This window comes from Coregonus clupeaformis, chromosome 14 (assembly GCF_020615455.1).
Source record: "Coregonus clupeaformis isolate EN_2021a chromosome 14, ASM2061545v1, whole genome shotgun sequence".
NCBI lineage: Eukaryota > Metazoa > Chordata > Actinopteri > Salmoniformes > Salmonidae > Coregonus > Coregonus clupeaformis.
Genome location: NC_059205.1, coordinates 8,309,490 through 8,381,578, shown reverse-complemented (window position 1 = coordinate 8,381,578; position 72,089 = coordinate 8,309,490). Strand labels below are relative to the sequence as shown.

General features: G+C 46.1%; 3 protein-coding genes and 2 long non-coding RNA genes across 7 annotated transcripts in view; 2 read left to right on the top strand and 3 right to left on the bottom strand.

Moving 5' to 3' along the window:
- Positions 1-3,059, bottom strand: part of LOC121580666 (phosphoglucomutase-1) — a 7,520-nt gene extending 4,461 nt beyond the window's left edge. The window contains exons 1-4 of the mRNA XM_041895645.2: positions 2,692-3,059; positions 1,694-1,856; positions 1,285-1,431; positions 815-940 (exon numbers count right to left, since the gene is read on the bottom strand). Of these exons, the coding sequence (XP_041751579.1) occupies positions 815-940; positions 1,285-1,431; positions 1,694-1,856; positions 2,692-2,949 (694 nt within the window). The 5' untranslated portion in view covers positions 2,950-3,059. The remainder of the gene's footprint in view (positions 1-814; positions 941-1,284; positions 1,432-1,693; positions 1,857-2,691) is intronic.
- Positions 3,060-4,570: 1,511 nt separating this feature from the next.
- Positions 4,571-8,520, bottom strand: LOC121580665 (angiopoietin-related protein 3). Of its 2 annotated transcripts, XR_006003125.2 has the most exons (8): positions 7,913-8,520; positions 7,443-7,553; positions 6,907-7,030; positions 6,615-6,728; positions 6,251-6,346; positions 5,850-6,122; positions 4,835-5,645; positions 4,571-4,714 (listed from the first exon to the last, which is right to left on the bottom strand). XR_006003125.2 is itself a non-coding variant. In XM_041895644.2 (7 exons), exons 1-7 carry the CDS (start codon positions 8,426-8,428, stop codon positions 5,389-5,391), a joined length of 1,491 nt encoding a protein of 496 aa, XP_041751578.1. In that variant the 5' UTR covers positions 8,429-8,520; the 3' UTR covers positions 4,571-5,388. The 2 variants fall into 2 exon arrangements, 1 of the variants encoding a protein (XP_041751578.1); XM_041895644.2 differs by having other exon boundaries at positions 4,571-5,645.
- A 7,910-nt stretch (positions 8,521-16,430) lies between these two features.
- On the top strand, positions 16,431-51,177 carry LOC121580664 (KN motif and ankyrin repeat domain-containing protein 2). Of its 2 annotated transcripts, XM_041895642.2 has the most exons (11): positions 16,431-16,569; positions 19,148-19,759; positions 29,286-29,467; positions 29,645-31,279; positions 33,178-33,253; positions 37,355-37,714; positions 37,930-38,014; positions 43,719-43,938; positions 45,168-45,310; positions 49,569-49,769; positions 50,826-51,177. In XM_041895642.2, exons 3-11 carry the CDS (start codon positions 29,449-29,451, stop codon positions 50,922-50,924), a joined length of 2,838 nt encoding a protein of 945 aa, XP_041751576.2. In that variant the 5' UTR covers positions 16,431-16,569; positions 19,148-19,759; positions 29,286-29,448; the 3' UTR covers positions 50,925-51,177. The 2 variants fall into 2 exon arrangements, with proteins under 2 accessions (XP_041751576.2, XP_041751577.2); XM_041895643.2 differs by lacking the exon at positions 16,431-16,569 and having other exon boundaries at positions 19,069-19,759.
- A 6,750-nt stretch (positions 51,178-57,927) lies between these two features.
- LOC121581430 lies at positions 57,928-59,175 on the top strand. The gene is made up of 2 exons (XR_006661750.1): positions 57,928-58,354; positions 58,433-59,175. It is a non-coding gene; the product is annotated as an uncharacterized LOC121581430 (long non-coding RNA).
- Positions 58,813-60,112, bottom strand: LOC123492376. The gene is made up of 2 exons (XR_006661751.1): positions 59,268-60,112; positions 58,813-59,076 (listed from the first exon to the last, which is right to left on the bottom strand). It is a non-coding gene; the product is annotated as an uncharacterized LOC123492376 (long non-coding RNA).
- Between the last annotated feature and the right edge of the window lie 11,977 nt (positions 60,113-72,089).

Sequence of the window (72,089 nt, the reverse complement as noted above, 5' to 3'; positions counted from 1 at the left end):
CCTCCCGATTGCTCAAAGCCACATAAGCATGAACTTCATCTTGGAGAGAGAGGGAGCAGGCATGAACGTGGAACCTTGTTAAAATTCCATTAATGTCAAGATCTTCTGCAATCGAAAGACACCTGCTTTCCTGTGCAAAGGGGGGGTCCAGCCTTTGGTTTCAGTGTTATCACTGGTGTTCAGCGGGGTGGCAGATAGCCTAGCGGTTAAGAGTGTTGCTGGTTCAAATCCCTGAGCCGACTGGGTGAAAATCTGTCAATGTTCCCTTGAGCAATGCACTTAACCCTAATTGCTCTGGATAAGTGTAAATGTTATCACTGGGGAGCTCCTGGAAATGGTTCTAGGAACAGCTTGAGTTGAGAGGTTGTAGCAGACAGTTTCTGTAACCCCCCTCTCTCCTGAAAGACTGGATCATGTAACGGATAGTTGGATACAACAGCTGAATTCTCAACTGGGCTGCTGCTCTCACAAATTCTGCTCTGCTCATCTTTACGGTGGCACTGTGTGAGATTAGATTAAACCTAAACTGGATATCAACATCTGGATATCAACGTTGTCCGGGTTTGGCCGGGGTAGGCCGTCATTGTAAATAAGAATTTGTTCTTAACTGACTTGCCTAGTTAAATAAAGGTTAAATAAAAAACAACAACAACAACAAAAAAATCTGCGCTATATGTTCTGTACTGTACATCTGAATAGAGCAGCCTTCTTCTTACCTCCTAATCTTACAGAGCCAGGCGAGTGGGTCTGTAAATACTGCATATACTCCAACTACACGTTGTAGCTGGAAAGTCTGGCACGATAGATTACTAACCTCCATGCATGGCGTCTAGACGGATATTGATGTGGTTCTCCCCAGACAACAGCTCCTTCAGTGCGGCAAAGTCAAAGATGTTCCTCAGCATGTTGGCATAAGACTCCACCGAGTCCACTATCTCCACTGTGAGAAGACAAAGAATCCCTTCAGTTGCCCATCTCAGAAAACAAAGTAGGGAAACAGTTCAAATAATGAAGATAGGGGCAATGTTCTGTGGCCAGATTCAATCAAACCAGAACCTATGCTGTTAAAAAGTCACATTGATCTTGCACTGCAAACTTGGAATGTCATGGTTTTATTCGTTTTTCTATAGAGCAGGTTTTATTGAATTCTAGCCTAAGTATTCTATTGCCTACTCTAAAACTGCCAACAAGGAATTCAGTTTATTTCCTTCTATTCAAACATCAGGTACATGTCTACTTCTCTAGAACTCTTGCCAGGTTTATGAGCGATGTGTTTGTGCTCACCTGTGAAGGGTTTGAACTTGTTCTCCAGGTCAAACATCTGTTTTCCCGGGGTAGCCAAGTTTACCCGGAGCTCTGGGCAGATGGCATACTCCTCTATGGTTCTGCTGATCTGGAAGATTTTGTTGGTGACCGCCTCCTGAGCTGGACCTGGGTTGGTTCAAACAGAAGCAAGACTTCATGTCATGTGTTACACAAGGGCACTCATTTGTGTTGATCTTAATTGTGCTGCTCTAGTCTATTAAATTGTGCTGGTGAAGTCACCAATTATTGATATAGAATGACATTGTATCAAAAGTGTCAAATATCTGCATCACTGAGCATGATACTTGTGGGAAATGTCTCTATCTTATCTTGTAACACTCTTGGCTAACATCCTTTCCTCCTGTCCCTTATTCTCTAGTTACAGTACCTCCATTAGCAGTGTTGAACTTGATGCCAAAGTCTCCGTTGGGTCCCCCGGGGTTGTGACTGGCTGTGAGGACGATACCACCGATGGCCTTGTACTTCCTGATCACACAGGAAACCGCAGGAGTGGACATGATCCCGTGATGACCAATCACGAGCCGGCCGACCTGCCAAGATGACACAGGTCAGGTGTGTGTGTGTGTGTTTTGGCAGCGGTGTCTTAAAGTGGACTTTCAGATTAGTATCTCTGTTGTGGTCGCACATTTTAGTTTTTGAAAAAAGTCACTATGGCTTGGAGTTTTACACATTTTATGACTGAATGTGGATGGTATAGATTACATTTTATTCAATATTCACTTCTGGATTTTAACATGAGAAGTCCATAGACTATGGTTGCTGGTGGTTATACTTAGCCAACCTAAGTATACTACAGTTATTGTGGCAGAAACACATTGAATCTACTACAGTCACTGTAGTAGTAACTCATTAAATATACTACAGTCATTGTGGTAGAAACACATTAAATATACTACAGTCACATTAAGTGCAGGTGTCATAATTTATAACTCCCCTTTAATCCCCCCCCCCATCTGTGAATGCATCAGAGGCTCTCTAATTTAAGACTCAGCACTTCAGGGCCACATAAGTGCTGGCAATGGGACAACAACAAAGCTAGTTTAAATACACATCTATTTCAAGACAGTGAGTCCTCAGTTAAGAAAGTTTGCTTTCCAGACCCACTTAGAATAAGGATTCAACAAATGTAATAAATGTGGCATATGTAGACGGTCTTTCTTAAAACATTATGTGATTAAAATATATAAAACAATTTGTTAATTTTGTCCTGGCATATTTTCAGACACCTTTAATCCATTGCTAATGTTTGCATGCCCTGGATAGGCCACGTGGCGTCAGATAGGTAACCCCGTCAATAGGTGACTTGGAACAGTTGATACACAGTCGTCCACATAGTGGCAGGTTACAGTGACAGGTGACACTGACCCCGTTCGCAGCTGCCATCTGAACAATGACCTCGATGGCTGTTTGATTGAAGTAGCGTCCATCTCCCCCGACTACCATCGTGGACCCCTGGCGGTCTCGCAGATCGATGGAGGAATATATACTCTGGACAAAGTTCTGAAGGTAGTTCCTTTTGGACAGGAAGACGAACACCTTCTTCCTCAGACCACTAGTCCCTGGTCTCTGGTCTAGGTAAGGGGCTGTGGGTAGAGTCAGAACTTGCAGTGGACTCTCATCCATCGTTTCAATGTGGTACAAAAAAACGAAAACAAAACACGAGGGGGAACCTGTTGTGTAGATATGATCCCCTGATGGTTGAAACGGTGTACAGGGGTAACGGGAGGGAAAAGCCTTAGCCACTCCCAGTATTTCACGGGCTGGTAGGGGGAAGCTATGGGTCCAAAAATAACCAGGGGGACTAATGTGTGTGCAGAGGCAGATGGTAACTGAAGACGCTCCTTAGTTCACACATGTGCAGGGGGATCACTGTCAGCGCTGTTGTCTCCAGTAAGAGAGGCCCCAAGCACTGATTCAGGGTCCATTTTCATTTGTGATGGTAATACCAAAGACACTACAGTATGGAGATCGGCAGAAACTGCTTCCCCAATAGAAATCACAGATCACGCTTGTAGGCGATGTCATGGCGACGTTAGCTAAGCTCATGCACAGAATCACGTAGTCGGGTCTAACGGTCGTCTCGTGCCGAACTGCGCATGTGCAAGCCGTCAACTGAAAGGCACTCGTTCGATATGAAGTAGTTTTTTTTTGGCGAAAAAATGAAAATGTGTCAGTTTGTCACTTTCACGAGGTTGGAGTAATAACGTGTTCAGCTACTGAAGACATCGGCTCGAATCTACGTTTTGCCTTTAGAGTTCGAGAAAATTAACAACTAAGGAAGAATGTTTCACTTCTCTCATTGACTTGTCAAACCCCAAACCCCGGTCTGGTCTGCCGAGTCTGCTTCCGAAGCGTTCCCCGGAAGTCTCGCAATGTTGCTCCTCTGGGTTTAGAAACTGGTAATACTATCGCGGAGCAGTGTGAAGGGTCAACTTCTTCTCAGAGAGTAGAATGCAATGCTGCCTCCTAGGGCTAATGTGGTCTGTTTTGAGAGGCTAGTGTATCATCCCCAAACGTTATGAACGTCGTGACCTACCTTATGCCTTTCAACGTTTCTTGTGACCTTCCAGTCAGACAAAACAATATATATCTAGCCACAAGTCAATTGAAAGCTGCTTTGAGGTCCAAGTGCACTTTTTTGGGAAGAACTACGAGTGCTGTAGTGCACTGTTATTCCATTGTGTCCACTCATTAGCCTGGTTAGAAAAAAATACATTATAGGTCTGATTTCATCAGAGGTCAGTGAGATATGTGATGTTTTTCAGGTCAAGGCTGAACAGGGGAAGACCAAAGGTACCTGTCAGACACTCACCATGTTGTCATACACGTTTACATAAAGGAGCCAACTTGTTCTAGCCTGGGTACCAGTCTGTTTAGCTAACATTGCGAAACATGACACGAAGTACAAGGAGTGGAATGTTAGCTAAACGGACTGGGACCCAGGCTTAACTTGTTCTGCCAATCGTGATACTCCCATCCCTCCAGTCCATTCAATACCATTTTGATTGAGTAGTAATAATACTGTATACTGTGATACTTTATATTTACAGGTATAGCTATTAACAGCTACAGCTAGACATTTGGACATAGATAAGCATATAGACGTTCCAATCTTTCAACTGAATGACCATGTTGTTGGAACATGGCTGTAGAGCCGGCTAGAAATCATATTATTTGGTCATTTGGACTGTCGTGTTACCGACTGTTGTAGTCTTTTGTGGGTAATTATCCAGAACCACACCAGTAGTCATAAATATGCTTTATTTATTAAAAACAGTATTACAGTACACATGTGCTGAGAGTCAATGTGACTCAGTAAGTGGTGATAACTGCTGTTATTCAGTTGGATGCCTGTGTGCTGTCCATCCAGCTCCTCACCACTTCATACCTGGTTGTATTCAGACTTAAGATCTGCACGCTTAACTCTCAACTCCTCACCATTTCATACCTGCTTGTATTCAGACTTAAGATCTGCACGCTTAACTCTCAACTCCTCACCATTTCATACCTGGTTGTATTCAGACTTAAGATCTGCACGCTTAACTCTCAACTCCTCACCATTTCATACCTGGTTGTATTCAGACTTAAGATCTGCACGCTTAACTCAAATTGTTGTGCAAGTCTCCCATTCATATAAAAGAATGATGTACGTTTTGCATATTTACGAGGTTTGTGCGCGGATCTCAGGTATGAATACTGTCCACCATTAATTCATAGTTTACAGTGTGAAATACAGTTACATAGAGGATTCCTCAAATGCATGTAACAATATGAGGATGTTATCGATTAATTTCACCCCAAAATTAGAACGCTAAATTGATAAATGTTAGACAATTCATTTGGTTCCTTGTATCCCAAAGACTTTAATGCTGAAGAGGAGAAGCGATTCCTTTTTACACTAGCTATAAGGCAAACTGGGGTTTAGAGACACAGATTCAGAGTCCTATTCAATCAACTTGGTCCGACTATGCAGTCGACAGAAGTGACTCACTAAACTGACATCCTAAATCTCCTTAAAGCCTTGTTGTCAGGGCCTTATCACATATTTTCGCCAAAGGTTGGTCAATGTCTTGTTTCTGTCCATAGGTAAATGTCTTGTGTTTGTTCTGAGCTGAAGTTGCCTGTCTCTGAGGAGGTTGAAATGGAGGTAGCGGCAGGGGTGGAGCGAATGGAGATCTGGGTGGATCGGAGGGAGTAGGAGGCCCCTCGGGTTGGCATCCAATGAATTCCCCTCCTACGCTCTGACCGTCCCTTGGGTCTCACGTGGATGTATTTCCCGTTCAGATTGGTGTCTCCGCAAGCGTTGAACCACCAGCCACCTGCGAAAACCCATCGGATTAGTTGAACTGGATGCTGGTGTAAAAAACAGCAAACTCCATTCAATCTAATGTTGCATTAAATCGAATGCTTCATAAATTAGATTAAACCCTGTCAATAAAGAATTTAATTCAAACAAACCCTGTACTTGAGCCCTACGATAAACCATGCATCCATAACATCCTACCCACTCCCCACTACTTTACCTGTGTAGGTGTAGGCACAGTGTGAGTCTTCAAGGTTGTCATTGTCCCTGTCCTTGGTGGAGAACTTCACACCGGTGTGGTTGCTCATTGCGTCAGGCAGATTTCCGGACGCCTGTGAGAGGTGGATTCTATAGTGGGCCTCGGGTCCATCCAGAGAGAAGTTGTACTCGATGAAGCGTTTTCCCTTTTTCCAGTCCTCCAGTTGGATGTTCAGGAAAGATTCACCTTGACTAGCGAGGGAGTGAATCTTCCTCAGGCCCAGCCAGAACTCCCCTGTGACGCAGACCAATCAAAAAGGTTCAGTGCTGAAGCTGTACACACATAACCAGGCATGTGAGGTGATTGGTCTGGTGCGCTGATCATGGGAAGTACACATTGCACCTCACAACTCGATCACTCACCTTGAAAGTCTCCAAATCCGTTTTCATAATTCTCCCAATTCTGATCGAAATTCACTGACCCATCCTTCCTTCTCTGGATGATAGCAGCCCCTCCATCTGCAGAAAGGAAAGAGGAAATACATTAGTAAACAATGTTTCAGTCCAGTCCAGTGGAGGCTGCTGAGGGGAGAACGGCTCATACTAATGGCTGGAATGGAGTAAATGGAATGGCATCAAACACATGGTTTTCCCGTGTTTGATACCATTCCATTCACTCCATTCCCTCCATTACACTCCATTCCAGCCATTATTATGAGCCGTCCTCCCCTCAGCAGCCTCCAGTGGGAGCATTGGGATCATTGGCGCTACTCGTTGTCTGTCTTACCTTCACCCATGTCACAGTAGACCATGAAGGGCTCAGATTGGTTAGGCTTGATGGCGTACACTCCACTGGCTCTCTCCCCCCTGTTGAATAGCTCACTGCAGTCTGATGAGAGATCTGTGACACAACCATATATACAGTCAATCAACAGCACGTTGCATTGATTGCTGAAACCTGTTGTTCCTCAAACATTGTGTTTTGTGTGGACCTTGTGTTTTGTAGGGACCCTGAAAGAGTAGCAGCTAATGGGAATACAAAATAAACAAAATATCATGATCCTTTTAAGCCACCTTACCCGTCATGTCCAAGCTGCCATTGGTGGAGGTGTTGGTCAGATACCCAGCGAGGGTGGGCGTGACAGACTGGAAGTTGTCAGATTGTTTCTCAAAGGTCTCTTGCATGAAAGGGTTGTAGGTGAGCTAAAAATGAGAAGGAATAGTGTTCTTATGGCACAAGCAGTCATTTCTGGCACTCTGCACAATAGTTGTTTTATAGGTTTGAAGCATACACATGAAGCTCTGCTAATAATATTTTAAACCTAACTGCAATTTTGTTTTTACACTATTGCCAATTTTAACTTTGCAGCTGGCCCATCTAGCAGAAATCGCTCGGTTCTGCCTCCAGGGCAATATTCATGACAAAAAAAACGTCAACCTGCTGAATAATCAAAGTGGATGAGGTGAGATTCACCCAAAGCGCTTTGAGCATCTGGTGATATATAAATCCAATTAATGATCATTATTATAATGGATTGAACATAAAAAAAGTAGTCATGATTGTAAGACTGTAAGGCTCAAGCTACGTAATTTGTTGTACAATAACTGTAACTACCTTCATCTCCAGAGATTTCATCTTGCTCCTCTGGTGGTCGAGCTGGTCGCTCTGCTCTCTCACAGCCTTCAGCAGCTCACTGATACTCCTCTCCTGGGTGTGGATCACATCCTGAGGGACACACGATGGGACAGGGATGGGTCATTTCACCAGACATTACTATTTATCCTTCTAGGGTTCAAAAGTTGTATCTGGTACTATAGTGGTGTTACTCTTCTAAAAATGGAGTAGGCTAATCCCTAGAACCAAAGGTGACTTTGGTCAGCGTATCTTCTTGAGGTTTGTTGAAGTGTCTGAAAACCTTGTAAAATGTCCCCATAAACCTTACCTTGTTTTTGGTATCTTACCACACCAGTATTCTACATGGACATTGCAGTGAGTTTTGGGAGAATCTTAATCAGCTTTAACACTATGTTCAACTCAAAACAGCATTTCCCCCCATGGGTTAAGGTCAGGTTGGGGTGGCTCACCTTCAGTGAGTCAATCTCAGCCAGCTGCTCAGCAGGCACCAGTCCCTGAGACAGGCCGCTCAGTTTCTCCTCCAGCCCTCCCACCTTGCTCTGAAGCTGGCTACGCTCCTGCAGGATGCTCTCCACCTTGGAATTGATCTCCAGTGACAGGTTCCGTATCTCCTCGTTGTTGGCCTTGAGCACCACCGTGGTCTGCTTCAGCTCCTCCTCTTCCTCCTTGATCTCGCTGGCCAGCACAGACAGCTGGTTGAAGGAGCTGTCGAAGATGTTGAGTTTCTGGAAGATGTCGTTGATCTGGCCCTTGGTCTTATGGACGAAGTCCCTGAGGCTTTGGCCGAGCTGGAGGAGACCATTGGCCAGGAGACGCACGTCGTCCAGAGCGGCGAAGCGGGAGCGGGTTTCGACGGCGGGAACCTGAGGGAGGGGAGAGTCTTTGGACATGGACTCCTCCTTGGTGCAGAGGACCAAGGGCCAAGAAGCCACAAGAACGAACAGAAAGGTTAGCATTAGCTTCATGATGTTGTTTGTTTCTGTCTTGAGACCTTCAAGATGTTGGTAGTGAGCTGGCCGGCCGCTTGAGTCCCCTCTTCCCTTGAAAAGACACCACAGGACAGAGAGCTAGTAAACTATATAGGCTGCCTGAGATGAGGTTGATTATTAACTTACTCAGTCTCCACTGAATTTACCTCTACAAATATGGATGCAACGTTCACAAGTCCAATTTACAAAGAGCTTAACTCTTTCATGAGTAGACTTTGTTTGAAATGACTGGAGTCTGACAGTTATTTCAGTGTTCTATTCTGAAATTCAAAAGAAAAGAACTGAGTGGGCAGCTGTGTGTGATGCAATCAATCGGAATGTTCAGGTCAAAACACACTGGTGTGCCAGTCTGGTGCCAGCATCCACCACCAATGCCAATTCCAAAATTGCCACATCCGTGTGCCAGTCGGTGAATCGTCATAGAAGACCGAATAGGCTGTTGTTGTTGGTTCTCAGAATGCATTTTAAGCAAAGTGCCGAAGTCCAAATATTGTTGGAATAAAGTTCCAAGTCCAAATATATCCTGCAGTCTGAACAGCCAAAAAGCACATGGGACATGCGACTTGTGTCTGAATGGTCAAATCTGATTTATTTGCCCTCAAGTGGTTTTTAGACTGTTATTTGGCATATCTTGTTGCTTGCTAGCTACTCTGTTGACAGTTATGACAAGAACATGTGGTAGCTAACTAACTTGTTAATTGTTTACAAACAAATTAGCAAATGTGCTAGAAAGCGAAACAGCTACCTAGCTATCTAGTTGACTGCTGTTGCTAGCCAAAAAGGACTTGTTTTGAAAGCTGGATAATCGTGTTATCCTTTGAGGCTTTAATAAAAGTGTTCTTACGCTACGATTTTGAACATTCAAAGCAACTGGGAAACGCCCATGGCAGGCATTGTTGTCACCTTAGCTTGTTACATAACTTTTGAGTGATAGGAAGCACAAGCACCACCACCAATCAGCCTACACCACTGTGCACACACACCCGTCGTTACTATGACAGCTAGCGTAGCCATGTCAGTAAATGACTGCTGTCTGAACACACAAATCCGATTTGGTCACTTGTAGCTTGCTGTTTGGACAGTCAGTATTCCAAAATGGATTTGAAAAACTAAACTGATTTGAGGCCTGCAGTGTGTACAAGGCATATGACCTAGAGCAGGGCTCCAACCCTGTTCCCGGAGAGCTACCCTCCTGTAGGATTTCACTCAAACCCCAGTTGTAACTAACCTGGTTCAGTTTATCAACCAGCTAAATATTAGAATTAGTTGCGCTAGATTCGGATTGGAGCGAAAACCTACAGAACGGTAGGTCTCCAGGAACAGGATTGGAGCGAAAACCTACAGAACGGTAGCTCTCCAGGAACAGGGTTGGAGAGAAAACCTACAGAACGGTAGCTCTCCAGGAACAGGGTTGGAGTGAAAACCTACAGAACGGTAGGTCTCCAGGAACAGGGTTGGAGTGAAAACCTACAGGACGGTAGCATTCCAGGAACAGGGTTGGAGTGAAAACCTACAGAACGGTAGGTCTCCAGGAACAGGGTTGGAGTGAAAACCTACAGAACGGTAGCTCTCCAGGAACAGGGTTGGAGTGAAAACCTACAGAACGGTAGCTCTCCAGGAACAGGGTTGGAGTGAAAACCTACAGAACGGTAGCTCTCCAGGAACAGGCTTGGAGTGAAAACCTACAGAACGGTAGCTCTCCAGGAACAGGGTTGGAGTGAAAACCTACAGAACGGTAGCTCTCCAGGAACAGGGTTGGAGTGAAAACCTACAGAACGGTAGCTCTCCAGGAACAGGGTTGGAGTGAAAACCTACAGAACGGTAGCTTTCCAGGAACAGGGTTGGAGTGAAAACCTACAGAACGGTAGCTCTCCAGGAACTGGGTTGGAGTGAAAACCTACAGAACGGTAGCTCTCCAGGAACAGGGTTGGAGTAAAAACCTACAGGACAGTAGCTCTCCAGGAACAGGGTTGGAGTGAAAACCTACAGAACGGTAGCTTTCCAGGAACAGGGTTGGAGTGAAAACCTACAGGAGGGTAGCTCTCCAGGAACAGGGTTGGAGTGAAAACCTACAGGACGGTAGCTCTCCAGGAACAGGGTTGGAGTGAAAACCTACAGAACGGTAGCTTTCCAGGAACAGGGTTGGAGTGAAAACCTACAGGACGGTAGCTCTCCAGGAACAGGGTTGGAGTGAAAACCTACAGGACGGTAGGTCTCCAGGAACAGGGTTGGAGTGAAAACCTACAGGACGGTAGCTCTCCAGGAACAGGGTTGGAGAGCCCTGACCTGCGAAGAGACACACACGCACACACTCTAACGCACGCACTCTACACACAAACACATTGTAATATTGTAATGTTGTAGTATTGTATATTGTACATTTGTAATAAGAGAGTAATAATGTAATTGTCTTGTTTGATGTTATTGTTTTATTGATGATGTAGGCTTTGTTGTGATGTCATTGTTTTATTCCTGTAATGGGGTCCTAATAAATACTAAATACCTAAAGTCAACTTTTTAATCAGGCCATAGGTCTCTAGTGGCAGGTCTGTTTGTCTCTCAGTGAAAAAGTTACTAATGAGGCTGAGTTATTTTTAAAGTTCCTAGTAATAGTTCCTAGTAAATTTAAGATTACCAAGTTTACATATTGTATTGATTAGGTAACATGAGCCACCACACTTTGCAATGTTTTGTTTAAACTGTGTTTTACCTGACAAAATGTCAATGATGTAACCAAGGTTGGTAAAACTGAATATATGTAAATATTTTCATGGCAGCCCTCTGCAATGACAGAGTGTGTATGGAATACTCACTGACATCCTAAATGATAATAGGCCTTCATACACTCCATGACCAAAAGTATGTGGACACCTGCTCGTCAAACATCTCATTCCAAATTCATGGGCATTAATATGGAGTTGGTCCCTCCTTTGCTGCTATAACAGCCTCCACTCTTCTGGGAAGGCTTTTCACTAGATGTTGGAACATTGCTTCCATTCCGCCACAAGAGCATTGATGTTGGGCGATTAGGCCTGGCTCGCAGTCGACTTTCCAATTCATCCCAAAGGTGTTCGATAGGGTTATGGTTCTGTGCAGGCCAGTCAAGTTCTTCCACACCGATCTCGACAAACCATTTCTGTATAGACCTCGCTTTGTGCACAGGGGCATTGTCATGCTGAAACAGGAAAGGGCCTTCCCCTAACTGTTGCCACAAAGTTGGAAGCACAGAATCGTCTAGAATGTCATTTTATGCTGTAGCGTTAAGGTTTCCCTTCACTGGAACTAAGGGTGTAGCCCGAACCATGAAAAACAGCCCCTGACCATTATACCTCCTCCACCAAACTTTACAGTTGGCACTATGCATTCGGGCAGGTAGCATTCTTCTGGCATCTGCCAAACCCAGATTTATCTGTCAGACTGCCAGATGGTGAAGCGTGATTCATCACTCCAGAGAACGCGTTTCCACTGCTCCAGAGTCCAATGGTGGTGAGCTTTACACCACTCCAGCCGAAGCTTGGCATTGCGCATGGTGATCTTAGGCTTGTGTGCGGCTGTTCAGCCATGGAAACCCATTTCATGAAGCTCCCGACGAACAGTTCTTGTGCTGACGTTGTTTGCAGAGGCAGTTTGGAACTCAGTAGTGAGAGGACAGATCTACGCGCTTCAGCATTTGGCCGTCCCGTTCTGTGAGCTTGTGTGGCCTACCACTTCGCTGCTGAGTCATTGTTGTTCCTAGACGTTTCCACTTCACAATAACAGCACTTACAGTTGACCGGGGCAGCTCTAGCAGGGCAGAAATTTGACGAACTGACTTGTTGGAAAGGTGGCATCCTATGACGGTGCCACGTTGAAAGTCACTGAGCTCTTTAGTAAGGCCATTCTACTGCTAATGTTTGTCTATGGAGATTGCATGGCTGTGTGCTCGATTTTATACACCTGTCAGCTACGAGTGTGGCTGATATAGCCGAATCCACTAATTTGAAGGGGTGTTCACATACTTTTGTATATATAGTGTATTTGCAAGCAATAATGGATTTATATGTCAAGAGGCGCGATCAATTCAGCTGAAATTCTTGTAAATTCAGGAATTAAATCACACGCCCTTGAAAAACTCTAGCTCCAACAGATGATTAAAACATCGGTCAGGTCATACATCTCTATCGTGTCTAGTAAGTTAATACATGCCATCATCTGCAGAAAAAAACAAGTTTGCACAGCTAAGATTACATCCTGGGCTAGTTCTACTCTAGAAAATAGGATAGTCATTCCTACTGATACAGCAGATACTGCTACCTGTATGGTAGTGCTGATGTGATTTTTATCCATACAACCTCTATACAGTACAACCTATATACAACCTATATACAGTGGGGGAAAAAAGTATTTAGTCAGCCACCAATTGTGCAAGTTCTCCCTCTTAAAAAGATGAGAGAGGCCTGTAATTTTCATCATAGGTACACGTCAACTATGACAGACAAATTGAGAAAAAAAATCCAGAAAATCACATTGTAGGATTTTTTATGAATTTATTTGCAGATTATGGTGGAAAATAAGTATTTGGTCACCTACAAACAAGCAAGATTTCTGGCTCTCACAGACCTGTAACTTCTTCTTTAAGAGGCTCCTCTGTCCTCCACTCGTTACCTGTATTAATGGCACCTGTTTGAACTTGTTATCAGTATAAAAGACACCTGTCCACAACCTCAAACAGTCACACTCCAAACTCCACTATGGCCAAGACCAAAGAGCTGTCAAAGGACACCAGAAACAAAATTGTAGACCTGCACCAGGCTGGGAAGACTGAATCTGCAATAGGTAAGCAGCTTGGTTTAAAGAAATCAACTGTGGGAGCAATTATTAGGAAATGGAAGACATACAAGACCACTGATAATCTCCCTCGATCTGGGGCTCCACGGAAGATCTCACCCCGTGGAGTCAAAATTATCACAAGAACGGTGAGCAAAAATCCCAGAACCACACGGGGGGACCTAGTGAATGACCTGCAGAGAGCTGGGACCAAAGTAACAAAGCCTACCATCAGTAACACACTACGCCGCCAGGGACTCAAATCCTGCAGTGCCAGATGTGTCCCCCTGCTTAAGCCAGTACATGTCCAGGCCCGTCTGAAGTTTTCTAGAGTGCATTTGGATGATCCAGAAGAGGATTGGGAAAATGTCATATGGTCAGATGAAACCAAAATAGAACTTTTTGGTAAAAACTCAACTCGTCGTGTTTGGAGGACAAAGAATGCTGAGTTGCATCCAAAGAACACCATACCTACTGTGAAGCATGGGGGTGGAAACATCATGCTTTGGGGCTGTTTTTCTGCAAAGGGACCAGGACGACTGATCCATGTAAAGGAAAGAATGAATGGGGCCATGTATCGTGATATTTTGAGTGAAAACCTCCTTCCATCAGCAAGGGCATTGAAGATGAAACGTGGCTGGGTCTTTCAGCATGACAATGATCCCAAACACACCGCCCGGGCAACGAAGGAGTGGCTTCGTAAGAAGCATTTCAAGGTCCTGGAGTGGCCTAGCCAGTCTCCAGATCTCAACCCCATAGAAAATCTTTGGAGGGAGTTGAACGTCCGTGTTGCCCAGCGACAGCCCCAAAACATCACTGCTCTAGAGGAGATCTGCATGGAGGAATGGGCCAAAATACCAGCAACAGTGTGTGAAAACCTTGTGAAGACTTACAGAAAACGTTTGACCTGTGTCATTGCCAACAAAGGGTATATAACAAAGTATTGAGAAACTTTTGTTATTGACCAAATACTTATTTTCCACCATAATTTGCAAATAAATTCATAAAAAATCCTACAATGTGATTTTCTGGAGAAAAAAAAATCTCATTTTGTCTGTCATAGTTGACGTGTACCTATGATGAGAATTACAGGCCTCTCTCATCTTTTTAAGAGGGAGAACTTGCACAATTGGTGGCTGACTAAATACTTTCCCCCCCCACTGTACAACCTATATACAACTCTGATGCAACATAAGATCTGCCAGTGCCACAGCTCTGTGCTCCAGAGGTCCCTCTGTTAAATGTTAACCGATTGGTCCGACATCAGACCCCAGTGTGTGGACACAGCAAACACTGCCCTCACCCCTGTGTTGAACCAGAGGCCCCTGTCTCTGGCCACTCTCTGGACGGGAGAGGGCTCTAACCCTCTAACCCTCTAACACTCTATGCTTTGGGTGTGTGTGTGTGTGTGTGTGTGTGTGTGTGTGTGTGTGTGTGTGTGTGTGTGTGTGTGTGTGTGTGTGTGTGTGTGTGCGTGCGTGCGTGCGTGCGTGCGTGCGTGCGTGCGTGCGTGCGTGCGTGCGTGCGTGCGTGCGTGCGTGCGTGCGTGCGTGCGTGCGTGCGTGCGTGTGTGCGTGTGTGTGTGTGTGTGTGTGTGTGTGTGTGTGCGTGCGTGTGTGTGTGTGTGTACCCACATGTTTGCTTGGGGGTATGTGGGTGGGTTTGGGATAGTTTCATGGGGCAGGGCGGAGGAATAAGTTGGAACTGGTCAACAGGAGTAACACATTTCCCTGTTGCCCTACATTTTGCTTGATCACTTCAAACGAAGTACCCGTTAACCTGACAGTGACCGTAAAGGCTAGTTTATAGTCTATGTAAGAAAAACGCAATTAGCTATGCAAAATGACTACGCTGCGTAGTTGCGTCACATTACACTGAGTTCCAGCCAGACTGAGTTACAGACAGAAAGCATTTATGGTAGCAAGAGTAGCTGCTCTTGCATCACATGGGACACATGGTTCCACAACCAAAAGTCAAAAGGCTGTTGGCAGCCATGACTGGAGTTTTTTTAGCATAGGCTGCCAACAGCCTTTTGACTTTTGGTTGTGGAACCATGTGATGCAAGAGCAGCTACTCTTGCTACCATAAATGCTTTCTGTCTGTAGCTTACATTTACATTTTAGTCATTTAGCAGACGCTCTTATCCAGAGCGACTTACAGGAGCAATTAGGGTTAAGTGCCTTGCTCAAGGGCACATCGACAGATTTTTCACCTAGTCGGCTCGGGGATTAGAACCAGCGACCTTTCGGTTCCTGGCACAACGCTCTTAACCACTACGCTCAGTCTGGCTGTAACGCAGCGTAGTCATTTTGCAGCTAATTGCATTCTTGCATTGTGAGCTTTATCTACGTAGACAATACATTCGGCTTTAGAATTGTCTCATGGAGGAAAAATCTGATTTGACCAATTGAATTTAAAACTCTCATTTGTATTTGAAGATTCAGTTAAAGATTCAGTAAGATAAAGTTTAATCTGGCACACGCTTGACAGTCGATAACTGGTTTCCCTTGAACTGTCTGCGGCCAGGCATGCTATATTAGTCTACAGTGGCGTTTTATAATTGACTAGTCAAACAGTTTTGCCAGACAAGACATTTCCAGTAGACCTAGATCGCTAATCAAACCAAAGCCAATGTGTGTTTGAGCAATCGGTAAATCACGTTTTAAGCCCAACCACCAATGAATGTCACATTTCTGTCCTCGCTGTCAATCACCCCCTATAACCTTTAGCTTTATCATGTTTCTGTCCATGTGATCTGTGTAGCAGACCTGGGTTAACATTTGATTTAGATTTTTTTTCTAATACTTGTTTGATTAAATCTGTAGTGCCAGATGGGTGGGGTTTGCACATTTGGGACTATTACATTGGAATTAAGTGCCACTTAAGTATTTGAAAGAAACAAATAATGTATTGAACCCAGGTCTGATGTGTAGATCATCAAATGTTGGTTGTGGAGCATATTAAATGGGTGTCACTTTGTCACCGCAAGACCCAAAGCCCCACCATATTATGTGAGTTATTCTGTGAGTTATTGGATTATGGCTTTAAAATATGACGACTGATAACTCACATGTCATAGTCAAACTTTCAGGGCCAGATACTGCATCGTCATTGTCCCTGAGTCAACGCCCTACCTCATTCACAGTGAATTATGGCTTTCAGCATCGCTTGACATTCAACACCGGGAGATTTATCTAGCAGTAAGCTATGACACTACCTAAGGCTCACAGTCACACAGACATTGACTCTACTGACTAACTTGAAATCTTGGTAATACCAGCTAGCAAGATAACCTTTTTGCTCCCAATACGGTAAGGTACATTTTGGTAGTGGGGCTTGTCCAATATGAGAGGACCAAAATATTTTATGTAACATAATTCATATAATATTGTAATATAACATAATCATATATTTATAATTGTGTATGTAAAAATGCATGAGGAAAATGGAATGTATTTGATCCATGACATACAGTATATTCACAGGTACAGGACTTCATATGAAATTGCTCAATAACAGTACTGACTAAACTGCATTAACTTTTGCAGTAAAGTAGAATCGTCACTATATTAACTGTTTGAATAGCGCAACACATACTGTATCTACAGGTAATCCTTCCGTGGGTGTGGATTCTAGTAAGTGAAGTTGTGATTGGTCCTTCTTGCTGAAAGAGGCCAGCTGAGTTTGAGGTCTGTGAACTCTCGATCAAGGGGAGGCCTCCGCATCATAGAGGACTATACCAACACTGTCAATAGTAACCAATAACCACACTGACCTACAGTAGCATTGAGTTACATAATGCACATCAAATTAGGAGTCTGCCATGACTGTAAACCGCAATGGCACATTCCTATGGATTGTGTATCACTTCCAATAGAGAAACGTTTATGGAGTAAATTCAGTCATACTTAGATTAACATATTTCCTACTTAGATTTAACATATTTTCAGTTTTGCACATTGCACAACACTACTGATACTGAGTAAATGTAACAAACTCTCCCGGGTTTGGAAAGTTACAACAACATATCACAGTAAGACTTCAACTTAAAGCCTCATACATGCTTAAAACACGTTATACAGCATTATATCGGAAAGCTATAGGTACTGTCACCAATATCAAATGTGCACCTAATAAAAGCACCAATTGGAGATCTCCTAAACCTTTATGTGATGATCACCTTTCACCACTAGAGGGCTTTATTGACAAATGAACAATATAGGCATTGGGGAAAGTTGAGATGGAACAGATTTTAGATTATGTTTTTTATTGTCACAGTGAAATGTATTGTTTTACAGGGTCAGCCATAGTAGTATGACAACCTTGGAACAAATTAGGGTTAAGTGCCTTGCTCAGGTGCACATCTACAGATATATATATTTTTTAAATCGTGTCCACTTGAGTATTTGAACCAGTGTCCTGTCGGTAACTGGCCCAATGCTCTAACCGCTAGGCTACTTGTCACCCAACATTCAGTGCATGTCCCAAAGACTTAGAACAAGGATTTATAAAGGTAAAAACAAACATCTACATGATTTGCTGTCTTGGTACAAATCAAAAGATCTTCAAATCAAAAATCAAAATCGAATCAAATCAAACTTTATTTGTCACACGCGCCGAATACAACATGTGTAGACCTTACCGTGAAATGGCTACTTACGAGCCCTTAACCAACAATGCAGTTCAAAATATTTACTAAATAAACTAAAGTAAAACAATAAAATAACAGTAACGAGGCTATATACAGGGGGTACCGGTACCGAGTCAATGTTCGGGGGTACAGGTTAGTCAAGGTAATTTGTATATGTAGGTAGGGGTAAAGTGACTATACATAGATAATAAACAGCTAGCAGCAGCAGTGTAAAAACAAAAGGGTCAATGTAAATAGTCCTGGTGGCCTTTTGATTAATTGTTCAGCAGTCTTATGGCTTGGGGGTAGAAGCTGTTAAGGAGCCTTTTGGACCTAGACTTGGCGCTCCGGTACCGCTTGGCGTGCGGTAGCAGAGAGAACAGTCTATGACTTGGGTGACTGGTGTCTGACAATTTTTGGAGCCTTCCTCTGACACCGCCTGGTATAGAGGTCCTGGATGGCAGGAAGCTTGGCCCCAGTGATGTACTTGGCCGTATGCACTACCTTCTGTAGCGCCTTACGGTCGGATGCTGAGCAGTTGCCATACCAGGTATGCCTTTCCTTGCTCTTAGACCTTATTTTACCACAGTAAAGTAACGGTAACGCTTCCCTTTATACTGTAGCTGCCCAGACCAGCAGGGGTTGACTGGGACCAGAAATCTGTCCGGGTATTTTTAACACACAGGCCCATTTTTCTCCTTGAGGCTCCCATTATTAGCCACATAATGATAATTTTGCACAAAACTGTAATTTAGACCGGCCCACTGGGCTAAAATGGACCAGCCCATCTGGCATTTGCCCGAACTGCCCAATGGCCAGTCTGTCTCTGCAGACCAGCTATGGCAGCTCAGAGTTTTCTGTTGTGGACACTGCAGTATGTGGTCAGTCAGCAGTGCTTCGGTCCAGTGCTTTTTTTTGCACTCAGAGTTAAACCACAATCCCTTTCGGAGTCAGAGGTCTGCGTGTGAAAATGGAAAAGGAGCCTTTCTTTGCTAATTCCTTTTCCATCTGTGTTACAAACATGGTGAAAGTGAAATGCCGTGGTTACAGCTCCGTGGGCATCTCTTTCTGTGTAATGAAATTCAGCAGAATATTGTTTTGTGTAAGTCAATAAAGGTGTGTCGTTAGTTTGCGCACAGACTGCAAAAAAAAAGCTCTGGATAAGAGCGTCTGCTAAATGACTAAAATGTAAAAAATGTAAATGTAAACTCGTTTAAGAACAGTATCTCTGTTATAAGATGGTAATTCGTTTTTTTCAGGGTAACAGTTTTCTTCTATTGCTGGGAGGACTATATTTCTCTTGGCCTGAGTAGATTGAGGTGCCATTAGGTGAGTTAAAAAAGAAGTTTTGTGTGTGTGTGTAGGAAACACCCCACACAGCCACTGTTAAACACCCTACACATTACCTTCACTGGCTACCTATGGGAGTTTATTTTGAAAACTCACTAACAGCAGCCAGGGTCTCGGGTGAGCTGCTGTCCACTGCTTTGAGTGAGGGACCCCACCTGCCAGCTCCTATTGGGTCGATATCTAATAACGTGGGTGTGGCTGTTCAGTGTGGGCCCCCACCCGCAGTCTAATTGGACAGAGGGAGAAAGGCATGCTCTGAAACCCCTCCCCGCTCTGCTCTTTACGCACAACAACAGCACGGCCTGTGCTATGAAAGGATTCTAAATTTGCCAAGCAGCTCCGGCATCCCATTCTCCCAGATGGTACGTCCCTCTAGGAGACAGACTGACGGACAAGCAGGGCTGGGCTGAGATAGAAGTCACTGGAGAAGTACTGGAACTCAGACTGGAGTGGATACTCTGACACACTCACATCAGGTTACAGCAGAAAACTCTGGACAAGCCGGGGCAGAGTTGTTAAAGGTAAGGGAAAGTTAGACATGGCTGTTTCTTCCATTTCTCTGCTGGTTGATTGTATTATAATACTTGACAGGGTGGATAATAGTTGTATGTTTCTGTCCTTAATTGTCTTGAATTAAACATTGGTCATTTTAAACTTAGAGTTGAAATAAGAAGTAGATAGCGAAGGGATATTCAGTAGTCCGAGCTAATCAGGTAAACAGGTAGGACTTGGAGCATTTACAGTTAGACGTCTGACCATCTGATAGACGTCTGACCATCTGATAGACGTCTGACCATCTGATAGACGTCTGACCATCTGATAGACGTCTGACCATCTGATAGACGTCTGACCATCTGATAGACGTCTGACCATCTGATAGACGTCTGACCATCTGATAGACATCTGACCATCTGATAGACATCTGACCATCTGACAGACAGTCGACTTTTAGAGATCAGTTGTCTATCACACATTTATTACACCTCCCACACTCACTCTCTCACTCACTCACTCACTCACTCACTCACTCACTCACTCACTCATTATTTTAGCCTGACCATTTAAAATACCATGCTGTTTTTCTTCCTTACGGGAAAGCCTCACTGGCAGCTGTTTCATCCTATTGGCTTTGGCACTATGTCCTGCTGCGCACGGAGATGAGATTGAGACCCTGTTGCTGTTTTGTTGTTGTTGATTTGATTTGATTTATTTGACCATTTAAACACAATACAACCACACGTGGATACAGAGCAATGCCATTCAAATCATTGACGCTGACACGAAAAGGTAAAAATAAAAATATATTTCCATTGTGGAAATATACACAAGATTATATAATGAAAACAAAATATACACAAGATTATAACATGAAAACAAAATACATCTCAAATACATTTCATCAATAGGGAGGAAACAGTAGAAGGAATAAAATAGATGACCAAGTTACAGTAAGTTCATTGAAGCAATTATACTTTCTTTAGCCTGTGCAGTTTTAAAGCATTTTGCCCATAAACCATTTCTTAAGGTATGGATTTTATGGATTTCATATGGTTTGGTATGGATGGTACGGATTTTATATGGTTTGGTACACAATTCCATTCCTCTGCACAAGTGTTAAGGAAATAGCTTTTTACAGCCATGCTTATATAGCGCAGCGATCTTCTATTGGCAACACTGGCTCTGGTGTGATGGTCGATGAGAGACTCGAATTAAATTAAAATAAAAAAAATTACATTTTAGCCGACGCTCTTATCCAGAGTGACTTACAGGAGCAATTAGGGTTAAGTGCCTTGCTCAAGGGCACATCGACAGATTTTTCACCTAGTCGGCTCAGGGATTAGAACCAGCGACCTTTCGGTTACTGGCACAACCACTAAGCTACCTGCTTCCCCCAAGTAACTTGGGGAAAGGTTATGTATAACTTTTAAAACCATCAACAGTTTGATCTGCACCACCCGTAGATCAACTGGAAGCATTTTCAGTTCCCTGAAATGATTAGGATCAATGTGCATCCTAGGGCTGAGCTTAAATATTATTCTCATTAGTTTGTTTTGGGCTGTTTTAAGTTTGTCCTTCAGAGTTTTGGTTATGCCACTGAACCATGCATAATCATAGTGGCACTGTATCAGAGATGTTACCAGGGTCCTCGTAGTCTCTGTATCCAGGAACTTGCCTACTCTTGGCAGGAACTGCAATGAACCTTCCCAATGACATTCAGAGCCATGAGTTCACCCGAGCATTTCTCCTTCACCACTACTCCATTACACTTGACTGAGAAGTTGGAAGAGTTTCTAACTTTGTGTTTGTAACCAAATAGGATACATTCTGTCTTGCCTAAATGCAGAGACAGTTTGTTGTTGGATAACCACTTACTGACTTTAGTCAGTTGGCTGCTTAGGGTCTTTTCAACAGTCTCCTCATTCTAATGTGAAACCAAGAGGGCAGCATCATCCTCATACAGGAACAGAGGGCATGAACAGCCAGAGTCCATGTCAAAGGCCTCAAAAGGTTGAAGAGATAGCAGAATGATCCAAATGGTCCAAATTCTCTAGAACACAGAGAACAGAGACATTAGAACACACAGAACAGAGACATTAGAACACACAGAACAGACGCATTAGAACACACAGAACAGAGACATTAGAACACACAGAACAAAGGCATTAGAACACACAGAACAGAGACATTAGAACACACAGAACAGACGCATTAGAACACACAGAACAGAGGCATTAGAACACACAGAACAGAGGCATTAGAACACACAGAACAGACGCATTAGAACACACAGAACAGATACATTAGAACACACAGAACAGAGGCATTAGAACACACAGAACAGAGACATTCGAACACAAAGAACAGACGCATTAGAACACACAGAACAGATACATTAGAACACACAGAACAGAGGCATTAGAACACACAGAACAGAGGCATTAGAACACACAGAACAGACGCATTAGAACACACAGAACAGACGCATTAGAACACACAGAACAGACGCATTGGAACACACAGAACAGACGCTTTAGAACACACAGAACAGACGCATTAGAACACACAGAACAGAGGCATTAGAACACACAGAACAGAGACATTAGAACAAAGAACAGAGACATTAGAACACAGAGAACACTACAGAACCACAGGGAGTGAAACTGGATTGAGAGAGAGAATGAGTGTGTGTGTGAGAGAGTGACAGATAGTGGAAGTTGGGAGAAGAGAAAGACAGTGGTTGGGTAGGGGGAGTTGGAGTCCAAGAAGTTGGCTTGAGTTTCTAAACCAACTCCAAACAGAAGACAAGGAATAGAGTTATGTGCTGGAAAAACCACACAGTCAGCATGGCCAAACTGGAGGAAGAAAATATCCCTTTTCCTGAGAACAGAACAGAGAGGAGAAAGTCACTGCGGCCTCCAGTTTAAGAGTACGTCCCAAATGGCACCCTATTCCCTATATAGTGCGCTACTTTTGACCAGAGCCCATAGGTCAAAAATAGTGCAACAAATGGGGAAGGGGGTGGCATTTGGGACGCCACACCCTTGTACACTGACTGTGGCAGAACAAAATCAACAAATGTGACCTTTTGTTCTAACCACTAGGGTGCCATGAGTGACGAGAAAACAATGAACTTAAAGAAGTGTGATTGATTGCTTTGTTAATGGAACCATTCATTCGAGTCCACGGCACGTTGTAAGTAGCACTTTAGGTTTGTGAGCGTGAATCACAAATAAAATGCATACACACCACCACCACAGTTAAAGGGACAATCTGCAGTAGCTACATCCATTTTTGGACTATGTACCCATTGATTCTTGAAGAATTTAACATGTAAATGCCTCATGAGCTTTAGTTCAACTGTCGTACCCCATCAGAACCCAAAATATAAGCTTGTTTTACTCCAATGGTTGTAAACAACGTAAACGTAAACAAACACTGTATAGCCTCAAAACATGGTTCAAACTATAATGTTGATATAATGGATGGTCAGTCCTTGCATCCATAGCTCTGTCTATGAATTTAAGAGTGGTTCCATTTCTCCAATCCCGTCGCTCAGCTTTTTTGCGAACCAGTGGTGGGGGCGTTCGCTTTGTTATTGTTTCAACAGCTGATTGCCGCTTTAACGAAAGGGAGAGACAGAAACATCTGATCTTATCAGAGGAACAGCTGAGAAACAAGGAATCTTCTGGACTCTTATGTTGATGACAGCTTTATGTCTTCTACAACATTCTTCACAAAGCTTATTTGAGAGCCCAATTCCCAACCCTTTGTTTTAGTGTAGCAACGTATGTAGCAACTTCAAGGTATTGGTCCCAGGTCTGTTTGTGCTTGCCAACAATGGTCATTGTCACATACATAGATAGGTGTTAGCACAAATAGATGAAGGTGTTCTAGGAACAAAAAAATCTAAACAATGTGTACGTGTCCCCATTACGTATCTAAAACCAGCAACTAAAAATGGTGGCCTTAGTGTTTTAGAACATATCATCTTAGGGAGGCGACCGTTTTAACAGTGCCATGAGTTCAAATTTAATTTGCGGTTTTTAGTCAAGAATGCTGTGGTTGGAGATGTTTGGATTCCAAGGTTTGTAACGATGTGAGGAGGCCACGTGAGGAGAAACCGATGCATTTATACCCAGGACAGAGCAGTGGTGGGGACAGGAAGGGAAACAAAGCCCTCATATTGACCCCAAAATGTCAGTCAAAAAATATTGAGACTTCCTTCTTCTAAGACCTTTAAACTGGGGAAAAGGCTTTAAGGGCCATCCACACCAAGGACTATAACTATAATAATAAATGATACATACTGTAACTATACACGTTGGCGAGCATCCACACCAGAGGACAGTTTATTGTTGTGCAGTAGGGGAGAGTTGAGCCAAAGGGGTAAGTTTCTAGGAAATTAATAATTTGACCAACTATTTAGGAAGGGGTAATCATTTCATGGAGTCTGTGAAGGAAGAAACCACATGGAAAAAGTGGTAAGCAAGTTAGGTCCAAAAAACTAATTTTCACCAAGTCTAATGAATTAATTTTGTTAGAGGTTTCATGATGCTTGTATCTAAACCAAAGTAGATGATTTGTGACCGACCGGCTCGATTCGGTCTTATGTAGCCAAATTTAAAATTTAGTTTTTTTACATTGGATAAAAGTAGAGACTCAGAGCTAGAAAATGGTATATCATACACTACAGTTGAGGAACAATGGGAAAGTAATTCTGCTTTGAAAGTTGATAAACTTGTAACCTCACTTTTGAGAAAATGGCCTTTGAATGTTTTGGTGCACCTACTGGAGAGCTCTTCTTTGTCTATACCCATTCAGCATCGTTCACACCCTCTTAAGCTTTAGGCCCACCCATCTCTTTAAGGGTTGATCAGAGCGTTCTGTCCTAACAACAGCAGTCAAGCACCCAAGCTAACTGGCTAAGGTTGGCTAACTTGATAGCTACTTCCAGACTATTTTACTCACCCTAGCAGAGCTGGATAAGGCTGTTTTTATGTTATCCAGAGTGTTGGTGACTGCAACTGTGCTGCTGGCAACAATTTACGCTTTTTTGTAAAAGTTTACTAACACCGGCCATATTCAACGGGTGTTGAGCGTTCGTAAATTTGTCAGTTATTCTGTGCTCTGGCACACTCAGACGAGAGTACTCTGAAATTGGAGTAGATAGCCAGAGCGAATTTACCAGCTACGTCTATCAACAGTTGTCGCAGTGACATCATTAACATTCTATTGAAATGGTTACTTGCATAGTGTAGTCTTTTATTAAGACACGTAGCTAGCTAGCTGGCTAAACAATTAACCATAATCCCAACTCATGATGTTACTACCCTGCATGAATCTGCAGCTAGCTAACCAAACAGGTTCAATGTTAGCTAGCTAACATTAGGTTATAACTAGCAAAGCAAATGGCTCTGAGATACGAATAATATTACTACACAGATCATACACATAACGTTAGCTAGCTGACAGTACACTAACTTGAAATGAAAACGACTTTATGACAAAATTAGAAATGTGCTCATTGGCAATGCATTGAGTAGAATGCTCAGTCGGTCATCAGTCCAAAACAAATGTTCAAAACAATATTGTGACGAAACGTGCAACCCATGAATACACCACACAATTAAAGTTATTTATGTAGCTATCTCGGGCATTATCGCTTAATTACACCACAGAAAAGTTAGACGTGTGTATACAGTTTAGTATCACAGAGGTAACAGAGCGTTGTTAACACCCCGCCCTTTCTCTCTTCACTAACTCCTAAAACAGTTTGTTTTGATTGACATTTCCCACAAGCAAATGGGTGTCGTGACGTGCCTTTCATTATTGCGATGACTATTATCGACTATGTTTAATTGTTACTAGATTAAATTAATCATGTAACAATTAACTCATTAGGAATTTGGGGCACCACGGGAAACGTTGTTTAACAAGTTACCGTTTCCCGAATTAACTCTAAAGATATCTAGATATCTCTTATAATTTAACAGTAATTTATTAAGTTATCATTTACCTCATATCAGTCTCATTCTGAAATACGTAGGTGTCACGCCCTGACTCAGGGGACGCTTATATGTTGAGTCAGGGTGTGTATATTCCTTGTTGTGTTTGGTCATTGTTTGTCGATCTAGTATGTATGGTTCTATGTTGGCCGGTGTAATTCCCAATCAGAGGCAGCTGTCGTTCGTTGTCTCTGATTCGGGCCCATACTTATGCAGCCTATTGGCACTAGTGGGTTGTGGGATCTTGTTAAGGTATGTTGTGTCGTCTACCTTGGACTTCACGTTTCGTTTGTTGTTTTGTCGTTGTGTTTATTATAGAAAATAAACATGTACGTATATCACGCTGCGCCTTGGTCCGTCCCATCATTCAACGACCGTGACAGTAGGCTCTTTAAGTCTGCACGAACCCGGGTCTTACTGATCATTCTGTACCACACAAATAGATTTAATTATTTATTTACTAACTAATTAAAAATGATAACACAAGATACAAACACATACACAGTATAGGTAGGGATTAGAAACGTAATACAATGAAAACGGGTCCCTAGCGGACTAACACAATATGACACTTGTTACAAAAGATGGCGAGTTAAAGAGAGGGAGAGAGAAACACTTGGATACACATGAACCTAAGCTCATAGTCATCCTAATACTTTTCCAGAACTGACGCCCGTTTGGCAAGAAGTAATGCATGTATTTACTTGTTTGATTTCGTCGTCTCTGTTGGACACAGGCCTTCGTGAGAAGGGTCGATTGGGCCTTCTCTTTTCGGATGGCCTTTTAGAAGTAAGGTTCAGATATAATGCTCAGATTGTCCACTAGAGGTCACAATGTCCTTCTTCTTAGTCGTCTGTTTACTTTCACTCGTTCTGGAAGTGGTCTTCTGAGGACGGCTAATCAGCCGTGTTGATGATCCCCAATGGGGTGATGAGAGCAGTGTAGTAGACGATGGTTTGAAGAGAGTAACAGGGTGGTCCCACTTAAATTCACCTTCTTAGATACACTACTTAGAACAGCTACACAGCCGTACCATTGATTGTTAGTGGAGGCAACTTTGTCGTCTTCACCTCGTGTTGATTTTCAGGGTCGGGACCAATATGGACAACAGCTGCAGCTTGAGGTCCGTCTAGTCTGATCTGATCATTCTTATCTCAGTCTTGTATTCTGGTAAAGAGGGGCGTTTCCGTCATACTGACACGCTCTCTGAGCTCCCTCGGGCGTGGCTAGTTACGAGGCAAAAGTATTATTATCACTATGATTTTGTTAGAAAGCTAAAATCACATTCCTATCTTCACGAAAACATTGTCTTCCTCCTTGATATTTTCTACCCAAGGTAAAGGATGTATACCTGATATCCACAGTGTAAAAGCTCTTCAAGTCACAATGTTTTCATTATAACACCTTTATACAAAATATACATTAATTTTTCTATATTCCATTTCTCATCATTCCCAACGTTTGGATGTTGAAATATATTGTCCCAATGTTCATTGTTGGATGTTGAAGTTTTTGGGCGGCAAAAGTCTCTGAAACAAAGGACATTCCTTTCACCATACTACAGGGCCAGAGATAGATTCTCCTATCTCTAATTTATGGCAGTATTAAGGTGTCAAGACCGGCACAGCCCCCCCGTGTTGTCGGCCATTGTCTTGGCTGATATGAGTCTTTGATCCTCACCCAGGGAGAGTCATGACAGGGGCTTCCTCTCTTTCCTTCCTAAGATATCTCTGTTTGTTTCCCCCCATTGACGATACTACAGTACTCTGTCAACAGTCACCTATAAACATGAAGACGCGTGCCCTGTGCTGTACCCTCTGCTGTCACAGCCCCAGGTCTTCAGACTAAATCTCAGCGCTAAGCTTAGCTGAGTCAGGTGTTGAAAGACTACTTTCATCTCAGTGAAAAGGCCTGGCACCACAATGTCTCTCTATCGTCTCTCTATGTCGCCATCTACCTTCGTCCTGTGATTAGTATTGTTTGTTTATACCGGGGGCGATTGGTGTCAGCGATGATGTGCGTAGCTAGGGGAATAAGGAATAAGTCACAGGTGGCGTGTGGATTGTTGTGGGTCACAGAAATGATATGTCAATACATACCATTGACACAGTATATTTATTTATTTTATTTATTTAACCTTTATTTAACTAGGCAAGTCAGTTAAGAACAAATTCTTATTTACAATGACGGCCTACCAAAAGGCAAAAAGGCCTCCTGCAGGGACGGGGCTGGGATTAAAAATAAAAATATAGGACAAAACACACATCACAACAAGAGACACACCACTACGTGGTCCTCTGTAGCTCAGCCGGTAGAGCACGGCGCTTGTAACGCCAGGGTAATGGGTTCGAGACCACCCATACACAAAAATGTATGCACGCATGACTGTAAGTCGCTTTGGATAAAAGCGTCTGCTAAATGGAATATTATATTATATTATATAAAGAGAAACCTAAGACAACAACATAGCATGGCAACACAACATGGTAGCAGCACAAGACATGGTACAAACATTATTGGGCACAGACAACAGCACAGAGGGCAAGAAGGTAGAGACAACAATACATCACGCGAAGCAGCCACAACTGTCATTAAGAGTGTCTATGAATGAGTCTTTGAATGAAGAGATGGAGATAAAACTGTCCAGCATATCTTATTTTATTTACAGTAGTATGCACATGTGTGTGAGTGATCTTTGTGAATGTATGCACAGTATGTTCTGTATGTATGGAGAGTGTGTGTGTGTGTGTGTGTGTGTGTGTGCACGTCTGTTATTGTGCTTATCGTGTGTGTGTCGGGCGTCATTCACAACGGGACTGTTCAGTCAGTGGTATTTCTCTGTTTACTGCATAGCTGACATTGTTTGGGTCTGTGGCTGCATGTGGCTGTCACAGTGGTCCCTCAAGAGGCCAGAGAGTCTAGCACCCACCCACTGAGTGGTCAGGAGAGAGAGGGGGGCTTAGGGTTATAGAGGGGGAGACGGGAAGGACAGACAGAGAGGGAGGAGGGAGGGAAGAAGCTTGGGAAGAGGGGAGAAAGAGAAGAGTGAGATAGATATGGGTGGTCAGGATAGAGACAAAGTAGACAAGATGGCGGGAGGACAAGAGGGTACAATGTAGAATAAGTAAAGAGAGTGAAAGGAGAGAAGACAGGCGAGAAATTAAGAGGAGAGAAATATATTGAGGAAGAGAAACAGAGAGAAATCACTGGGAGAAAGGTGGGAGGCCAATAGAGAGTAGGAGAGACATTTTTATATGTAGGAGTGTATTGGGTTCCCTGACTATTGGTCTCAACAGTCTGGGAGTTATTTTGAGATCTGTATTTGGACTGAAGGGCTATAATCAGGGGCGGACTTGCCACACAACAGAGACATTAGAACACACAACAGAGACATTAGAACACACAACAGAGACATTAGAACACACAACAGAGACATTAGAACACACAACAGAGACATTAGAACACACAACAGAGACATTAACAACAATAATCTACAAATGTTCTCACCTCCTCCTCTGTCCCGTTTGCTCTCTCTTGCCAGGCAGTCAACCTGCTTTCCATCACGAGAAAAGAGTCACAACGCCCGTAGAAGTTGGCAGGAGAGCAGAAACCAACTGGCACTCAGACTACCAACAGACTGGCACTCAGACTACCAACAAACATACAATGTGCTAAAAAACAATGCTCACAGCTGAAGCCTGACAATGATGGACAAACAAAATGGTAACAGCCTTAAAAATATATGAAATGAAAATTGGCTACCTTTTTGATAGTTGGTTATATGAAACTAAAACTGTATGTTAGATAATTCCTAAACACATTTACGCTCCACACACTACAGTGCTTATTATCTATCAATGCTATGATAACAAGTATTGCAACACTGCAATCCTTTTTTAGGAAATGGGCCCAAAGCCCCAGAGAACGGGGTGAAGGGGAAGCCTCCGTACTCTGTGGAAACGCCCTATGGCTTCCACCTGGACCTGGACTTCCTCAAGTACGTGGACGACATCGAGAAGGGCCACACCATAAAGAGGGTCCCCATCCTGCGCCGGAGCAGTGGGCAGAGGCCCAGCACTCTCCCCAGGCACCTCAAGCTCTCTGGGCATGGTTACCAGCCTAGCCCCTTTAGCTCCACTGGAGCTCTGGCCCCCAAGTCTCGCCTCGCCGACCCCCACCAAGGCTATGGCTCTTGGGCTTATGACGGCAGATCGCCAGCCTCCCCTGGAGGGTACAAGTCTGTGGCAGAGATGGAAGCCAGTATCCGGGCCTTTGATGAGCAGCCCTTGGGGGAGCACATCAGGCCCAATCTCCTGCGGGCCTCCAACCTGCCTCTCACCGTTCTGCTGAGGAAAAGTTCAACTGAAGACCCGGTCAGTCTCCGAAGCTCCAGAGACCGTCTTGGAGGAAGGGACACGTCCACGGAAGACATCTTCTACTCCCTGGACCGCTCGTCCGACTGTCAGTCCGACCAGGACTTTTCTGGAACCCTCCGCCGCCTAAATGAAGCCCTGGCGCGCATGGGCGAACTGGAGGAGGAGGTCCGGGTCATCCCAGAGCTCAAGGCACAGATCTGCATCCTGCAGGAGGAGAGGGAGATGCTCCGTCTTGGACTGAACCCCAAACCCGGGTCCCGAACCTTCGCCAACAGGGTTAAAGACCACTCTTACGTGACCTCTGACCTCAAAAGACCCAGGAAAGAGAGTCATCTCTTCCCCACCAAAGACGATGTCACTGATGATGACTCTAACCAGACACATGAATGGAGGACAAGCACAGACCTGGATGAGCTTCTCACAGTGACGTCCCTGCAGGCCAAAGTGGCCATGCTGGAGCAGAGGCTTCATGAGAGCAGCCTGGACCTCCAGAAGACCACCGTGCTATTGAGAGAACAGCAGGAGGAGGGCCGGAGGAAGGATGAGAGGATGTGCCAGCTGACAAGGAACACTGGGGACTGGGTGAGAGCAGAGAGAGTCCCTGTGGACCAAGATGAAGAACAGACTGAGAATACTTCTAGGTGGGCCTTAGCAGGTGCGCATGGTACGTCCATTCGAGAAAGTTTGAATGTAGGAGAAGCTTTGTCGACAAATACAGTGACCATTAGAACAAATAGACAAAACTCTGGCGCTCAGATTGAGGGCCTAGAAGATCATCAAGTTTGGGTTTCAGCTAGCTCTTTCATGATGGAGGCCCAAGCGATCCGTCTTGGAGCTGGTCAACACAGTTCAGAAACGGTGGTCCATTGCTCTGTCAGAGAACCAGGCCTGGCAGTACACATGGAGCACATGCCTCAGGAGGAAGCCCCCCCAGGGGGCATGGATCAAGCTGTGGCAGCCCTCCACATAAGGAGGATCCAGGGTCTCCTGGAACAGCAGTGGGAGTGTCTGTGTGGGGGGACAGCAACAGAGGGGGGCAAGGCCCTGGAGCACCCAGACCCCAAGGTCAATTCGCTACAGGAGGAGATGATGAGTCTGGTTCATACTCTTTCCTCCTACTACAACCATGGATCCAGTGACGGAGAGGTTTCTCAAGGAGGTATAGTTTATTTTCACAGATCTTTGGGTTGATTTCCAGAACACAGATTAAGCCTATTGCTAGACTAAAAAGCAGAATCTCAATTGAAAGTGCTTTCTAGTCCAGGAGAAGTCTTGATCTAGGACTGGGAACCTGGCCAATAATTGACAGTCTACACTGACGCTAAATATTTTCAATTAAATATAAAAAGAGAAGTTATTTGGAAAAAGGAATTATCTTCTCAGGTTCCTTATAAAGCTAATTGAATTCCAATGCTAATTTTATAGCACAGAGCTCTTTTGTCTTTTATAAGGTAGACATTTTCGAACTCATTTGAATTTCAAAGTGTAACGCAATCGATTCCCAATGTTTGTTAAACCCCATTCACGTCACGTCAGCACATTTAACTCACAGCTTTGAGCTATTTCTCCATCTAGCATGAACGATTAGGTCAGATTTGCGAGTCAATTACGGGAATTCCCTGCACACAAATTTTATTACCATGTCAAAGAGACCATTTTTTGACAACTTTACTTGCCTCTCTCACATCGAGACCCACAATGTTACCATGCAGTGTAAATGAATGGTTATATTTGGCCTGGCTTTATGCCTGATAGATGTGTAGCTCTCTCTTCCTGTAGGCACTTTATGAAGGATTTTATTTTTGCCATATTGGAATGACTCAGTCCCTACAAGCACTTCCCTTTTCCGCCTTTATACTAGCACTCATAATTATTTTGTTCTCGTGCAAAAGACAATTCAAAGCTGCTGAGGACACAACTCACCAGACTCGTGTGTCTTATTAAAGCAAAGAAAGTTATCAAAGCTTCCCATTGCTATTAGGCTACCAACCATGTATAATGGAGTATGTTTAAGGACTGTCTATTTCCATGTCTATGTCATACTGTGTGGTTGGTCCCACCTGAAAGGACAACAATTTGCAAAGCATTTACAATTATGTAGCTTTTATGAAGGGTTCAAGCTTCACCAACCCTTTAGTTGTTGTTGTTTGTTTAGCCGTTGTTGTATTCAAAGTGAGACCGTGTGATTTAACAGCTCCTACGCCTTAAAACATTATTCCGTCTCGTCTAGGGTTGCAAAGGGAGGGTATATTACTGGAAACTTCTGAAGTTTACCAGTAAACTACCAGAATTGTGGTAACTTTCAAGTTATTTTAGGAATTTTATCTAGTGGCCTTTTTGGGTACTTTAGATGATCACAGGTGTCTGTAATTATCTCTGGCCCTCTGTGTGGCCTTATCACATGTTAAATATATTAAATAATCAAATAAGAATATTTTAAAATAACAAATACAAATATAAACCATCAACTTAGTGAATACCATTGGTGTTTAATATGAGGGTTTCAGCATGAAATATCCTTTATACTGTATTTGTATTACTATGTCAATATGTCTTTGTTTTAAATGTTCTGGTGCCAAACTGGTGGCAGTTGTGAAAAAACTAAATAGTTGGAAGAGTTGCATAGTTATTGGCAAATAATGCCATTGTTGATTAGATGCTTATTTCATTAAGTAGGCAATTTTCTCTTGAATTAAATGGCCTATTCACTAGAGCAGTAGTTCCCAACCTCTTTTGGTTACTGTACCACCAACTGAATTTTGCTCTGCCCGGAGTACCCCTGAAGTACCCCCTCATGTGCATTTTACCAGTAGGCCTCTGGTCTCATGAGTCTTCTCAAGTACCCCCTGTGGATAGACCAAGTACCCCCAGGGGTCTTATTACCCCTGGTTGGGAACCACTGCACTAGAAACTCATGGGCACAGATATATAAAAAGAATACTATATATGAATACATTTGTTTAAAGTTATTAAAGTATAAATTACCAACGTTCCTATAGATTGCCATAGCTTTTACCAGTAGTTTTGCAATCCTAGTCATGTCTTTTTCTCTCCTAGTCCCAACATCCATCATGAAGAGAAATGGGAGTGCTCGGCTGTCAAAGAACCTCCACTTTGCTGGTGTGAGCAGAGGGTAAGACACCAGTCTCCTGATGTATATGTTGTTTACAAATAACTAACTTGAGCATCACCCTCTGAATTTATGACCAACTTATGGCTAACCCTGAAGATTTTACTGTGCGGCAACACTAGTTTGGTACTGTCTGCGTTTAGCTATGAAAACCCCTTGTACAGTGCCTTCAGAAAGTATTCACACCCCTTGACTTTTTCACATTTTGTTGTGTTACAGCCTGAATTTAAAATGGATTAAATTGAGATTTTGTGTCACTGGCCTACACACAATACTCCATAATGTCAAAGTGGAATTATGTTTTTAGAAATGTTCACAAATTAATAAAAAATGAAAAGATTAAATGTCTTAAGTCAATAAGTATTCAACCCCTTTGATATGGCAAGCCTAAAGTTTAGGAGTAAAAATGTGCTTAACAAGTCACATAATAAGTTGCATGGACTCACTCTGTGTGCAATAATAGTGTTTAACATGATTTTTTAAACGATTACCTCATCTCTGTACCCCCAGTCGAGAAGTGAATTTCAAACACAGATTCAACCACAAAGACCAGGGAGGTTTTCCAATGCCTCACAAAGAAGGGCACCTATTGGTAGATGGGTAAAAATTTAAAAGCAGACAATGAATATCCCTTTGAGCATGGTGAAGTTATTAATTACACTTTGGATGGTGTATCAGTCAAATCAAATCAAATTGTATTTGTCACATGCGCCAAATACAACAGGTGTAGACCTTACAATGAAATGCTTACTTACAAGCCCTTAACCAACAATGCAGTTTTAAGAAAAATAAGTGTTAAGTAAAAAACAGATTTTTTATTTATTTTTTATAAATGAAAGAGCAGCAGTAGAGAGGCTATATACAGTAACGAGGCTATATACAGTAACGAGGCTATATACAGTAACGAGGCTATATACAATACACCCAGTTACTACAAAGATACAGGTGTCCACCTAACTCAGTTGCCGGATAGGAAGGAAACCACTCATGGATTTCACCATGAGGCCAATGGTGACTTTAAAACAGTTACAGAGTTTAATGGCTGTGATAGGAGAAAACTGAGGATGGATCAACAACATTGTAGTTACTCCACAATACTAACCTAAATGACAGAGTGAAAAGAAGAAAGCCTGTACAGAATAAAAATATTCCAAAACATGCATCCTGTTTGCAATAAGGCACTAAAGTAAAACTGCAAAAAATGTGACAAAGAAATTAACTTTATGTCCTGAATACAAAGTCTTATGTTTGGGGCAAATCCAACACATCACTGAGTACTATTCTTCATATTTTCAAGCATGGTGGTGGCTGCATCATGTTATGGGTATGCTTGTCATCGGCAAGGACTAGGGAGTTTTTTTAGGATAAAAAGAAATGGAATACAGCTGTAACCACAGGCAACGTCTTAGAGGAAAACCTGGTTCAGTCTGCTTTCCAACAGACACTGGGAGACAAATACACCTTACAGCAGGACAATAACCTAAAACATAAGGCCGAATATACACTGAGTGTACAAAACATTAGGAAAATCTTCTTAATATTGAGTTGCCCTCAGAACAGCCTCAATTCATCGGGGCATGGACTCTACAAGGTGTCGAAAGCATTCCACAGGGATGCTGGCCCACATTCACTCCAATGCTTCCCACAGTTGTGTCAAGCTGGCTGGATGTCCTTTGGGTAGTGGACCATTCTTGATACACACAGGAAACTGTTGGGTATGAAAAACCAGGCAGCGTTGCAGTTCTTGACACAGTCAAACCGGCGCGCCTGGCACCTACTACCATACCCCGTTCAAAGGTACTTAAATCTTGTCTTGCGCATTCACCCTCTTAATGGCACAACTCCATGTCTCAATTGTCTCTAGGCTTAACAATTCTTATTTAACCTGTCTCCTACCCTTCATCTACACTGATTGAAGTAGATTTAACAAGTGACATCAATAAGGGATCATAGCCTTCACCTGCATTCACCTGGTCAGTCTGTCATGGAAAGAGCAGGTGTTAGTAATGTTTTGTACACTCAGTGTACACTGGAGTTGCTTACGAAGACGGCATTGAATGTTCCCGAGTTGCCTAGTTACAGTTTTGACTTAAATCGGCTTGAAAATATATGGCAATACATTTGCTAAAATTTCAAAAAAATATTTTCACTTTGTCATTATGGGTGAGAAAAAGAAGGGTGAGAAAAACATACAGTGGGGAAAAAATGTATTTAGTCAGCCACCAATTGTGCAAGTTCTCCCACTTAAAAAGATGAGAGAGGCCTGTAATTTTCATCATAGGTACACGTCAACTATGACAGACAAATTGAGAAAAAAAAATCCAGAAAATCACATTGTAGGATTTTTAATGAATTTATTTGCAAATTATGGTGGAAAATAAGTATTTGGTCACCTACAAACAAGCAAGATTTCTGTCTCTCACAGACCTGTAACTTCTTCTTTAAGAGGCTCCTCTGTCCTCCACTCGTTACCTGTATTAATGGCACCTGTTTGAACTTGTTATCAGTATAAAAGACACCTGTCCACAACCTCAAACAGTCACACTCCAAACTCCACTATGGCCAAGACCAAAGAGCTGTCAAAGGACACCAGAAACAAAATTGTAGACCTGCACCAGGCTGGGAAGACTGAATCAGCAATAGGTAAGCAGCTTGGTTTGAAGAAATCAACTGTGGGAGCAATTATTAGGAAATGGAAGACATACAAGACCACTGATAATCTCCCTCGATCTGGGGCTCCACGCAAGTCTCACCCCGTGGGGTCAAAATGATCACAAGAACGGTGAGCAAAAATCCCAGAACCACACGGGGGGACCTAGTGAATGACCTGCAGAGAGCTGGGACCAAAGTAACAAAGCCTACCATCAGTAACACACTACGCCGCCAGGGACTCAAATCCTGCAGTGCCAGACGTGTCCCCCTGCTTAAGCCAGTACATGTCCAGGCCCGTCTGAAGTTTGCTAGAGTGCATTTGGATGATCCAGAAGAGGATTGGGAGAATGTCATATGGTCAGATGAAACCAAAATAGAACTTTTTGGTAAAAACTCAACTCGTCGTGTTTGGAGGACAAAATGCTGAGTTGCATCCAAAGAACACCATACCTACTGTGAAGCATGGGGGTGGAAACATCATGCTTTGGGGCTGTTTTTCTGCAAAGGGACCAGGACGACTGATCCGTGTAAAGGAAAGAATGAATGGGGCCATGTATCGTGATATTTTGAGTGAAAACCTCCTTCTATCAGCAAGGGCATTGAAGATGAAACGTGGCTGGGTCTTTCAGCATGACAATGATCCCAAACACACCGCCCGGGCAACGAAGGAGTGGCTTCGTAAGAAGCATTTCAAGGTCCTGGAGTGGCCTAGCCAGTCTCCAGATCTCAACCCCATAGAAAATCTTTGGAGGGAGTTGAAAGTCTGTGTTGCCCAGCGACAGCCCCAAAACATCACTGCTCTAGAGGAGATCTGCATGGAGGAATGGGCAAAAATACCAGCAACAGTGTGTGAAAACCTTGTGAAGACTTACAGAAAACGTTTGACCTGTGTCATTGCCAACAAAGGGTATATAACAAAGTATTGAGAAACTTTTGTTATTGACCAAATACTTATTTTCCACCATAATTTGCAAATAAATTCATAAAAAATCCTACAATGTGATTTTCTGCTATTTTTTCTCTCATTTTGTCTGTCATAGTTGACGTGTACCTATGATGAATGAAATTACAGGCCTCTCTCATCTTTTTAAGTGGGAGAACTTGCACAATTGGTGGCTGACTAAATACTTTTTTCCCCACTGTATATTTAAACAATTTTGAATTCAGTCTGTAACAACTTAATGTGGAATAAGTCAAGGGGTGTGAATACTTCCTGAAGGCACTCTATATGGCTAGATTGGCAGGATGGCTGTACATTTAGAACCTAAAAGGGTTCTTTGGCTTTCCACATAGGAGAACCCTTTGAAGAACCCTTTTTGGTTCCACAGCGGGTTCTACATGGAACCCAAAAGGGTTATCATATGCGGACAGCTGAAGAACCCTTTTGGAACCCTTTTTTTTTTCTAATAGTGTAATGGCAAAACAAACTGGTTCCTAATGATATGTGTTTAGCTTTGAAACGACACCAAATGAGGATTTGGACAGTAAGAGGCATGCAAACGAGGACATGTCAGCCCTGCAGCAACAACCGTATGGACAACTCCACCCTGGGGAGATGGCAGAGAAACGTGCAGACCACAGGGGTTCCAACCACGGAGACCAGAAAGAGGGAGACCCAAGCCCAGGCCAAGAGATGATGGAAGGAACCAATCCGACGGACGAGACTACTCAAGCTGCACAACCAGACGAACAGACAGATAGTGGTGGGGATGTGGAAGCTGCAGAACCAAAGGAACAGAACAGGACAGACAGAACACCAGAGGAAACCATGAAAGCAGAACCAGACCCTAACACAGATCCCAAACAAGACAGGTGAGGGGAACTGAGTATATCGTATTTCATTCATTAATTATACAATTTGATGATTTGCCAGTTTAAATTTTGGCATATTCATTTCCTAATTTTGAAAAGTGCCATGACATTTTTTCAGAATAAAAAAACGATTTATTATAACGTATTGATGTTAGTGAGAGTATATTAATATTGTTGACAGTCCAACTCATGGGACTGATTCTATTTCCTCATAGAGAGGCTGTAGAAGGGGAGTTCATAGAAGCATGTCATTTCGTCAACGATCACATGGATAACATTGATAACCCCAATGATGGAATGGTACGTATGGTACAGAAATACACTTAGACATAGACCTATAGGCACAACCTAATTGCACAAGCCTTATTCAACACCTCTATGAACGGCTGTCAACACAGATAAGGCAGGCACTACCAAACACAGTGTCTTAAAGATGAAATCATTTGTGTCATTTTTCATTTAATGAATGGAAGAAAAGCATAGTTATACACCTCATTACTTTCATTAGCATCATTAAAATGTACAGGTAACTATAGTCCCGTGTAGCTCAGTTGGTAGAGCATGGCGTTTGCCATGCAAGGGTTGTGGGTTCGATTCCCACGGGGGACCAGTATAAAAAAATATATAAAAAAATGTATGCACTAACTATTAGTCGCTCTGGATAAGAGCGTCTGCTAAATGACTTAAATGTAACTGCCAAAATCAAGGAAACACCAACATAAAGGGCCACCACGAGCCAGAAGAGCTTCAATGCACCTTGGCATAGATTCTACAAGTGTCTGGAACTCTATTGGAGGGATGCGACACCATTCTTCCATGAGAAAATACATCATTTGTTGATGGTGGTCAACTGGGTTGAGATCTGGTGACTGAGACGGCCATGGCATATGGCTTACTCGTGCCTTGTGGATGGGGTCTTTGTCATCCTATGGGGGCATAGCCATGGTAACCAAAAGAATGGCCTGCCCAGCATACCAGGGTAGTTACAAACAGTACAGGAATGAAATCATCAACATGTATTGATCATATCTTTACTAATGCTGCAGAGATTTGTTTGAAAGCAGTATCCAGATCCATTGGATGAAGTAATCACAATATAGTAGCCATATCTAGGAAAACCAAAGTTCCAAAGGCTGGGCCTAATATTGTGTATAAAAGGTCATACAATAGGTTTTGTAGTGATTCCTATGTTGTTGATGTAAAGAATATATGTTGGTCCGTGGTGTGTAATGAGGAGCAAACAGACACTGCACTTGACACATTTATGAAATTGCTTATTCCAGTTACTAATAAGCATGCACCCATTAAGAAAATTACTGTAAAAACTGTTAAATCCCTGTAGATTGATGAGGAATTTAGAAATTAATGGTTGAGAGGGATGAGGCAAAAGGAATGGCAAATAAGTCTGGCTGCACAACTGATTGCCAAACGTATTGCAAATTCAGAAATCATGTGACTAAACTGAATAAAAATAAGAAGAAACTACACTATGAAACAAAGATAAATGACAAAGAATGATAGTAAAAAACTTTGGAGCACCTTAAATGAAGTTTTGGGAAAAAAGGCAAACTCAGCTCCATCATTAATTCAATCAGATGGCTCATTCATCACAAAACCAACTGATTTTTCCAACTACTTTAATCATTTGTTCATTGCCAAGATTAGCAAATTTAGGCATGACATGACAGCAACAATTGCTGACACTACACCACCAAGTATATCTGACCAAATTATGAAAGACAAGCATTGTAATTTTGAATTCCGTAAAGTAAGTGTGGAAGAGGTGAAAAAATGATTGTTGTCTTTCAACAATGACAAGCCACCGGGGTCTGACAACTTGGATGGAAAATTACTGAGGATAATAGCGGACGATATTGCCACTCCTATTTGCCATATTTTCAATTGAAGCCTACTAGAATGTGTGTGCCCCCAGGCTTGGAGGAAAGCAAAAGTCATTCCGCTACCTAAGAATAGTAAAGCCCCCTTTACTGGCTCAAATAGCCGACCAATCAGCCTGTTACTAACCCTTAGTAACCTTTTGGAAAAAATTGTGTTTGACCAGATACAATGCTATTTTACAGTAAACAAATTGACAACAAACTTTCAGCATGCTTATAGGGAAGGACATTCAACAAGCACAGCACTTACACAAATGACTGATGATTGGCTGAGAGAAATTGATGATAAAAAGATTGTGGGGCTGTTTTTTTAGACTTCATTGCGGCTTTTGACATTATCGATCATAGTCTGCTGCTGGAAAAACGTATGTATTATGGCTTTACACCCCCTGCTATATTGTGGATACAGAGTTACCTGTCTAACAGAACACAGAGGGTGTTCTTTAATGGAAGCCTCTCCAACATAATCCAGGTAGAATCAGGAATTCCCCAGGGCAGCTGTCTAGGCCCATTACTTTTTTCAATCTTTACTAACGACATGCCACTGGCTTGGAGTAAAGCCAGAGTGTCTATGTATGCGGATGACTCAACACTATACATGTCAGCTACTACAGCGACTGAAATGACTGCAACACTTAACAAAGAGTTGCAGTTAGTTTCAGAGTGGGTGGCAAGGAATAAGTTAGTCCTAAATATTTCTAAAACTAAACGCATTGTATTTGGGACAAATCATTCACTAAACCCTAAACCTCAACTAAATCTTGTAATAAATAATGTGGAAATTGAGCACGTTGAGGTGACTAAACTGCTTGGAGTAACCCTGGATTGTAAACTGTCATGGTCAAAACATATTGATACAACAGTAGCTAAGATGGGGAGAAGTATGTCCATAATAAGCGCTGCTCTACCTTCTTAACAGCACTATCAACAAGGCAGGTCCTACAGGCCCTAGTTTTGTCACACCTGGACTACTGTTCAGTCGTGTGGTCAGGTGCCACAAAAAAAGAACTTACGAAAATTGCAATTGGCTCAGAACAGGGCAGCACGGCTGGCCCTTGGATGTACACAGAGAGCTAATATTAATACTATGCATGTCAATCTCTCCTGGCTCAAAGTGGAGGAGAGATTGACTTCATCACTACTTGTACAGTGAGGGAAAAAAAGTATTTGATCCCCTGCTGATTTTGTACATTTGCCCAGTGACAAAGACATGATCAGTCTATAATTTTAATGGTAGGTTTATTTGAACAGTGAGAGACAGAATAACAACAAAAGAATCCAGAAAAACGCATGTCAAAAATGTTATAATTGATTTGCATTTTAATGAGGGAAATAAGTATTTGACCCCTCTGCAAAACATGACTTAGTACTTGGTGGCAAATCCCTTGTTGGCAATCACAGAGGTCAGACGTTTCTTGTAGTTGGCCACCAGGTTTGCACACATCTCAGGAGGGATTTTGTCCCACTCCTCTTTGCAGATCTTCTCCAAGTCATTAAGGTTTCGAGGCTGACGTTTGGCAACTCGAACCTTCAGCTACCTCCACAGATTTTCTGGGATTAAGGTCTGGAGACTGGCTAGGCCACTCCAGGATCTTAATGTGCTTCTTCTTGAGCCACTCCTTTGTTGCCTTGGCCATGTGTTTTGGGTCATTGTCATGCTGGAATACCCATCCACAACCCATTTTCAATGCCCTGGCTGAGGGAAGGAGGTTCTCACCCAAGATTTGATGGTACATGGCCCCGTCCATCGTCCCTTTGATGCGGTGAAGTTGTCCTGTCCCTTTAGCAGAAAAACACCCCCAAAGCATAATGTTTCCACCTCCATGTTTGACGGTGGGGATGGTGTTCTTGGGGTCATTTTTTATTTTATTTCACCTTTATTTAACCAGGTAAGCCAGTTGAGAACAGGTTCTCATTTACAACTGCGACCTGGCCAAGATAAAGCAAAGTAGTGCAATAAAAACAACACAGAGTTACATATGGGGTAAAAAAAACAAAGTCAGAAATACAACAGAAAATATATATACAGTGTGTGCAAATGTAGCAAGTTATGGAGGTAAGGCAATAAATAGGCTATAGTGCAGAATAATTACAATAGTATTAACACTGGAATGCTAGATGTGCAAGAGATGATGTGCAAATAGAGATACTGGGGTGCAAAAGAGCAAAATAAATAACAATATAGGGATGAGGTAGTTGGGTGGGCTAATTTCAGATGGGCTGTGTACAGGTGCAGTGATCGGTAAGGTGCTCTGACAACTGATGCTTAAAGTTATTGAGGGAGATAAGAGTCTCCAGCTTCAGAGATTTTTGCAATTCGTTCCAGTCATTGGCAGCAGAGAACTGGAAGGAATGGCGGCCAAAGGAGGTGTTGGCTTTGGGAATGACCAGTGAGATATACCTGGTGGGTGCTGCTATGGTGACCAATGAGCTAAGATAAGGCGGGGATTTGCCTAGCAGTGATTTATAGATGGCCTGGAGCCAGTGGGTTTGACGACGGACATGTAGTGAGGACCAGCCAACAAGAGCGTACAGGTCACAGTGGTGGGTAGTGTATGGGGCTTTGGAGACAAAACGGATGGCACTGTGATAGACTACATCCAATTTGCTGAGTAGAGTGTTGGAGGCTATTTTGTAAATGACATCGCCGAAGTCAAGGATCGGTAGGATAGTCAGTTTTACGAGGGCATGTTTGGCAGCATGAGTGAAGGAGGCTTTTTTGCGAAATAGGAAGCCGATTCTAGATTTAACTTTGGATTGGAGATTCTTTATGTGAGTCTGGAAGTTGAGTTTACAGTCATAGGCAGCATTCCTCCTCCTCCAAACACGGCGAGTTGAGTTGATGCCAAAGAGCTCGATTTTGGTCTCATCTGACCACAACACTTTCACCCAGTTCTCCTCTCAACTTCAGACGGGCCTGTATATGTGCTTTCTTGAGCAGGGGGACCTTGCGTGCGCTGCAGGATTTCAGTCCTTCACGGCGTAGTGTGTTACCAATTGTTTTCTTGGTGACTATGGTCCCAGCTGCCTTGAGATCATTGACAAGATCCTCCCGTATAGTTCTGGGCTGATTCCTCACCGTTCTCATGATCATTGCAACTCCACGAGGTGAGATCTTGCATAGAACCCCAGGTCGAGGGAGATTGACAGTTATTTTGTGTTTCTTCCATTTGCGAATAATCTCACCAATTGTTGACACCTTCTCACCAAGCTGCTTGGCGATGGTCTTGTAGCCCATTCCAGCCTTGTGTAGGTCTACAATCTTGTCCCTGACATCCTTGGAGAGCTCTTTGATCTTGGTCATGGTGGAGAGTTTGGAATCTGATTGATTGATTGCTTCTGTGGACAGATGTCTTTTATACAGGTAACAAACTGAGATTAGGAGCGCTCCCTTTAAGAGTGTGCTCCTAATCTCAGCTCGTTACCTGTATAAAAGTCACCTGGGAGCCAGAAATCTTTCTGATTGAGAGGGGGTCAAATACTTATTTCCCTCATTAAAATGCAAATCAATGTATAACATTTTTGACATGCGTTTTTCTGGATTTTTGTTGTTGTTATTCTGTCTCTCACTGTTCAAATAAACCTACGTACAAAATCAGCAGGGGATCAAATACGTTTTTCCCTCACTGTATTTATGAGAAGTATTGACATGTTGAATGCACCGAGCTGTCTGTTTGAACTTTTGGCTCACAGCTCGGACACCCATGCATACCCCACAAGACATGCCACCAGAGGTCTCGTCACTAACATCATTAACATGTCTATCTGCTGTTAGCATCATTAACATGTCTATCAGCTGTTAGCATCATTAACATGTCTATCTGCTGTTAGCATCATTAACATGTCTATCTGCTGTTAGCATCATTAACATGTCTATCTGCTGTATGCATTTTCTCTCTGAAATATCCAAGGGTTATGGATAGAAGTCCTCAGATACAGATCTAGGACCAGTTTATCCTCCATTTGGGGGGAAAACAGGAAACTGATCTTAGATCGGAGTCTATGGCAGGGCTGGGCAACTCCAGTCCAGGTGGGCCACAGTGTGTGCAGGCTTTTGTCCTAGCCCCGAACTAACACTCCCCGGTTAACTTCTGTCTGTTCCCCAGAGGCGGGGCCTGGTGGTGCTGTTCCAGCATTGGTTCCGGGTGGCGGCTGAGGAGGACTCCCTGGCCAATACGGTGTCTGTGTACCTCAGAGAGGTGAGGACGGCCACGCCCTCGCTCCTCCCCTTCCTAGTTAACATGGCTGACGACAACGGCAACACAGTGCTGCACTACAGCGTGTCTCACACCAACTACCCCATTGTCAGCCTGCTACTGGACACAGGTAGGTACCACTGTGTGTGTGTGTGTGTGTGTGTGTGTGTGTGTGTGTGTGTGTGTGTGTGTGTGTGTGTGTGTGTTATTCCACTATTATGAGTATGGTAAAGGTAGGACAGTATGTGTACATAAACACTCACTGTATGGGATATCTACATGGTTCCACATTGTATCTACATGGTTCCACAGTGTATCTACATGGTTCCACAGTGCATCTACATGGTTCCACATTGTATCTACATGGTTCCACATTGTATCTACATGGTTCCACACGTGTATCTACATGGTTCCACATTGTATCTACATGGTTCCACACGTGTATCTACATGGTTCCACATTGTATCTACATGGTTCCACAGTGCATCTACATGGTTCCACATTGTATCTACATGGTTCCACAGTGTATCTACATGGTTCCACATTGTATCTACATGGTTCCACACGTGTATCTACATGGTTCCACATTGTATCTACATGGTTCCACATTGTATCTACATGGTTCCACACGTGTATCTACATGGTTCCACATTGTATCTACATGGTTCCACATTGTATCTACATGGTTCCACATTGTATCTACATGGTTCCACATTGTATCTACATGGTTCCACATTGTATCTACATGGTTCCACATTGTATCTACATGGTTCCACAGTGTATCTACATGGTTCCACACGTGTATCTACATGGTTCCACATTGTATCTACATGGTTCCACAGTGCATCTACATGGTTCCACATTGTATCTACATGGTTCCACAGTGTATCTACATGGTTCCACATTGTTTCTACATGGTTCCACACGTGTATCTACATGGTTCCACATTGTATCTACATGGTTCCACATTGTATCTACATGGTTCCACACGTGTATCTACATGGTTCCACATTGTATCTACATGGTTCCACACATGTATCTACATGGTTCCACATGTGTATCTACATGGTTCCACATTGTATCTACATGGTTCCACACATGTATCTACATGGTTCCACATTGTATCTACATGGTTCCACACGTGAATCTGCATGGTTCCACATTGTATCTACATGGTTCCACACGTGTATCTACATGGTTCCACATTGTATCTACATGGTTCCACATTGTATTCATGTCTGTTCATCCACTTCTATAGACTCTCCTGAAACAATCCCACAAAAACACAAGTTGACATGAACATTCCAATACAGGTTTCTAAATGTGTGTGTGTGTGTGTGTGTGTTCCCTCCTCTGCAGGTGTGTGTGATGTGGACCTCCAGAACAAGGCGGGGTACACAGCGGTGATGCTGGCCTCCCTGACGGCCCCGGACGGCTCTGGGGACATGGAGGTGGTCGGCAGGCTCATGGAGCTGGGGGACGTCAACGCTCGAGCCAGCCAGGTCAGGTCACTGTCACTGCCTCTGTAAACGCCAAATACACGCCTCATACTTCATCCTAACACTCTTATATGGCACATATTGTACCGTAGGACCAAGCTTCTCAGTATTCCAAAGCAATAGACAAGAATTGCTACAAAATCCATAGCGGATATTTCAGAGTTACATACACTATACACTACCAGTCAAAAGTTTTAGAACACCTACTCATTCAAGGGTTTTTCTTTATTTTTACTATTTTCTACATTGTAGAATAATAGTGAAGACATCAAAACTATGACATAACACATATGGAATCATGTAGTAACAAAAAAAGTGTTAAACAAATCAAAAATATATTTTATATGTGAGATTCTTCAAATAGCCACCCTTTGCCTTGATGACAGCTTTGCTCACTCTTGGCATTCTCTTAAGCAGCTTCATGAGGTAGTCACCTGGAATGCATTTCAATTAACAGGTGTACCTTCTTAAAAGTTAATTTGTGGAATTTCTTTCCTTCTTAATGCGTTTCAGCCAATCAGTTGGGGGGGTATACAGAAGCTAGACCTATTTGGTAAAAGACCAATTCCATATTATGGCAAGAACAGCTCAAATAAGCAAAGAGAAATGACAGTTCATCATTACTTTAAGACATGAAGGTCAGTCAATACGGAAGTTTCTTCAAGTGCAGTCTCAAAAACCCTCATGCGCTATGATGAAACTGGCTCTCATGAGGACCGCCACAGGGATGGAAGACCCAGAGTTACCTCTGCTGCAGAGGATAAGTTCATTAGAGTTACCAGCCTCAGAAATTGCAGCCCAAATAAATGCTTCACACAGTTCAAGTAACAGACACATCTCAACATCAACTGTTCAGAGGAGACTGTGTGAATCAGGCCTTCATGGTCGAATTGCTGCAAAGAAACCACTACTAAAGGACACCAATAAGAAGAAGAGACTTGCTTGGGCCAAGAAACACGAGCAATGGACATTAGACCGGTGGAAATTTGTCCTTTGGTCTGGAGTCCAAATTGGAGATTTTTGGTTCTAACCGCCGTGTCTTTGTGAGATGCAGTGTGGGTGAACGGATGATCTCCGCATGTGTATTTCCCACCGTAAAGCATGGAGGAGGAGGTGTTATGGTGTGGGGGTGCTTTGCTGGTGACACTGTCTGTTATTTATTTAGAATTCAAGGCACACTTAACAGCATTCTGCAGCGATACGCCATCCCATCTGGTTTGGGCTTAGTGTGACTATCATTTGTTTTTCAACAGGACAATGACCCAACACACCTCCAGGCTGTGTTAGGGCTATTTTACTAAGAAGGAGAGTGATGGAGTGCTGCATCAGATGACCTGGCCTCCACATTCCCCCGACCTGAACCAAATTGAGATGGTTTGGGATGAGTTGGACCGCAGAGTGAAGGAAAAGCAGCCAACAAGTGCTCAGCATATGTGGGAACTCCTTCAAGACTGTTGGAAAAGCATTCCAGGTGAAGCTGGTTGAGACAATACCAAGAGTGTGCAAAGCTGTCATCAAGGCAAAGGGTGGCTATTTGAAGAATCGCTTTGGATAAAAGCGTCTGCTAAATGGCATATTATATATATTATAAGAATCTCAAATATAAAATATATTTTGATTTGTTTAACACTTTTTTGGTTACTACATGATTCCATATGTGTTATTTCATGTCTTAAAGTAATGATGGACTGTCATTTCTCTTTGCTTATTTGAGCTGTTCTTGCCATAATATGGAATTGGTCTTTTACCAAATAGGTCTATCTTCTGTATACCCCCCCAACTGATTGGCTGAAACGCATTAAGAAGGAAAGAAATTCCACAAATTAACTTTTAAGAAGGTACACCTGTTAATTGAAATGCATTCCAGGTGACTACCTCATGAAGCTGCTTAAGAGAATGCCAAGAGTGAGCAAAGCTGTCATCAAGGCAAAGGGTGGCTATTTGAAGAATCTCACATATAAAATATATTTTTGATTTGTTTAACACTTTTTTTGTTACTACATGATTCCATATGTGTTATGTCATAGTTTTGATGTCTTCACTATTATTCTACAATGTAGAAAATAGTAAAAATAAAGAAAAACCCTTGAATGAGTAGGTGTTCTAAGGCGTTTGACCGGTAGTGTATATACAAAAGTATGTGGACACCCCTTCAAATTAGTGGATTTGGCTATTTCAGTCACACCCGTTGCTGACAGGTGTATAAAGTCAAGCACACAGCCATGCAATCTCCATAGACAAACAGTGGCAGTAGAATGGCCTTACTGAAGAGCTCAGTGACTTACTGAAGAGCTCAGTGACTTTCAATGTGGCACCGTCCTCTGTAGCTCAGCTGGTAGAGCACGGCGCTTGTAACGCCAAGGTAGTGGGTTCGATCCCCGGGACCACCCATATACAAAAAAAATTATGCACGCATGACTGTAAGTCGCTTTGGATAAAAGTGTCTGCTAAATTGCTTATTATTATGCCACCTTTCCAACAAGTCAGTTCGTCAAATTTCTGCCCTGCTAGAGCTGCCCCAGTCAACTGTAAGTGCTGTTATTGTGAAGTGGAAACGTCTAGGAGCAACAATGGCTCAGCCGTGAAGTGGTAGGCCACACAACCTCACAGAACGGGACCGCTGAAGCGCTTAAAAGTCGTCTGTCCTCGGTTGCAACACTCACTGCCGAGTTCCAAACTGTCGCTGGAAGCAACATCAGCACAATAACTGTTAGTCGGGAGCTTCATGAAATGGGTTTCCATGGTATTTGGTATTTTTGTTATTTTATTAGGATCCCCATTAACTGTTGCGAAAGCAGCAGCTACTATTCCTGGGGTCCACACAAAACATGAAACATGACATAATACAGAACATGAATAGACAAGAACAGCTCAAGGACAATAAAAAATACAAATAAATGTAGCCTACATATCAATACATACACACAAACTAGGTCAAATAGGGGAGAGGCGTTGTGCCGTGAGGTGTTGCTTTATCTGCTTTTTGAAATCAGGTTTGCTGTTCATTTGAGCAATATGAGATGGAACGGAGTTCCATGCAATAATGGCTCTATATAATACTGTACACTTTCTTGAATTTGTTCTGGATTTGGGGACTGTGAAAAGACCCCTGGTGGCATGTCTGGTGGGGTAAGTGTGTGTGTCAGAGCTGTGTGTAAGTTGACTATGCAAACAATTTGGGATTTTCAACACATTAATGTTTCTTATAAAAAGAAGAAGTGTTGCAGTCAGTCTCTCCTCAACTCATGGCTGAGCAGCCGCACACAAGCCTAAGATCACCATGCGCAATGCCAAGCATCGGCTGGAGTGGTGTAAAGCTCGGGCTAGGCCCCTTAGTTCCAGTGAAGGGAAATCTTAACGTTACAGCATACAATTACATTCTAGATGATTCTGTGCTTCCAACTTTGTGGCAACAGTTTGGGGGAAGGCCCTTTCCTGTTTCAGCATGACAATGCCCCCGTGCACAAAGCGAGATCCATACAGAAATGGCTTGTCGAGATCGGTGTGGAAGATCTTGACTGGCCTGCACAGAGCCCTGACCTCAACCCCATCGAACACCTTTGGGATGAATTGGAACAGTGACTGCAAGCCAGGACTAATCGCCCAATATCAGTGCCTGTCCTCACTAACGCTCTTGTGGCTGAATGGAAGCAAGTCCCCCGCAGCAATGTTCCATCATCTAGTGGAAATCCTTCCCAGAAGAGTGGAGGCTGTTATAGCAGCAAAGGTGGGACCAACTCCATATTAATGCCCATGATTTTGGAATGAGATGTTCGACGAGCAGGTGTCCACATACTTTTGGTCATGTAGTGTAGCTATGAAACATCAATATACAGTAAATTGGACCTGTGTAGTGATTACTTGTTTAGAATAATAATATATTTTAAATGTTGATATAGGAGACTAAGCTATAAACTATATGAATCCGCACCAAGGGCCAATGGTGTGTCAGGCATTTTAGTCATTTAGCAGAGCAGACAATTCGTACTGGTCCCCTGTTGGAATCTATCCCACTATCCTGGCGTTGCAAGCGCCACGCTCTACCAACTGAGCCACAGAGGACTACCACGGTGATCATTCCGCGCAGAAATCACAATAACATGTCTTAACTGGCCCATGGGCAGCGCCTGCATAGTTTTCCTCTCTATTTCAAACACACAACAAAATATTGTCCTGTATGTCCAGCCCCCTAGCCTAAAGATGGATTCTGGCCCGTCAGTTTCAGCTCTGCATCTCCTCATCCCTGTCTCTCTCCGTCCAGGGGGGTCAGACAGCTCTGATGCTAGCGGTGAGACATGGCCGGGGCCTGATGGTGCGTCTGCTGCTGCGCCGCGGCGCCGACACCAAAGTCCAGGACCGCCAGGGGGCCACGGCCCTCATGTGCGCCTGCGAGAGGGGCCACACACACATCGCCCGGCTGCTGCTGCAGAGGGCAGAGTGTGACACCAGCATCGCAGACAGGGTGAGTGTTGGATGGATACACTACAGAACACACAATCCCCCACCCCCTGAAAGCCTCAGGGGTTTCACCATGAGACCAATGGTGACTTCAGGAGTAGGCAATACATCTAATGACCTGCTCCTACGCCACCTAGTGAATAAGACTACAAACTACACCCTTGGGGGGGAATTAAAGACCATCTCAAATCAAGTATATTGCCATTATAAGACTCAATGTTAACAGGATGTCAGTCCTCTTTTCTCACTAGAATTAGTGACTTTGCTGAAAGAGCAGCTTAGGCCATTGGAAGCATTTGAAAGCCCAAATACCTCGGTTGAGTCCCAAATAGCACCCTGTTCTCCATGGGCCCTAGTCAAAAGTAGTGGACTAAACATGGAATAGGGTGCAGTTTGGGATGCATCCCTTGACTCGTTGAGCTGAGAGTGACGGCGTGGCTTTGCTATAATAGAGCTAGCACTCAGCTCTGTGGATTAATGAAGCCTATTGTTGAGGCAAACCTCACTGCACTATGACAAGCTAATCACTAATCTGCTAATCTGTAGAGAAAGAGGAAAAAACGAGAGAGAAATCCTCTGTCCAATTCTCCCCGTAGACTGGTAGAGGATTAGAGCAAAGCTGTCTCAGTTCAGGGCCTCCTTCCTTGAATTGCCTCCATCCTATCCTCGATGCCAAAGTGTTCATTGAATCAATTCTTAAATGTGCACTATGCCGTTTTCTCTCACGTTTTTTTTATATTACTGTCGTTTAGCATGGTTACATACTTTAGCATAGTGTGTGCCAAACCTCCTGCAGTACCTCCACTCATTCCACTTATTTGATGTATTTCACTACTAGCACACCTGATTCAAATAGTCAACTTATCATCAAGTCCTTCAGTAGTTTAATCAGGTGTGCTAGTTCAGGAATATACCAATGTGGAATAGCTGAGGTTAGTCAAGGAGTGGGTTTGGGAAACACTGCCTTAGCATACACAGAATGATTTAAAGTGCATACCTCAAGTGTTGATCTTCTCTTCTTTCTTCCACACCCCCCTCTTTTCATGTCCACCTCCTCCAGCGTGGTCGCACGGCCTTCTCTGTAGCGCAGCAGGGGTCCCACGATGACATCACAGCCCTTCTCAAGGCCCACCACACACACGCTGGGACGTCTGTCTGAGACCCCGTCCCCCTGGATGGAGTCAAAGACACAGATGTCGCAGTACAAGGAATGTCCAAGCCCAAATGACACCATATTCTCTACTGTATATAGAGTCTTTCTTTTTACCAGAACTTAGGTAAAGTATCTCCTTCTGACTCCTTATGTCGCCTCCTGTCTCCTTCTGACTCCTTATGTCTCCTTCTGACTCCTTCTGTCTCCTTCTGACTCATTCTGACTCCTTCTGACTCCTTCTGTCTCCTTCTGTCTCCTTCTGGCTCTTTCTGTCTCCTTCTGTCTCCTTCTGACTCCTTCTGTCTCCTTCTGTCTCCTTCTGACTCCTTATGTCTCCTTCTGACTCCTGACTCCTTCTGACTCCTTCTGACTCCTTCTGTCTCCTTCTGTCTCCTTCTGACTCCTTCTGTCTCCTGTCTCCTTCTGTCTCCTTCTGACTCCTTCTATCTCCTTCTCTCCTTCTGACTCCTCCTGTCTCATTCTGACTCCTTCTGTCTCCTGTCTCCTTCTGACTCCTTCTGTCTCCTTCTGACTCATTCTGTCTCCTTCTGACTCATTCTGTCTCCTTCTGACTCATTCTGTCTCCTTCTGACTCCTTCTGTCTCCTTCTGACTCCTTGTCTCCTTCTGACTCCTTCTGACTCCTTCTGTCTCTTTCTGACTCCTTCTGACTCCTTCTGTCTCCTTCTGACTCCTTCTGTCTCCTTCTGACTCCTTCTGTCTCCTTCTGTCTCCTTCTGACTCCTTATGTCTCCTTCTGACTCCTTCTGTCTCCTTCTGACTCCTTCTGTCTCCTTCTGACTCCTTATGTCTCTTTCTGACTCCTTCTGTCTCCTTCTGTCGCCTTCTGACTCCTTCTGTCTCCTTCTGACTCCTTCTGTCTCCTGTCTCCTTCTGACTCCTTCTGTCTCCTTCTGACTCCTTCTGTCTCTTTCTGACTCCTTCTGACTCCTTCTGTCTCCTGACTCCTTCTGTCTCCTTCTGACTACTTCTCTCTCCTTCTGTCTCCTTCTGTCTCCTTCTGACTCCTTAATAATAATAAATAATAATAAGCCATTTAGCAGACGCTTTTATCCAAAGCGACTTACAGTCGTGCGTGCATACATTTTTGTGTATGGGTGGTCCCGGGGATCGAACCCACTACCTTGGCGTTACAAGCGCCGTGCTCTACCAGCTGAGCTACAGAGGACCTGTCTCCTTCTGACTCCTTCTGTCTCCTGTCTCCTTCTGACTCCTTCTGACTCCTGACTCCTTCTGACTCCTTCTGTCTCCTTCTGACTCCTTCTGACTCCTTCTGTCTCCTTCTGACTCCTTCTGTCGCCTTCTGACTCCTTCTGTCTCCTTCTGACTCTTTCTGTCTCCTGTCTCCTTCTGACTCCTTCTGTCTCCTTCTGACTCCTTCTGTCTCTTTCTGACTCCTTCTGTCTCTTTCTGACTCCTTCTGTCTCCTTCTGACTCCTTCTGACTCCTTTTGTCTCCTGACTCCTTCTGTCTCCTTCTGACTCCTTCTGTCTCCTTCTGACTACTTATCTCTCCTTCTGTCTCCTTCTGACTCCTTCTGTCTCCTGTCTCCTTCTGACTCCTTCTGACTCCTGACTCCTTCTGACTCCTTCTGTCTCCTTCTGACTCCTTCTGTCTCCTTCTGACTCCTTCTGTCTCCTTCTGACTCCTTCTGACTCCTTCTGTCTCCTTCTGACTCATTCTGTCTCCTTCTGACTACTTCTCTCTCCTTCTGTCTCCTTCTGACTCCTTCTCTCTCCTTCTGACTCCTTCTGTCTCCTTCTGACTCCTTCTGTCTCCTGTCTCCTTCTGACTCCTGACTCCTTCTGACTCATTCTGTCTCCTTCTGACTCCTTCTGTCTCCTTCTGTCTCCTTCTGACTCCTTCTGACTCCTTCTGACTTCTTCTGTCTCCTTCTGACTCCTTCTGTCTCCTTCTGACTCCTTCTGACTCCTTCTGACTCCTTCTGTCTCTTTCTGACTCCTTCTGTCTCCTTTTGACTCCTTCTGTCTCCTTCCGTCCCCTTCTGTCCCCTTCGGTCTCCTTCTGTCTCCTTCTGACTCTTTCTGACTCCTTCTGTCTCCTTCTGACTCCTTCTGACTCCTTCTGACTTCTTCTGTCTCCTTCTGACTCATTCTGTCTCCTTCTGTCTCCTTCTGACTCCTTCTGTCTCCTTCTGACTCCTTCTGTCTCCTTCTGACTCCTTCTGTCTCCTTCTGTCTCCTTCTGACTCCTTCTGACTCCTTCTGACTCCTTCTGTCTCCTTCTGACTCCTTCTGTCTCCTTCTGACTCCTTCTGTCTCTTTCTGACTCCTTCTGTCTCCTTCTGTCTCCTTCTGACTCCTTCTGACTCCTTCTGTCTCCTTCTGACTCCTTCTGACTCCTTCTGACTCCTTCTGTCTCTTTCTGACTCCTTCTGTCTCCTTTTGACTCCTTCTGTCTCCTTCCGTCCCCTTCTGTCCCCTTCGGTCTCCTTTTGTCTCTCTTTCTCATTCTTTGTGTTGGTCACCTATTGGCTGTGGCTTGACTTCTCCGACACTCAGTACTGACTGAGCTCAGCTGGTCACGTTAGTCGCTGACTACTAGGCTCTAGCCAAAAGTAGTGCACTATACAGTAGGGAATAGGGTGCCATTTCAGACCCAGGCGAAGATCTCTCACCTCCGCTCATCCGCTTTCCGAGGTCTCTTTCCTTCTCTCCCTCTTGGGCCACTAAGGTTCAGGTTGTGAGGTCAATGGCATTCACTATTCCCAACCATGCTTGGACTGAGCTCTTCGCTTCCTGTTCCTGGACAGGAAAACATTTTTTTCTTTAAAGACTCATGTGTGCCAGTGGAAGTGTTATTATGACAGCCGTGCGAAGCTCCAATCCTGGAGGGCGATATTGTCTCCTGGTCTTTGTCCTCGCCTTTAAAATAGATCCAATTGTCTATTTTCTACCTGGGACTCGTCAGCCAATCAATGACATGAACTGACCCAATAAGTGCCACAAAGGGAGATCCCAAAAACCAGCAGGACTGCGCCCTTGTTTATCCCTGTTACGTCCATGAGAAAGGTTTGTGAGAAAGCGCGTTACAAATAAAATACCAGTGGGGTTGATGGGTTAATTGCTCTGCTGGTACTGTAAACATTGCTGTTATGCTATCCCCTGGTATGGCATTAGGGGATAGTGTGTCAAATGCTTTTACATGCCTTGACTGGCCTTTATTGATTGTGTAATGTGGGACTTTTATTTTGATATCTGTTATTCTGACTCTGCTTTATACTAGCTCTAGCATGTGCAGCAGGAAGGAGAGCTGTGTTAACAGACTGATATAAATACCAAATAAAGCCAATGTAGTTGGTCTTTGGGTTTGCACCACTACCCTCAGGGCATTTCAGCTAGAGAGAATTATTACAGTATATATACAGTACATTTACATTTATGCTTGCCTGGATTGAACTGTCTCCTACTATCAGCAATATGTTGCATGTCAATCTCAATACTGTATGAAGTTAAATATCAGTGAGCTATAGTGTTAAAAAACTGTATTTCATTATGATCAATATCCATTGGAGACAAATCTGACAGTTGATTTCACTACTAATTTCCATTCATTATTCTTAAAACAAAGCAAGATTGTTGACATATGACAGTTTTAATAAAATGTCAGGCGTTTTCCAATTATTTTGTATTGGATATTGGGAAAAAAACATTACAACTCATTGTATGTCATGACAGAAATGGCCAGCAGATGGCGCTACCTTTCCATACTGTTACGAATGCATGTTGTGAATGCATTACTGACTGAAAGTCTTTACATTTTATTCAGAGACATACATATGTATTGGATTAGAAATCAAATAATTTTGTAATGTGACACATCAATCCGAATTTCTAATTTCTCCAGTAAGTGCTACTCATTGATAGTAGTAGTAGTGGTGCATCTGGATAAGGTGAGTCCGCCCGTTTGAAATGCAAAATGCTTTTAGCATTTACAAAAGCTCCAATCCATTACTAGTGTTATAATAATCACACAAGCATTCAAAGTAATCCACCTTGCACTTACAAATTGAAATTCAATGCCCTGTCAGCCATAATAGATCACATTAATTCTCCCAGACCAGTATCCTGGTGGGAGTATGTGAGGCTTGACTATATGGAGAGATGGATTGTGTGAGGCAAGACAGAGGGAAAGAGTGTGTGTGTGTGCGTGTGCATCTAGGTGAGTGTGTGTGTGTGTGTGTCAAGGTTGTTATAGTAAACGAAAACTGAAACAAAAATAAAAACAAATATTGGAAAAACTATTTAGTAAACTGAAATAAAAACTACAAATATTTGAAAAACAAAAAAAATACTGAAACTATTATCTTTGACTGCAAAAATAAAATAAAATAAAACTCAGAAATTCTGTTTAGTTTTAGTTGTTTTCTTCTAAACTTTGTTTTCTAATGGGGTTTCCGAGCTTCTGAATCTGGCGTGTAAATGCTGCCAGTAGATGGCGATGTTTCAAATAGGCCTAGCTTGTGCATCACTATCACTAGCTATCAGTAGCTAACAGGGAAGAAATCCGAGGGCGAGCACGGAGCGTGACTGGGCCAAGCTAGAGCAGCCTGTGAAGTCGCTGGAGCCGTTCGCGATCCACCCCGACCAACTTCAAACTGACAGCCAGTCGCTGTCTGACCTTCTCAACCTTGAGGCACACTTGAAGTCAACTACTGTTGCAAAACAGTTGGCGCAGGTCCTCCTGAAGTCACTGTGTGAGAGCTTCTCATGCATACTGAATCCTCTGGCAGCTAGCTTCGATCCAACCCCTACTGCAGCTTCCCTGATGGACCCAAGAGTGTCTCTGGCACGTCGCTCAACAGAGATGGAGCCACTGATGAGGGAAGCAGAGTCTTTTGTACCTCAGCAAATCACAGCACCCCAGGCAGATGCCAGCAGGATGAATCCAACAAGCATCTCGACTACAGTGCTTCAGAAATATAGCTTCCTCGCATCGAGGATTGTGTCTGAGGTCACTGTCCGGCCGGAGGGTCAACCTGGCAGGGCATTAGGTGCCATGCGTGAGCTGCGGAAATACCTGGAAGAGGTAAAGGGGGGTATGTTTACAGAGTCGCCTCTTCAGTTCTGCCAGACAAGGATGGCGGTTTATCTAAAGCTGTGCCCTGTGGCACTGGATCGGGTGTCTGCCTCTGCCTCCCAAGCGTTCGTGGAGAGAATATTCTGTCTGTGGACAACTGCCATCAGGCTTGAAAAACCGAACGACCACCTCTCTGGAACGCAGTTCTTGAAGATAAACCAGAAAACCTTGTTTGGCTGAACAGAAACACACAACACACACACACACACACACACACACACACACACACACACACACACACACACACACACACACAAGCTGGCTGGCTGTGAACTGATAGATTTGTTGTACTGCTTATGGTTTTGCTGTAGTTGCAGCTGTTTGTATTAGCCCTATTTGAAGGGGTTAGTCAGTGATACAGGTTTAATATTACATAAGCATAACATGTCAAATGTGCCATGAGTTAATTTGTTGTTTTTTCCCCCTCTCTTTCTGTCAGATAAAGGTAAAGATAGGTGATTCTTCTTACATCTACTACTAGTTAAAAGAGCATTGGATTGGTGTAAACATCGGCAAGAGTTTCCTTCCACCAGTCTAGGCACTTATCCTTTAAATCCAAGTCACATTTGGATTGATTTATAATTTAAAGCTAACCAAACCTATGTCCTGGCCATGGAGTTGTATAGAGTCCTCTAGTGGCCAAAAGCCTGTGTTAGCATGGGCAGCGCCATTGATGGCCTCAGTGGTGCTACCCATGCTCGCATGACACAGATTCAGAGATGTTATGTCTATCCAAGTCTATGGTCCTGGCCCATCACCTTAAGTATTACTGCCCTCCAGTGGCAAGAAGTGGTATTTAGTATTTTATGAGGATCCCCATTAGCTGTTGCAAAAGCAGAAGCTACTCTTCCTGGGGTCCACACAGAACATGAAACATGACATAATAGAACAGCTCAAGGACAGAACTACATCCATTTTTGTTGCTGTTAAAAAGGCACATGTAGCCTACATATCAATACATACAAACAAACTATCTAGGTCAAATACGGGAGAGGCGTTGTGCCGTGAGGTGTTGCTTTATCTGTTTTTTGACTATGCAAACAATTTGGGATTTTCACCACATTAATGTTTCTTATAAAAATAAGTAATGATGCAGTCAGTCTCTCCTCAACTCTTAGTCAAGAGAGACTGGCATGCATTTATATCAGCCCTCTGATTACAATGACGAGCAAGATGTGCGCTCTGTTCTGGGCCAGCTGCAGCTTAACTAGGTCTTTCCTTGCAGCACTCGACCACATGACTGGACAATAATCAAGATTAGACAAAACTAGAGCCTGCAGGGGCCTCATGTATCAATCTTGCGTACGCACGAAAACACGGCGTACGCCAGCTTTCACGTTCACGGTCAGATGTACTAACAGTGAAATTAACGTAAGAATGTGCGTTCTTCCACGTAAACTTCAGGCCTGGCGTACGTACATTTTTGTGATGTTTGTCCGTTGGCGACTCATAGAGGCAATAAAGTGAAGTGGCAAACATTACACTACGAACTGTTCTATCGCACCTGCCAGATATTGCTTATAATTTGTAATTGATAAATGATTTGCCATATTATTGTCTATGAGTCTTATTAGAATATTCTATTAATTATGCAATTAAGTAAGAACATATATAAAGGATGTGAAAATTGATACAACCCGTCTAGCAATGGCAGCTTTGGCTTTATTAGAAGACATTTTCAATGGACAAATCCGGAGAGAACGAGTTTTTAGGGACCACGGTGATTTTCTGGCCCACGACGATGACTGGCTCATCAGCCGTTTCAGATTTCCAAGGGCTATACTCTTGGAGCTCTGCGCTGAGTTGGGTCCGAATTTGGAAAGAGAGACAGTGAGGAGCCACGCATTACCCGTTCCTTTACAGGTGCTTACTACACTTGGTTTCTAGCAACCGGTTCTTTCCAAAGAGAACTGGCAGACCGCTCAGGAATAAGCCAGTCGTGTTTGAGCCGTGCAATGCCACCTGTATGGGACGGCATCATCCGCTTGTCTACCAGGTATATAACGTTCCCATACGATGCAGGTGACCAGCCAAACATCAAAGCGCAATTTGCAGCGATAGCCGGTTTTCCTAATGTAATCGGAGCGATCGACTGCACACATATTGCTATAAAGGCGCCATCTGAAGACGAATTTGCATATGTGAATCGGAAACATTTCCATTCAATAAATGTGCAGATTATATGTGATGCACAAATGCGCCTAACAAATATTGTGGCAAGGTGGCCTGGGTCAACCCATGATTCATATATCCTTACAAACAGCATGGTTGGGATGAGACTCCAAGCTGGCAGGGTGCGCGATGGGTGGCTACTTGGTAAGTTATGCATTTAAATGTATGGTTCTATCTAAAAGTAAAATGTTTGTGTCTGTAATTATTATTACTGCCCATCAGGAGACAGTGGTTATCCACTAAAGACGTGGCTGTTAACCCCCTCACCAACCCACAAACTGACCGAGAGCGCAGATACAATGATGCCCATTCCCGCACTCGGTCAGTTGTGGAGCGGGCGATTGGGCAGCTGAAATGTCGGTGGCGCTGCCTTGACAGGACCGGGGGGATGCTGTTATACCGCCCTGACAAGGTTTGCCGCATCATACTGGCCTGTGGAGTGCTGCACAATGTCGCGCACAGGCATGGCATACCCCTTGGTGAGGTGGGGGCACCGCCAGATGACCCTGACCCAGGACCAGTATATGTGCAGCACAATCAACAAGCCATTCAGGCCCGTCAACGTGTAATTGCGACAATATAAATGGTACTCAGACACAAAGTTCATTTTTTGACCAATTCTTTTAATGAATGGCTTATTTCTGTGAGTGCGTCAGTGACATTTTTAAGGTGACTGTTCATTTCTTCAATGGCCCTAACAATTTGTTGTTGTGACTCCAGAACAGCATGCGTCAAGACACGGCCAGATGGACGGGCTTCAGCACTGGGGGGAACATTAGAGACACGGGAGACGCTGGACTGAATGGGCTCTGGCTGCTCAGGTGGTGCGGACACTGAGTGCGTGCCAGTGGACGTTCCTGCGGTTCCTAAGTCCAATTAAACACAGGCACATCTTAACAGTAATTTGAGTCTGTTCCTTATTAATGGGTACACGCATTTGCAATAAAAGCAGTGGATACGTGAAATCTCTGGTGTACCTTTTGCTATATTGCATGCATTTTAAAATAAACGGTGGCTGGCTATGTATATCAAAGTTAAGGAAATAAATCTGAGTCACCTTGCTGGCAGTCCTGTAGTATATCCGAGTCTCCTACATCAGCGGATACGATTCCAGAGATTAACGTGTCTCCTACAATAGAGGCAACTCTCTGATCAAAGGGTGCAAGTTCATCGGTCCCTGTACCACCGCCTGTTCTGCCCACACTTTGTCGGTGCGCAGCAGTTCTCCGCTTAACTTCCACCTTTATGTCTGACCATTTCTTCTTCAGTTCATTTACGGTGCGACTCTCAGATCCCACCGCGTTGACGGCATCTGACAAACTTGCCCACTCTTTTTTCTTTCTTTTGTTATTAATTCCAGAGGACAGATTTCCAAATAAAATATTTTTTCTTGTTTCTACCTCTGATAGTAGCACCTCTAATTCGTTTTCAGTGAAATTTCGTTTCTTGCTTGCTTTAGCCATGTTCTTGCAGGTTTCTTTTGCCAAATTGGACTAATTACCATATTTAAATTGATTTAATTGAGGGAGGAGACAGGGTGTGGTGTGGTGCTCGTGCATGTGCGCTCAATTTCGCGTTGATTGGGATGTACAAAGAGAATGTATGTGGAATGCTGCGTACGCAGAGATTCATACATCAGATTTTTTTGGTGCGTACGCACATTTATGGCTTTGTCCGTACGCAATGTTTTAGTATGAATTCAACGCAAGTCTTTGTACATGAGGCCCCAGGACTTGCTTTTTGGAGTGTGGTGTCAAAAAAGCAGCGCATCTCTTTATTAAGGACACCAAAAAAAACTATAGGCCTACAACAAATAAATGGCTCCTAGTCTCCCATGCATAGGCTATTTTCTGTCCCTAACACTGAAACTAAATAATATAAAAATGTTAAACTAAATATAAATGTTTTTATCAAACTGAAACTAAATTTTAAAAAATGAGTAAATCAAGTCTGAAAACCAACTGAAACTTCACTGAATTTCAAATAAAAATCCCAAAATGAATAGAAATAAAAACAAATACTAAATAACCAAAACTATAATAACCTTGGTATGTGTTGTGAGTCTGTGTGTATATGTCTGTGTGTGTGCGACCATGTGATTCTCTGTGTGTGTGTGTGTGTGTGTGGGGGGGGGGGGGGGGGTTGGCTTTATCTCCACTGCTGCAAAGCCCCACATTTCCCCAGGGGATCCCCAGGACACCTACTGCTATCTGACACACTAACCCCTCGCCTGCAGTCACATCCCCATCACACTGACCCCTCGCCTGCAGTCACATCCCCATCACACTGACCCCTCGCCTGCAGTCACATCCCCTTCACACTGACCCCTCGCCTGCAGTCACATCCCCATCACACTGACCCCTCGCCTGCAGTCACATCCCCCTTCACACTGACCCCTCGCCTGCAGTCACATCCCCATCACACTGACCCCTCGCCTGCAGTCACATCCCCATCACACTGACCCCTCGCCTGCAGTCACATCCCCATCACACTGACCCCTCGGCTGCAGTCACATCCACATCACACTGACCCCTCGCCTGCAGTCACATCCCCTTCACACTGACCCCTCGCCTACAGTCACATCCCCATCACACTGACCCCTCGCCTGCAGTCACATCCCCATCACACTGACCCCTCGGCTGCAGTCACATCCACATCACACTGACCCCTCGCCTGCAGTCACATCCCCTTCACACTGACCCCTCGCCTGCAGTCACATCCCCATCACACTGACCCCTCGCCTGCAGTCACATCCCCTTCACACTGACCCCTCGCCTGCAGTCACATCCCCATCACACTGACCCCTCGCCTGCAGTCACATCCCCATCACACTGACCCCTCGGCTGCAGTCACATCCACATCACACTGACCCCTCGCCTGCAGTCACATCCCCATCAAACTGACCCATCACACTGACCCCTCGCCTGCAGTCACATCCCCATCACACTGACCGCTCGCCTGCAGTCACATCCCCTTCACACTGACCCCTCGCCTGCAGTCACATCCCCATCACACTGACCCCTCGCCTGCAGTCACATCCCAATCACACTGACTCCTCGCCTGCAGTCACATCCCCATCACACTGACCCCTCGCCTGCAGTCACATCCCCTTTACACTGACCCCTCGCCTGCAGTCACATCCCCATCACACTGACCCCTCGCCTGCAGTCACATCCCCTTCACACTGACCCCTCGCCTGCAGTCACATCCCCATCACACTGACGTCGCCTGCAGTCACATCCCCATCACACTGACCCCTCGCCTGCAGTCACATCCCCCATCACACTGACCCCTCGGCTGCAGTCACATCCACATCACACTGACCCCTCGCCTGCAGTCACATCCCCATCACACTGACCCCATCACACTGACCCCTCGCCTGCAGTCACATCCCCATCACACTGACCCCTCGCCTGCAGTCACATCCCCTTCACACTGACCCCTCGCCTGCAGTCACATCCCCATCACACTGACCCCTCGTCTGCAGTCACATCCCCATCACACTGACACCTCGCCTGCAGTCACATCCCCATCACACTGACCCCTCGCCTGCAGTCACATCCCCTTCACACTGACCACTCGCCTGCAGTCACATCCCCATCACACTGACCCCTCGCCTGCAGTCACATCCCCATCACACTGACCCCTCGCCTGCGGTCACATCCCCATCACACTGACCCCTTGGCTGCAGTCACATCCACATCACACTGACCCCTCGCCTGCAGTCACATCCCCATCACACTGACCCCATCACACTGACCCCTCGCCTGTAGTCACATCCCCATCACACTGACCCCATGCCTGCAGTCACATCACCATCACACTGACCCCATGCCTGCAGTCACATCCCCATCACACTGACCCCTCGCCTGCAGTCACATCCCCATCACACTGACCCCTCACCTGCAGTCACATCCCCATCACACTGACTCTTCGCCTGTAGTCACATCTCCATCACACTGACCCCTCGCCTGCAGTCACATCACCATCACACTGACCCCTCGGCTGCAGTCACATCCCCATCACACTGACCCCTCACCTGCAGTCACATCCCCATCACACTGACTCTTCGCCTGCAGTCACATCTCCATCACACTGACCCCTCGCCTGCAGTCACATCACCATCACACTGACCCCTCGCCTGCAGTCACATTCTTCATCACACTGACCCCTCGCCTGCAGTCACATCCCCATCACACTGACCCCTCACCTGCAGTCACATCCCCATCACACTGACTCTTCGCCTGCAGTCACATCTCCATCACACTGACCCCTCGCCTGCAGTCACATCACCATCACACTGACCCCTCGGCTGCAGTCACATCCCCATCACACTGACCCCTCGCCTGCAGTCGCATCCCCATCACACTGACTCTTCGCCTGCAGTCACATCTCCATCACACTGACCCCTCGCCTGCAGTCACATCACCATCACACTGACCCTCGCCTGCAGTCACATCCCCATCACACTGACCCCTCGCCTGCAGTCACATCCCCATCACACTGACCCCTCACCTGCAGTCACATCCCCATCACACTGACCCCTCGCCTGCAGTCACATCACCATCACACTGACCCCTCACCTGCAGTCACATCCCCATCACACTGACCCCTCGCCTGCAGTCACATCCCCTTCACACTGACCCCTCGCCTGCAGTCACATCCCCATCACACTGACCCCTCGCCTGCAGTCACATCCCCATCACAATGACCCCTCGGCTGCAGTCACATCCACATCACACTGACCCCTCGCCTGCAGTCACATCCCCTTCACACTGACCCCTCGCCTGCAGTCACATCCCCATAACACTGACCCCTCACCTGCAGTCACATCCCCATAACACTGACCCCTCGGCTGCAGTCACATCCACATCACACTGACCCCTCGCCTGCAGTCACATCCCCATCACACTGACCCCATTACAGTGACCCCTCGCCTGCAGTCACATCCCCATCACACTGACCCCTCGCCTGCCGTCACATCCCCTTCACACTGACCCCTCGCCTGCAGTCACATCCCCATCACACTGACCCCTCACCTGCAGTCACTTCCCCATCACACTGACTCTTCGCCTGCAGTCACATCTCCATCACACTGACCCCTCGCCTGCAGTCACATCACCATCACACTGACCCCTCGCCTGCAGTCACATTCCCCATCACACTGACCCCTCGCCTGCAGTCACATCCCCATCACACTGACCCCTCACCTGCAGTCACATCCCCATCACACTGACTCTTCGCCTGCAGTCACATCTCCATCACACTGACCCCTCGCCTGCAGTCACATCACCATCACACTGACCCCTCGGCTGCAGTCACATCCCCATCACACTGACCCCTCACCTGCAGTCACATCCCCATAACACTGACTCTTCGCCTGCAGTCACATCTCCATCACACTGACCCCTCGCCTGCAGTCACATCACCATCACACTGACCCCTCGCCTGCAGTCACATCCCCATCACACTGACCCCTCGCCTGCAGTCACATCCCCATCACACTGACCCCTCACCTGCAGTCACATCCCCATCACACTGACCCCTCACCTGCAGTCACATCACCATCACACTGACCCCTCGCCTGCAGTCACATCCCCATCACACTGACCCCTCGCCTGCAGTCACATCCCCATCACAATGACCCCTCGGCTGCAGTCACATCCACATCACACTGACCCCTCGCCTGCAGTCACATCCCCATCACACTGACCTCATCACACTGACCCCATCACACTGACCCCTCGCCTGCAGTCACATCCCCATCACACTGACCCCTCACCTGCAGTCACATCCCCATCACACTGACTCTTCGCCTGCAGTCACATCTCCATCACACTGACCCCTCGCCTGCAGTCACATCACCATCACACTGACCCCTCGCCTGCAGTCACATCTCCATCACACTGACCCCTCGGCTGCAGTCACATCCACATCACACTGACCCCTCGCCTGCAGTCACATCCCCTTCACACTGACCCCTCGCCTGCAGTCACAACCCCATCACACTGACCCCTCGCCTGCAGTCACATCCCCATCACACTGACCCCTCGCCTGCAGTCACATCCCCATCACAATGACCCCTCGGCTGCAGTCACATCCCCATCACACTGACCCCTCGCCTGCAGTCACATCCCCTTCACACTGACCCCTCGCCTGCAGTCACATCCCCATAACACTGACCCCTCACCTGCAGTCACATCCCCATCACACTGACCCCTCGGCTGCAGTCACATCCACATCACACTGACCCCTCGCCTGCAGTCACATCCCCATCACACTGACCCCATTACAGTGACCCCTCGCCTGCAGTCACATCCCCATCACACTGACCCCTCGCCTGCAGTCACATCCCCTTCACACTGACCCCTCGCCTGCAGTCACATCCCCATCACACTGACCCCTCACCTGCAGTCACTTCCCCATCACACTGACTCTTCGCCTGCAGTCACATCTCCATCACACTGACCCCTCGCCTGCAGTCACATCACCATCACACTGACCCCTCGCCTGCAGTCACATTCCCCATCACACTGACCCCTCGCCTGCAGTCACATCCCCATCACACTGACCCCTCGCCTGCAGTCACATCCCCATCACACTGACTCTTCGCCTGCAGTCACATCTCCATCACACTGACCCCTCGCCTGCAGTCACATCACCATCACACTGACCCTCGGCTGCAGTCACATCCCCATCACACTGACCCCTCACCTGCAGTCACATCCCCATAACACTGACTCTTCGCCTGCAGTCACATCTCCATCACACTGACCCCTCGCCTGCAGTCACATCACCATCACACTGACCCCTCGCCTGCAGTCACATCCCCATCACACTGACCCCTCGCCTGCAGTCACATCCCCATCACACTGACCCCTCGCCTGCAGTCACATCCCCATCACACTGACCCCTCACCTGCAGTCACATCACCATCACACTGACCCCTCACCTGCAGTCACATCCCCATCACACTGACCCCTCGCCTGCAGTCACATCCCCATCACACTGACCCCTCGCCTGCAGTCACATCCCCATCACAATGACCCCTCGGCTGCAGTCACATCCACATCACACTGACCCCTCGCCTGCAGTCACATCCCCTTCACACTGACCCCTCGCCTGCAGTCACAACCCCATCACACTGACCCCTCACCTGCAGTCACATCCCCATCACACTGACCCCTCAGCTGCAGTCACATCCACATCACACTGACCCCTCGCCTGCAGTCACATCCCCATCACACTGACCCCATCACACTGACCTCGCCTGCAGTCACATCCCCATCACACTGACCCCTCGCCTGCAGTCACATCCCCTTCACACTGACCCCTCGCCTGCAGTCACATCCCCATCACACTGACCCCTCGCCTGCAGTCACATCCCCATCACACTGACTCCTCGCCTGCAGTCACATCCCCATCACACTGACCCCGCCTGCAGTCACATCCCCTTCACACTGACCCCTCGCCTGCAGTCACATCCCCATCACACTGACCCCTCGCCTGCAGTCACATCCCCATCACACTGACCCCTCGCCTGCAGTCACATCCCCATCCACACTGACCCCTCGCCTGCAGTCACATCCCCATCACACTGACCCCTCGCCTGCAGTCACATCCCCATCACACTGACAACTCGCCTGCAGTCACATCCCCATCACACTGACCCCTCGCCTGCAGTCACATCCCCATCACACTGACACCTCGCCTGCAGTCACATCCCCATCACACTGACCCTCGCCTGCAGTCACATCCCCATCACACTGACCCCTCGCCTGCAGTCACATCCCCATCACACTGACCCCTCGCCTGCAGTCACATCCCCATCACACTGACTACTCGCCTGCAGTCACATCCCCATCACACTGACCCCTCGGCTGCAGTCACATCCCCATCACACTGACCCCTCGCCTGCAGTCACATCCCCATCACACTGACCTCATCACACTGCCCCATCACACTGACCCTCGCCTGCAGTCACATCCCCATCACACTGACCCCTCACCTGCAGTCACATCCCCATCACACTGACTCTTCGCCTGCAGTCACATCTCCATCACACTGACCCCTCGCCTGCAGTCACATCCCATCACACTGACCCCTCGCCTGCAGTCACATCCCCATCACACTGACCCCTCGCCTGCAGTCACATCCCCATCACACTGACCCCTCGCCTGCAGTCACATCCCCATCACACTGACCCCTCGCCTGCAGTCACATCCCCATCACACTGACCCCTCGCCTGCAGTCACATCCCCATCACACTGACCTCGCCTGCAGTCACATCCCCATCACACTGACCACTCGCCTGCAGTCACATCCCCATCACACTGACCCCTCGGCTGCAGTCACATCCACATCACACTGACCCCTCGCCTGCAGTCACATCCCCATCACACTGACCTCATCACACTGACCCCATCACACTGACCCCTCGCCTGCAGTCACATCCCCATCACACTGACCCCTCGCCTGCAGTCACATCCCCATCACACTGACTCCTCGCCTGCAGTCACATCCCCATCACACTGACCCCTCGCCTGCAGTCACATCACCATCACACTGACCCCTCGCCTGCAGTCACATCTCCATCACACTGACCCCTCGGCTGCAGTCACATCCACATCACACTGACCCCTCGCCTGCAGTCACATCCCCTTCACACTGACCCTCGCCTGAGTCACAACCCCATCACACTGACCCCTCGCCTGCAGTCACATCCCCATCACACTGACCCCTCGCCTGCAGTCACATCCCCATCACACTGACCCCTCGCCTGCAGTCACATCCCCATCACACTGACCCCTCGCCTGCAGTCACATCCCCATCACACTGACCCCTCGCCTGCAGTCACATCCCCATCACACTGACCCCTCGCCTGCAGTCACATCCCCATCACACTGACCCCTCGCTGCAGTCACATCCCCATCACACTGACCCCTCGCCTGCAGTCACATCCCCATCACACTGACCCCTCGCCTGCAGTCACATCCCCATCACACTGACCCCTCGCCTGCAGTCACATCCCCTTCACACTGACCCCTCGCCTGCAGTCACATCCCCATCACACTGACCCCTCACCTGCAGTCACATCCCCATCACACTGACTCTTCGCCTGCAGTCACATCTCCATCACACTGACCCCTCGCCTGCAGTCACATCACCATCACACTGACCCCTCGCCTGCAGTCACATTCCCCATCACACTGACCCCTCGCCTGCAGTCACATCCCCATCACACTGACCCCTCACCTGCAGTCACATCCCCATCACACTGACTCTTCGCCTGCAGTTACATCTCCATCACACTGACCCCTCGCCTGCAGTCACATCACCATCACACTGACCCTCGGCTGCAGTCACATCCCCATCACACTGACCCCTCACCTGCAGTCACATCCCCATCACACTGACTCTTCGCCTGCAGTCACATCCCCATCACACTGACCCCTCGGCTGCAGTCACATCACCCATCACACTGACCCCTCGCCTGCAGTCACATCCCCATCACACTGACCCCTCGCCTGCAGTCACATCCCCATCACACTGACCCCTCACCTGCAGTCACATCCCCATCACACTGACCCCTCGCCTGCAGTCACATCCCCATCACACTGACCCCTCGGCTGCAGTCACATCCCCATCACACTGACCCCTCGCCTGCAGTCACATCCCCATCACACTGACCCCTCGGCTGCAGTCACATCCCCATCACACTGACCCCTCGCCTGCAGTCACATCCCCATCACACTGACCCCTCGCCTGCAGTCACATCCCCATCACACTGACCCCTCGGCTGCAGTCACATCCCCATCACACTGACTCTTCGCCTGCAGTCACATCTCCATCACACTGACCCCTCGCCTGCAGTCACATCCCCATCACACTGACCCCTCGCCTGCAGTCACATCCCCATCACACTGACCCCTCGCCTGCAGTCACATCCCCATCACACTGACCCCCTCGCCTGCAGTCACATCCCCATCACACTGACCCCTCGCCTGCAGTCACATCACCATCACACTGACCCCTCGCCTGCAGTCACATCCCCATCACACTGACCCCTCGCCTGCAGTCACATCCCCATCACACTGACCCCTCGCCTGCAGTCACATCCCCATCACACTGACCCTCGGCTGCAGTCACATCCACATCACACTGACCCCTCGCCTGCAGTCACATCCACATACACTGACCCTCGCCTGCAGTCACATCCCCATCACACTGACCCCTCGCCTGCAGTCACATCCCCATCACACTGACCCCTCGCTGCAGTCACATCCACATCACACTGACCCCTCGCCTGCAGTCACATCCCCATCACACTGACCCCATCGCCTGCAGTCACATCCCCATCACACTGACCCCTCGCCTGCAGTCACATCCCCATCACACTGACCTCGCCTGCAGTCACATCCCCATCACACTGACCCCTCGCCTGCAGTCACATCCCCATCACACTGACCCCTCGCCTGCAGTCACATCCACATCACACTGACCCTCGGCTGCAGTCACATCCCATCACATCCCCATCACTGACCCATCACACTGACCCCTCGCCTGCAGTCACATCCCCATCACACTGACCCCTCGCCTGCAGTCAATTCCCATCACACTGACTCCTCGCCTGCAGTCACATCCCCATCACACTGACCCTCGCCTGCAGTCACATCACCATCACACTGACCCCTCGCCTGCAGTCACATCCCCATCACACTGACCCCTCGCCTGCAGTCACATCACCATCACACTGACCCCTCGCCTGCAGTCACATCCCCATCACACTGACCCCTCGCCAGCAGTCACATCCTCACACTGACCACTCGCCTGCAGTCACATCCCCATCACACTGACCCCTCGCCTGCAGTCACATCCCCATCACACTGACCCCTCGCCTGCAGTCACATCCCCATCACACTGACCCCTCGGCTGCAGTCACATCCCCATCACACTGACCCCTCGCCTGCAGTCACATCCCCATCACACTGACCTCATCACACTGTCCCCATCACACTGACCCCTCGCCTGCAGTCACATCCCCATCACACTGACCCCTCGCCTGCAGTCACATCCCCATCACACTGACTCTTCGCCTGCAGTCACATCTCCATCACACTGACCCCTCGCCTGCAGTCACATCACCATCACACTGACCCCTCGCCTGCAGTCACATCCCCATCACACTGACCCTCGCCTGCAGTCACATCCCCATCACACTGACCCCTCGCCTGCAGTCACATCCCCATCACACTGACCCCTCGCCTGCAGTCACATCCCCATCACACTGACCCCTCGCCTGCAGTCACATCCCCATCACACTGACCCCTCGCCTGCAGTCACATCCCCATCACACTGACCCCTCGCCTGCAGTCACATCCCCATCACACTGACCCCTCGGCTGCAGTCACATCCACATCACACTGACCCCTCGCCTGCAGTCACATCCCCTCACACTGACCCTCACACAACCCCATCACACTGACCCCTCGCCTGCAGTCACATCCCCATCACACTGACCCCTCACCTGCAGTCACATCCCCATCACACTGACTCTTCGCCTGCAGTCACATCCCCATCACACTGACCCCTCGCCTGCAGTCACATCCCCATCACACTGACCCGCCTGCAGTCACATCCCCCATCACACTGACCCCTCGGCTGCAGTCACATCCCCATCACACTGACCCTCACCTGCAGTCACATCCCCATCACACTGACTCCTCGCCTGCAGTCACATCTCCATCACACTGACCCCTCGCCTGCAGTCACATCCCCATCACACTGACCCCTCGCCTGCAGTCACATCCCCATCACACTGACCCCTCGCCTGCAGTCACATCCCCATCACACTGACCCTCGCCTGCAGTCACATCCCCATCACACTGACCCCTCGCCTGCAGTCACATCCCCATCACACTGACCCCTCGCCTGCAGTCACATCCCCATCACACTGACCCCTCGCCTGCAGTCACATCCCATCACACTGACCCCTCGCCTGCAGTCACATCCCCATCACACTGACCCCTGCCTGCAGTCACATCCCCATCACACTGAACCCTCGCCTGCAGTCACATCCCCATCACACTGACCCCTCGCCTGCAGTCACATCCCATCACACTGACCCCTCGGCTGCAGTCACATCCCCATCACACTGACCCCTCACCTGCAGTCACATCCCCATCACACTGACTCTTCGCCTGCAGTCACATCTCCATCACACTGACCCTCACCTGCAGTCACATCCCCATCACACTGACCCCTCGCCTGCAGTCACATCCCCATCACACTGACCCCTCGCCTGCAGTCACATCCCCATCACACTGACCCCTCGCCTGCAGTCACATCCCCATCACACTGACCCCTCGCCTGCAGTCACATCCCCATCACACTGACCCCTCGCCTGCAGTCACATCCCCATCACACTGACCCCTCGGCTGCAGTCACATCCCCATCACACTGACCCTCGCCTGCAGTCACATCCCCATCACACTGACTACCTCGCCTGCAGTCACATCTCCCATCACACTGACCCCTCGCCTGCAGTCACATCCCCTTCACACTGACCCCTCGCCTGCAGTCACATCCCCATCACACTGACCCCTCGCCTGCAGTCACATCCCCATCACACTGACCCCTCGCCTGCAGTCACATCCCCATCACACTGACCCCTCGCCTGCAGTCACATCCTCACACTGACCCCCGCCTGCAGTCACATCCCCATCACACTGACCCCTCGCCTGCAGTCACATCCCCATCACACTGACCCCTCGCCTGCAGTCACATCCCCATCACACTGACCCCTCGCCTGCAGTCACATCCCCATCACACTGACCCCTCGCCTGCAGTCACATCCCCATCACACTGACCCCTCGCCTGCAGTCACATCCCCATCACACTGACCCCTCGCCTGCAGTCACATCCCCATCACACTGACCCCTCGCCTGCAGTCACATCCCCATCACACTGACCCTCGCCTGCAGTCACATCCCCATCACACTGACCCCTCGCCTGCAGTCACATCCCCATCACACTGACCCCTCGCCTGCAGTCACATCCCCATCACACTGACCCCTCGCCTGCAGTCACATCCCCATCACACTGACCCCTCGCCTGCAGTCACATCCCCATCACACTGACCCCTCGCCTGCAGTCACATCCCCATCACACTGACCCCTCGCCTGCAGTCACATCCCCATCACACTGACCACTCGCCTGCAGTCACATCCCATCACACTGACCCCTCGTGCAGTCACATCCCCATCACACTGACCCCTCGCCTGCAGTCCATCCCCATCACACTGACCCCTCGCCTGCAGTCACATCCCATCACACTGACCCTCGCCTGCAGTCCCCATCACACTGACCCCTCGCCTGCAGTCACATCCCCATCACACTGACCCTCGCCTGCAGTCACATCCCCATCACACTGACCCCTCGCCTGCAGTCACATCCCCATCACCACTGACCCCTCGCCTGCAGTCACATCCCCATCCACTGACCTCGCTGCAGTCACATCCCCATCACACTGACCCTACCTGCAGTCACATCCCCATCACACTGACCCCTCGCCTGCAGTCACATCCCCATCACACTGACCCCTTCGCCTGCAGTCACATCCCCATCACACTGACCCTCGGCTGCAGTCACATCCCCATCACACTGACCCTCGCCTGCAGTCACATCCCCATCACACTGACCCCTCGCCTGCAGTCACATCCCCATCACACTGACCCCTCGGCTGCAGTCACATCCCCATCACACTGACCCTCGCCTGCAGTCACATCCCCATCACACTGACCCCTCGCACTGCAGTCACATCCCCATCACACTGACCCCTCACCTGCAGTCACATCCCCATCACACTGACCTCGCCTGC

Excerpts from the sequence above, each read along its gene's own strand:
- LOC121580665 (XM_041895644.2), bottom strand. The coding sequence starts at position 8,428 with ATGAAGCTAATGCTAACCTTTCTGTTCGTTCTTGTGGCTTCTTGGCCC. Across the intron at positions 7,554-7,912 it reads CTGAGATTGACTCACTGAAG|GATGTGATCCACACCCAGGA; the intron begins GTGAGCCACCCC and ends TGTGTCCCTCAG. Across the intron at positions 7,031-7,442 it reads TGAAATCTCTGGAGATGAAG|CTCACCTACAACCCTTTCAT; the intron begins GTAGTTACAGTT and ends TCTCATTTTTAG.
- LOC121580664 (XM_041895642.2), top strand. Across the intron at positions 38,015-43,718 it reads ATAACCCCAATGATGGAATG|AGGCGGGGCCTGGTGGTGCT; the intron begins GTACGTATGGTA and ends TCTGTTCCCCAG. Across the intron at positions 45,311-49,568 it reads TCAACGCTCGAGCCAGCCAG|GGGGGTCAGACAGCTCTGAT; the intron begins GTCAGGTCACTG and ends CTCTCCGTCCAG.